This window comes from Cupressus sempervirens, chromosome 3, assembly GCF_028749045.1.
Source record: "Cupressus sempervirens isolate cs-2001-9-10 chromosome 3, ASM2874904v1, whole genome shotgun sequence".
NCBI lineage: Eukaryota > Viridiplantae > Streptophyta > Pinopsida > Cupressales > Cupressaceae > Cupressus > Cupressus sempervirens.
Window position 1 is genome coordinate 538133125 of NC_143120.1, and position 72089 is coordinate 538205213.

The 72089-nt window shown below is 33.9% G+C and overlaps 1 protein-coding gene and 1 long non-coding RNA gene across 2 annotated transcripts; both read right to left on the bottom strand.

The window, feature by feature from the left end:
- Nucleotides 1-7963: 7963 nt before the first annotated feature.
- On the bottom strand, nt 7964-55041 carry LOC149567535 (uncharacterized). Its single transcript, XM_089816649.1, has 7 exons — nt 54874-55041; nt 40644-40720; nt 36659-36732; nt 36266-36425; nt 35049-35130; nt 8897-9116; nt 7964-8224 (listed from the first exon to the last, which is right to left on the bottom strand). The coding sequence occupies exons 1-7, from the start codon at nt 55039-55041 to the stop codon at nt 8049-8051; spliced, it is 957 nt and encodes a 318-aa protein (XP_089672775.1). The 3' UTR covers nt 7964-8048.
- Nucleotides 16497-17053, bottom strand: LOC149567536 (uncharacterized). The gene is made up of 2 exons (XR_016361634.1): nt 16885-17053; nt 16497-16808 (listed from the first exon to the last, which is right to left on the bottom strand). It is a non-coding gene; the product is annotated as an uncharacterized LOC149567536 (long non-coding RNA).
- Nucleotides 55042-72089: the final 17048 nt, after the last annotated feature.

Consider the following 72089-nt stretch of genomic DNA (forward strand, 5'->3'; position numbering starts at 1 on the left):
AGGAAGTAGAGGAGCAACTAGCCTAGCATAGAGATGAGATGACCAAGTATGAGGACCATATGGCTAAGAGGAATGCATTGTTGATTTAAGAGAGGGCTAAGTAGGCGATGGAGACATGCTTTGCTAGTGTTATGGAGTTGATGGATAAGAAAGATAAGGAGATTTTGGAAGTAGGCTACATGGTGAAGTCAACACAGGAATGGCAGATGGTCGCAAAAAACAACCTAAAGTTTCGAACCAAGTAGGTGTACAGGCTAAGAGAGAAGCTTGCAACTTCCAGACCATATCCTTCCTCATCAAGGATGCTTCCTCAACCCCCTTCTTGATCGCTTTCTTTGTATAGTTGGTTTTGTTTTCATTCCCATTTTGTTGTGCATAGTCAAGAGGCGACTTTCTTTTTTGGGAGGGATGATGTTGCTAGGTAATTACGAGTTGTTATTAATTGTTAGTTAGTCAAAGGGGTAGGCAATTGGGGATGGTTGCAATGCTTGGCACTTACACCCCTTCAACCCTTGTAAATGTTATGTACTACATTTGGCATAGTCATTATGGTTGTTGGCACTGTCATGTTGTCATGAGCCCAAATTAAAAGGATGTATGAATATTCAAATAACATATTATATAATGATAATAATTAAGAATAATAATATTAAAGTAAAATATATTATAATCTATTATATAATAATGATATATTTGACGATATAAAAATAAAACAATATACAAGATTATTGCATAATTGTAATGTAAATTATAATTATAATATTAATGAGTTAAATAAATTAAATAACAAATAAATATTTTGATTAATAATGATATCAAAATAATAATATTTTTATAAAGTAATATTACATAACCCCCTAATGATATATGACTAAAATGTTAATTCAATCTTAATGAATATTTTTGAACCATAAATCATTATAAGATCTACCAATTACATTAACACAATAATATGATATTATTATCAAATAATAGAAAAATAATAATCATAATAATAATTGATTATACTTAATAATAGGAAATAATATATTACATTCTCTATTACTCAAAACAACGAATATATATTAAAAACATTAGGAAAGGATGCATTAAATAATTAAATGACAATTAAGAATAAGGACACGACTATTTTGACCTCATATAAATGAGTAGAAAACGTGATGAAGGTAGATCATCGGGCAGCAGACAAGAAAAAGCATACATCAGTTTCTAGTCGAAGATGTGAAATATAATGAGGGAAACATGATAATAAATGTTCCTTGCAGACATAGCCAAAGGACCATCCACGTATGTGATCACCACCATTTGCTAGCGGTACAATCAGAGTACAGGATATTAACAAAAGGTAGCCATAATAGAAAGAAAATGTGCAGAGTCTGAGAAGTTCATTAGCAGGCATACATCAAGCAGGAGCATCTGACTCAGCAGAAAATCTCCAACGAGCGGCAGACAGACGAACCTGGATATAGATCTAGAATCATTGAAGGAAAGATATAGAGACACAGCCGGGGAAGAGATTGAACCATTTGGTACAATGAATTACGAGTTAGAATCCTATACTATTTACTATTTATTCAGTCAAACAGATTGGCAGCTGTCAACCTCAGATAAACAACAGCGACTGAGAAAGAATACACTTTGTTTTTCAGCGGCAACCTAAGTACCCTGTTGTGCACGATACAAGAGTCTCAGGAGTTTGAAAATTCTTGAAGCAAAGACTGACTTACGATACAAAGGTAATGATAGGGAACCTCAGCGATACATTATCATTAATATATAAAATGGTCTCGATAGAAACCCGAAGCATCTAGACATTTACGACAGTGCTCAGTACCAAAAACATTAAAGATATGAACACATGAGATCTCTATGTCCTACGTGTCCGAGACAATAAACAATAATGAGTTTGAAGGTCTACACAGATACGTGACATCTGAATGGTATAATTGATGGCAATGACCAATAATACTTTCAAAAAGAAGGACATGGTGATACTATAAAAGGAACTCGATAATCATAATTTGATAATATTAAAAGAACCATAATAGTAAGGTTTTAAAATATTATTGAAGATAGGGCACTCTTGAAATAAAACATTATTGATTAAATATAATTAAATGTGAGCGAGTTTAGTTTGCAAATATTGTATGAAAGCAAAGACATGATCTTTAATTATGAAAAGTCACATCTTATATTGTATAGAATATAAATAAGAAATGTTTTGAAAAGAAAAGGGAGGAAAAGTGCAGAGATAGAAAAATAATAAGAAGAGAGACAGCAGAATAATAAAAATGAAAGACCCCCAAAATGGGTTCATTACACATGTTGCTATTGAGTGCTTGTTGTCATACATTGTATAGAACATGATGAATTAATAAACAAGCAGTTGTGGGTTCTCTAACATATTATGTTCTGTTACATTTTATATTATTCTCATATGCACTAAACTAGTTATCCTACGGAGGAAACATGGGAGATAATAATTTTCATCTTTGAATCCAATGTTAAAAATCAAGAGGGTTTTTGTTCTCCAAGATTTCCAATGATGAAAACCCACTGGTAAAAATCATGATGGTTTTTGTCCTCCAATATCTTCAATCATTTGAGGGTTTTGTCCTTGGTTGTAAAAATAGAAGATGCACAAATTTTTAAAAGAAAATTTACAAAATGCTGGTACATGATCAATAAATTCATGTCTCTCTTTAAGTTTCTTTCCAAATTGGGTCAAAGAATAAAATCTCTCCAAGAGTATTTAAAAATACCTTTTAATATTAATGTTTTAAGTTGCTTTTCATTTTCTTAGTGTAATGATATCACTAAGTTGTCTCTTAAATTATAAATTAAATAACACAAATTAAACTATTGTTGTCAACCATTTTCTTGCTTTATCCTTTAGCTAATAGGAAATGAGGATAGGCTAGACATCTTCTATATGTCACTGATTCTAAAAAGGGGGAATGAAGTGAGTTTTACCCTATAACTTCATAGTGCTTTTAAATATGAGCACAGCTGGAGCTTATTTTACTTATTCGCACAATAAAGCACACAAAGTTGACACAAAAATGTCTACTGACCTCATCTTCATGCAATACAACCTATGCCTCTGCTCAAAATTGTGGCAGGCTTTGAAACTTAATTTAAATCAAAACCAAGTATGGTTCAAACTCCCATATTGAAGTAATGCGTGAGAAATATTTTATACAACTTGTGCAAGGGACATCTTTCAGCTCGCACTCTTCCAGATTGTTTTACCACAATAGTTGTCATTTAGTTGTTAAACATGTGGAGTTGACCTTGCCTTGGTATGTCCAATTTTATTGATACTGGTATTTTCTACGAGTAAAACAATTTTTAAATTTCTATCATCTTTCATGAAGAGGCTGGAGCAGGTGCTGCAACCAATCTCCCTTTGGAGCATTGTACTTCCTGAATGCTTTGTTCATAGATATCTACATTTTTGGCTTTTTGCTGATTATTGCTGTTTTCCGCTATGACACACTAGGAAAATCAGTACTTCCCAGAATAAAATACTTCTTGAAACCCTGGTTGCTTTCTATATGCACTCCTTGTTTTGGTCCCTAAATTCTATAAGATTTTCTAAAAACCTGGAAAAGTCGGTTTGCTTCCTCCACCAGCTTTGATTCTGCAACTTCATCTAAAAACTCTTTTAGAAATAAATGTTTGAACTTATTTATTTCCCTACCTACATTGTACCTAGGATTTTCAGCACAAGTTAATGCATGGAGATGTCAGTACCCGTACAACTCAATTCATTGTTCTGGACAACACAGATACACTTGTGCTTCACTTTAGTACCTGCAATCTATGTCCATTCAAAACTTAGCTTTGAACTAAATACCCACACAACATTCTCAGCTGTGGATCTTGTACCTTGAATGTTCCCACATTGTTGTTCAATAGAAAATAATTAGTTTACAGCTATAAATGACAAATTTATGAATACTGTAGAATTGTTTGATTGTTTTGTTATATGGATGGATATCAAACAATTGTATGGTGAAGGATTTCGCAACTTATAGGATGGAGGATTCTTCAACATGTATGGTGGAGTGAGCTCTGCAAATTATATGGACTGTATAGATGTTGAAAGTGGACATCCATAGGGAAGGAGAGTGTTTGGCTAGTATACAGTGCGAGGGAAATTGCAGGTTAGTGTATGGAGAGAGGGAAAGTTGTAGGCTAGCATTTGAGAGAATTCCTGAGATCATCATATGTAACAATTGTTGCAATGTTTACAAGGTTAAATGAAAGATAGACCACACAATGAAACTCACTTACCTTACATTAGGAGAATTTGTTCATAATTGTATGGATGACATCAACATTGCAAGACATAACTCATACTAGTAATTTCCCTTTAAACAAGACATTTTTATCTTGGAAAGTTTGAATTTAATTAATTTGGTAATCGGTGCAAAAATGGAGGTCATGCAAGCTAAATTAACTTTTCACTGTGCGTTGAATATTATACTAAATTAGCACACACATCCACACACATCTAATATATCAACTTAGAAAGATGATTCACTGATAATACTCATTAGAACTATCATAGTTTAAATGAAATCACAATTGGGCATTTAAAATCTTATACTATTGAGCGCATGAAACATGCATTGATTCTCCTAAAGGTCACTTGTTGCTACTATGCATAATAACTCAAAAGTTGCATTCTAATCCTAGATGTCTGCCAGTCAATGTTCTTGCAGAAAGAAACACATTAAGTTAGGGTCGTGCATGTGATTATTGTATTGATGGTTAGAATCTAAGTCAAAAGGTACAAATTCAAATTCGAGTTTGCCATTCATTAAATTTGAATGAAATTCGGCAAGGGTAAAAATTCAGAAAACAAAATTGACATTAAATATAAGTTATATATATTTATGTATTTTTAAATATTAGTAATATATCCACAAAATTGTCAAAATAGTTTAACATTGCTAAATAATTTAACTAAACAAATCAATATCATTTAAAAATAAGAAAGTATTATATTAAATAACAGTATTATTTTAAATATCATAAAATTTAGATGAAGTTTAGAAAGGGTACAAATTCGCTGAAATTTGAATGTCATGGATGAAATTCAACGTATCTTGCAACTTAGGTTAGAATGATTGTCCAACCTAATTACATATACATCTAGAAGTGTTGGTCATGTATTATGTTCATTTATGAATATACCTGTTAAGTTTAAGGTTTTTCATGTGTAGAACAAGTGGAAGTTTATTCCCTGCTTGTCTTCACCTATGGTGTCCAATGAGGCTAAAAGTACTTGGTTGCTATATAGGTATTAAAATGGATTGGATTGAGAAAAACTGCAGTCTTGATAAGGCATATCACCTTTGACACCTCTTTTCTCTACCCTATTGTCCAGCGCCCTTGAAGATCATCTCTTTTTAAGTAGGATTTTTTGAGATTCCAATCTCACCTTACATTCAGAACACTCGTGTTCTAGTGCTCTATGTTTACCGTACAGGTAAAATAAATGAACCCATACAGACAATGAAACAAAATAGCAGAATAATATTTGCATATGCCAGACATTACATACAGAGCATATCATATCACAAGATGCATTACAATGATCCCAGACGGGATATAAATACTACCGTCGAACCTTCCTAAAGGAGTCCGTCAGCCACAAATATCCTATCCAATACAAACTATTTACTGACGACGTCGGCTACAGAATACAGAAACACCGCCGGACATCACCTCGTCGGCTACGGAAACACTGCCGAACACCAACGACAATCATTCCGTCAGCTACAGAAACACTGCTGGAACCATCCAGTCGGCTGACACTCTAGATGCACAAAGAATTCATAGGCTTGGATAGAGGTGCATCATACATCCCTTAGCATCACTAAAACCAAAATATCTTTGACTGAAGCCCTGTGGCTCAAATGCTAAACCAATTTTTTGCCTCATAGGATTTGGTGGAAAGAAGCAATGTGATTGCTATTGGTCAAACTCTGCTTACTTATGTCAGTATTCTGTAAGGTGGTGAACTTCTATTTTGGAGATCTGTGCCTTAGTATTGTATGGGACTTGCGTTAGCCGTTATGTATCAGGATTGTGCACTACATGTCAGCACCCTTATATTTGTGCATTCTTTATGTCTGCATTCATCTTTTGGTCATGTGTCATATAATGTTGATCTTAGGGCCCATTTGGTTGCAAGCATAGGAATGGAGAATAAGAATGCATATTGGGAATACGAATGGCTACTCCAATAACAACTATATTTTGGAATGGGTATAAGCTCATTTTAGAGGCAAAATGAGAATATATATTCCTATTCCCTATTCCAATTGACAAACCAAATAGGAAATAGAAAACGTATTCCAAATTTGCTATTCCTATTCCAGCAACCAAATGGACCCTTAATGTATTCAAGTTCATGTGTGTATTTACTATTTAGTGTTTAAAGTTATATGTTCTAAAGTGTTGAGAGTGCTTGTTTGTACTGGAATGAATCTTTAGTACGCTAATGTCACTGGAAATGAGTGTTCTAAACTCCATGCTATGCATTAGTGTTTTGAAATCTATGATTCACACATATGGTATGGATCAATCAAAGGAATGAATTAAGAAAAAGATAATCACTAGTTTTGTGATGTACCACACTCTTGGATTATGAATGGATACTCTATCGTCTTGACTAATGGATTGGGATGAAAGCTACTTCCTCTAAAGTTGAGTTCAATACCTTTCCCAATCCACAACAAAGACTAGGACATATCATGAAGTTTCCAAGAGAAGACTTGTTCTTGTTTCTTGTTACTCTGATAGAGATTTGTGAGACTCTACATGGATGTGGAATATTCGGCTCATGGCCAAAGATAGTCATGTGTATATAATATAATAATGAGGGGTTGTAGTTTTTGACCCATTGTATTATTTGAGGAATTGAGTTGGATTTGATGATACTTCATTTTGCAATTATTATTCTACTCAGTAATTACATTTACTGCTCATTTTACATGCATGGAATTTTGTTGTCACATGTTTGACGTTGCTATGTCTTAATTCTATACTTCCAAGTAATTTTCACCTCAAATTATCATGGATTTTAAATGCTATCATTTAACATTCACCTTTGAATACAATCCATAAGAACAACAGCAATAAGAAAAGAATTTATATTCATGGAGGCTTCTGATTCATTTAAAATTGATAAGTAGAAGATATTTTCCACAGTGAATCAAATTGTGATATTGCTATTAGAATTTAACTGTGTAGTTTTTGAGTGAAACTCATTGACCCATGTTTCATGAGTAGTGATTCTAAGTGTTCTGTTTATTCTCATAAGAGATGGATTCGTGTGAATCACTACTCATGAAACATGACTCAAAAACTAGGTTAAATCCTGATAGCAATATCACATTGTTTAAAATTACCAACCCAATCATTATGCAATCATTTTGCAATTATTATTCTACTCAGTAATTATGTTTTACTGCTCATTGTGATATTTCATTTTACTTGCATGGTTGTGCATATTGATGTAATATATTTTATTAATGTGAAGAAAAATTTATTGCCGCATTTTTGAGCTTGTTATGTTTTAGTTTAATATTTTTCAAATAATTTGCACCTAAAATTGTCAAGGATTTTAAATGCTATCATTTAACATCCACCTTTGAACACAATCCATAAGAGCAGCAGCAAGAAGAAAAGAATTTGTATTCATTTAAAATTACGAACCCAATCATTATGCAATCATCAAACTCTATCTCCTTCATAAACAACAATATCAAACAAATGTATCTCACTTCCCTTCCTTTATGGCACAAACTCAGTCGACAGAATTGTGCCATAAAGGAAGGGAAGTGAGGGTTACATTTGTAGAATATTGTTGGTTTTGAAGAAGGTAGTGTTTGATGATAGCATATCACTAAATTTGTGGCATAAAATGTAACGTCCCTATAAAGTGTGTCCCACTTAAAATTTCACCACCTCGTATTCATAAATACTATAGTTACAGAATGCCTACGTTTTTCCAAACAAGTGGTTGTTATTTACAAGAAACATAAAGGAAAATATATGCTAGGGGAAACAAATGCAATGAAAATAGAAGCCACTAGTTCCTGGCGCATGATGAAACTTATCATATTACAACATTTATTTACCTGGTCCGGCTTTCCCATCCATCTTACTTGGCCTCCCATTTTTTCGTATTTTGAGCCTAGAACCCCTAAAAGAAATAATAAAATGGTATAAGCCTTGGATAAAGAAACAGAATACACCAAATGTCCTCTAGAATTTAAACATGATGTTATGGACTGTCTGAGCCCTTAGAGCAAAATAGCTAATTTCAACAATGGCTATATTTGATAAAAGTACAAAATCAGTTTTAAAATATAGAAAATAGCACTTTCAGTTTTAGATTACTTTCTTGGAATCTCATAATATTAATCATAGAAGTTAATGTAAGTACTGAGCAATTTGATTCCATAATTCCCCAGTAACACAGCACTCAACTAATTCACAGTGAGGGAACAGTTCAGAGAAAACAAATGAAGTTTTTTGCCAGCTTTGTCATTGAATTTATGAAGACATGCCCATAAGCCACTACACAAGGTCCATTAAATATCTAACTAAATAGAGTTGATTATTCTCAATTTTATTACAGACCATTTAGAAGAAGCGTCTGAATGGGAATTAGCAAAATCTCATTCCTCAAATATAAGATCCCATTCAAGGAAACTTCCTCTCAAGCATCCATTAGAAGATGTATATTTTTTAGTAGGATTAAATGGAGTATGCCTCTCTAGAATGATATCCAATTTTAAATTTGTTATAAATGATGACTTTACCAACTGGAATACAGGTGTCTTTAATAAGAATGTGTTACTATTTATTGTACCAGGCATAACACGCAAGGCCCTTGCCTCAACAGTAACGAGATCTGGATTGGCAATTATCATAGGAATTTTCTTTTCCACAGCATGCTCCAAGATCTTCTCCAACTCATCCAGTTTCATTGGCTTAACACCACAATTATTTGCAAGTCCAATTGCTTCAGTACCATGGGCCAGAATAAAATCAGCAGCTTCAGGATGCTCCACAATCTGTAAATCCAGGCCCTGTGACAACAACCTGCTAACTTAATAGATTTTACAATGAAACTACAAATGAATATCCCATTTCAAATTTCATCATATTACTCTTATTGGAGTTTAACATGTCTCTTAGACTGAGACTTTATTTTGGTGCTGCAATAAAAATAGAATACAGACGAATAAAATGGCCATACAAATTGACAAGACATAGATATCATGATGTATCCCAGATTAAAAACAAAAAACAGATTCAGTTTTACCATGATTGAACGTCAAAGAAAACTCATAGTTTCATTTAAACTATATATATATATATATATAAGAGGTACAAGTTCCCATCACTTAGCACCAAACCCAAGGTCCATATAGTTTACCACTACTAATATAACTGCCGCAATTGAATCATTCACCAACATGAATAAACAGTAGAGAACTTACAAGAGCACCAAATCAAAATCATATGGCCATGGCCATCTACTGTTTAACACAAAAACATAAATATTTAGCTGCTAGTGTGATTGCCTCATCAAAGCATCAAATCTTGTACATTCATTCAAGACAATTGTACAGATGGCTTACACAAATTTGAGATAAACTCTGTACAGAAACATATATAAAGGGAAATAATTATGTCCCCTTTCAAACAAAAATTGAATCTATAACCATAATTGCAGGGCATGAATTAGCACCCTTTCCAAAGAAACATTGGCTCTCTATCCTTAATCCTGGGATCCGCACCAGTGATGTGAGCTGTTCAAAAGATAATAGAGTAAGTCTTATTTAGTAACTTCTATATAAGATATATACTTCATTTGAGACTCCTTAAAATTAACAAAATACAAACATGGAGTAATAACAAAATTAAGACTTTAGAATGGCAAAGTTTTATGAAAGTTTGTAATGGTTGGCTTTCTACAAGTTGTCATTCTCATGCACATTTAAATAACTGCAAGTGAGACATTCACCTCATTCGAGACTCCCTATGTAAAAATTACAGAAATAAAATTTTAAGATGGAAGAGGAGAATGAAAGGTCATGATGGTTGGCTTTCTGCAGGCATTGTCATTCTTGTGCAGTATAAATTTCAAATTTGAAAAACTACTAAAATGTCTATAGACACCCACTTTGATTTCCTCTTCTGATCAATAAAATTTGTCTACCTGACCTAAGGTTGAGAGACCACCTGTGCTGAATTCAGGTGGCATTAAAGCAATTGGATTGACTTCTAGGCGTTGTGAGGATAAAGCATATTTCAATTAAGAACTTTCTTTAAGATGTTACTGGCATAAACCTTTTCTTTCAAAGAACAAACTTGAGTTGCACATGTATGAATCAACACCATTTGAAATAACCATTGTTCAAATGTTTATAGAATTGTTGCATTGAGAGAAAAATTGAAAATCTTGCTTCATCGAAGTATGCAGGAGAAAGGACATGAAATGCCGCAAAGCCATAAAGTCGTGAGCAAGAGTGGCAGCATGCAAAACATGGTGCAGAATTAAAAAGAAAGGGGCAGCCAGTGAGGGAAGCCCAAAAAATAAAAACAAACAAAAGGAAGTGTTGGTTCCCAAAACTGCAGATTAGAATCCTACGAGTCTTGCCAACTCAATGCTGAGATATCCAACCGGTTATGGCCAACTTGACAGAACTGAATAATATAATCCAAGTTCCCTGCGCTTCTGGCTCTGCAAGGCCAAGGTGGGTGTACCTGATCTTGAATAAATCACTTAAATCCAAGATCCTTATAGCAGATCGATTAGAATACAAATCCAATGAAAGTTTTCCTAACGAACTTTAAGCTTGCAAATTATGAATTAATAACAAAAGTAAATGATTGTAAAAATGTGAGAATGTTCTAAATAAAAATAATTATTATAGATGATTGCAACAAATGAATATATTAATTCTTCAAAGGAAAGCTATGAAATAATTGCCAACATATGAATTATGAATTATGAATAACATAAAGACTACTGCAAAAATTAAATGGGCGATAGAGTCAATATTATAAGTTTAAAACGTACAACTTTATAAAATTCTACGCACATCAATTATAAACAATTTAGTAATCAAGGCGCAACGGATCAAATATACGAATGCAATTTTAAAATAGTCTAGAATGTATTTTAACTCCTGTGGTTTGGAGACAAATTAGACATAGATTTGGAAACAATTAAATATTTTTCAATATCTATGATGTTCGATTTTAAAATGGTATAATTGATCCTGTCCACTTGTCTATCATATAAATTATTTATAAAAAAAAATTTAAAAATTATAAAGGACGAAACTATATAATATTTCAACTCTAAAGCATCATGAAAATAAAATAAATAAATATTTCTTACTGATCATGCGGGAAATAAAATTGCATTGGAGACACTTCTTACGGATGATCTATCCAATACAGTTTGACTCCAGAATCGCATGTGAATATATTTATTAAATAATCTAGAATTCAGAGGCTTAGTTCAAAAATTCATTCCTTTACCAATGAAAGAATATAATATATCAAATGTGCAATGAAAGCTTAAGTATAAATTTATAGGAAATTGTATATCAATATATATTGTCTTTTGTTTTTTACATCTCGTGTTTATAACCAATGAAAGGGTATGTAACCCTTCCAAAACAATGCACTCCTTTGAAACTAATAACTGACTATTCTAATGTTGCTTGGATTTAATAGTAAAAACCGGGGAGTTAGTTATGTAGTTTTATGCTTTGTCAATGATAATGAATTCTTTGAAACTTTTATGCCCGACAACACACATAGCCTTCATATACGCTTGTGACTTGTTTTCAAATCCTCCCGTGAGGCTCTCAATTCACAATTGAGCATGTTGGGAGTCCCATATTCTTCATCTGCGCAAATCCTTTCTCCTCCGCACTTTGATTTTGTAACATTTGCCTTCGAAAATCTCATCCTTTGTTCCCTGAACGCTCATGAGCCTACAACAAAATTAAAAACCGTATCAGACGTTGAAATCGATGGTGGATGGTCAATGACTCAAGGGTCTTTTTAGTTTCCTCTGGGTGAAAATCTAACTATCATGAATCTCTTGATAATCGTTTTTCCCATACTCCACTGGACGTTCACTAAAGACATGGCTCTATATGCGATGCATATTATTCTCTTAAGCTCTTAGTTTTTTGCATATATTAAACTTCAAAATGTTGTTGAGGGTAATTATCTTCTTTTTTTTGTTTTGTAATGATATCGCTACTACTGTATGATATTGCCCAGTCAAATACATCCATACAATCCTTCATCGCGCTCAAAGAATATTCAAATTTATATGCTTATTGAAAAATAAACCTATTCCATTTTTTGTGTTGAAGTGTATTGCTGACATCACATACTTTATCAAGAATACATATTTAATTTGGTTGCATTGGAAATTTTCTTCAAATGATGGATTCAAGAATACAGAGAAATCAGACATATCTTCATCAGCATTATCTTCTGAAATTTCTCCTTGTTGATACACCATATGCTGCTCTATTTCATCTCCACTATCTAATTCTTCGTAATGATCATTTCCATCAAGTGCCTCCTGAATATAATTTGATCCTTCAACTTGTTTACCATGGTGGAATGAGGAAAAATTTGGACCATTTCTTTCAACATGTTTATGATATTCCAAATCTAACGAGGCTGAAATTTCTTCCACGTTGAGAGAATCATTCTCTTCATTTCTACATTTATCGTCATCTATGGGCATATAAGTATCATCATGGGCTGATTCTCCTTCAAAATGTTCAAAAAATTTATCTCCATTTAAATCTAAAACTTAACTTTACTCATGTTATTTCAGTCTTGCATTCATTCTCCTCTGCAACTAGCTCATTGTCCATAAGTTTGAGACATTAAGAAACTGATTATCATATAAGAGACCTAGACCTCGCATTTTGTTGAGAAGATCAGAGGATGGAGGTTTGCATTCCGAAGATATTTCTTGATAGGCATTAAACATCTTGATTAAGAACTGCATTGGAGATTCCTCTTCTTGTTTTTCTAAGTTCAAATATGCATCCAAAGGAGATATATACCTCGGACTTTCATCCAATATTTGGAAGAGAAGCTTCAAATCAGGGTCATATGGCAACATTCCCAACTCACGAAATTTTCTTATCAATTCCTTGCGTTAAGCCATGATGTCTGAAGGTGCCCCCTGAAATATATTCACCATCCCTATAAACAAATGTGCTGATGTCTCACCTTCATATTTCTCTAAATTGAAAAAGGCATCAAATGGGTCTATATGTGCTTCCTCCATGGTGTAACATTGATCTACTTCCTAATCATAGTACATATTCTCCATGTTAGGTAATCAAATCATTTCCTTTTGAGTCTTCTCCTGCAGCAAAGCTACCAACTGAAATTCTTTTAAATAGAGTCGCCACCTCTTTCGAGGAATATATTGATTTGTTGATCTTTCGGGTTCTTTCTTCCAACAAACTATGCTTCCAAACAAATTGTTACAACTATTTTCTGATTCTGATCTACGAAATCTATAATTCTAGGTAATTGCACATCACTTGTTGTGAGCAACTCTCCCTAGTAGACTTGCCAATCTGTTGGATCCCAAAATCGCAGATTGGAAATCCAAGAGCCTGTCACTTCTCTGATAGGATTCCACAATCAATTTTAGCCAACGAACGAAAATTACCTTGATTCCCCTGCAGTTCAGGTTCCATTACACCTAGGCAGGTAGACCTTCTCCTCGAACCTGATTACTTGGTTCAGAGCTTTTCTAAAGCGAATTTAAGCTTTGGAGTTCTCCGGCTAGCAAGGTCCTTGAACTCAATTAAAATGAAACTAAATGTTGAGTGTTTAAAATGAATTGTATAGGGTTCTAACAATGGGTCTAATTCTTGTAAGGAAGTTATAGATTTTCTGACTTCAATAATAAAAAGACTCAATGCCTCTCCTCATTCAAGCGATAGATTTAACTTCAGTGAATATTTTCACATACAACTTTATAAATTCTATGCACTTATACTGTCAATAACTGAATAATCAAGATGCAATAGATCAAATATGTATGCAATCTTAAATTAGTCCAAATTGAATTTTAACTCCTCTAGTAGGGAGACAAACTGGACACAGATATAGAATCAATTTGATAATTCACAATATTTGTGATGATCACATTCAAGATGCTAAATGACCATGTCCACTTTTCTGATATTTAAATTGTATACAGAATTTGAAAAATGATTATAAAGGACAAATCATCTGTAGTTTAATTCTACATGCCTTTAATAATAAACAAAGGATATTTTGTTTTATTATTAAAATAAAATAAATGAATTTATATTACAAGTCATATTTAAGCCCTTATTCCTCCTTACAAAAATATATCTTTGTATAAATGCTTTCAATGTTGGAATATGTCTTGCTTACAAATAATTCATTTATCTTTTATATCCTCCTCATAAAAGAGCATGACTTTTCAAGTAAAGGTTATGACTTTTCAGATTTTAGGTTGTATCTTCTCTAACTATAACTAACGAGGTTATGCCGATCTCTGTCTTAAGATTTACTTAACAAATCTTTGTCCATTGTTGATTTAATCATTTTAAAAAGAAAATGATAATATTGGTAGTCTAAGATTTCAGAGGTATCGATATGAATGGCATGGTCTTGCTTATTGTTCGATCTCCAACTCTCGACATCATTGGTATGGTTTTATTAATAATAGATTTGGTTGTTTGTTCAAACATAGTCCAACTCGTCAATGGGTCAAGTGCTTCGTACGCAAGTTGGAAGCCTTCTCACATATATTACCTTAAGCCCTTCTACATTTAACGTCAACATGATACACTTGGCTCATATATATTGGGATATTTATCAATGCTGGTTATCATTCTTTACTCCTGTTTACTGCAGGCTATTTCCATTTATTTCAATGATCTCTCTGACTCCGTATAAAGTCTGCGAATGTTGTTCTTGCATATACTTTTACCAGCATCGCGCCCTGCATCTTTCTTGTGTAGAAACCATTATTTGACACAGGTTTTTGTAAAAATCATTAGATGATCACCATATGTTCTCCTTATTGCTTAACGTTATCTTGCACAAGTATCACAAGATTGCACTTTCATTTGTCTGTTAATATCACTGGAGATAGGATTTCACATTTTGCAAATGAGTGGAGTCTCATTGCCATGTAACTCTAAACATAGATTGTGATTCACTGTCTTCAATGTTTGAAACTATCAAAGATGTTCCTTCTGCATTCACTGCAAAAAACGCTCCATTGTGAATGGTGAAACATGGATAGCTTTCCTTCTGCAGTCACTGCAAAAAATGCTCCATTGTGAATGGTGAAACATAGATAGCTTCAAAAGGTCAATGATTGGACATGATAAGCTGGTACAAAGAACCGATTCCTTTCCTGAAGCATTTCCTACTGGCTAAACCATTGTCTGATTCTAAAGGAGCTATATGTTCACCATTTAGTTTAATGAATCGCTACTAAGGAATGGAGATTGTCTTCATACTCGACGACTCCTTTATTTTGGGTGCTTCAAATGAAGTTTTGCTGGGTGTAGAGTTTGTGTGTAGGTTGGGAGAAGCTCACAAAAACGTCTGGAATTGTATTTCTGGAGTTAAATTGGTTCCTTAATTAGCCATGGCAGTATAGAAAGACAGTCTGGAAGCTTTGCTTTGCAGACTTGATGATTTGTATCAGAAACAAACAAGCACCTCTTATCCCCTTCAGAATAACCAAAGTGTATGTAGCAAAATAGATTCCTTAATACTGTTCATGATTTCCAGCAGATGGTAGTATATTTTCATTTAGGTATATATAATGAGATGTCCAAAAATGACCTTCTCATGCATCCTCTTGTTTTCAAGATTATCAATTCTAACTTTACGAACATGGTCTTGATCTGAATACAGAGGATTGAGTAAGGATTTATCAAATAAGCATGTGATCTTCAACCTTATTGTTCTTCATTCAATATGATTATTTTCTAGTTGTGTGTGCTCCAAGAATGAGATGGGACTATCAGTTATATGTCTGTCCATTATGTTTTTATATATACCCATCATTTATATTTCTCACTTTGGCATGGTATTTGGGACTCTAAATTTTGAGAGTTCCATCATGACATTCTGTCAAACACTTTGCATGAAACCTCTATCTCGTTGTCCTTTATTTTCAGTTTGTATTTGCTTGCTTGAAATGGTTTTAAGCGATGTTCAAATGCTTGCAAATTAACACTAGAATGACTAAGTGAAAAACTAGGTGCAAAGGCAAATTCTTTTGGTCTTTTCAAATGCATATATAAGAAATTCACATGTAAAATTGTGCACCTATAGGCAACTGTCATTTTCACAAACACTTAGCATGAAGACTATATGCTTATCATTTTGAGCATTACAACATGAGGCATGAAACTTATAATTCCATTAAATGAATGCAATAATCACAATGCCACTATCAACATGCAACATATAGTTATTTTTAGAAATAGATATATAAAAAGCCTGGATGATGCAAATGGCATTGGCTGCCTTAGATATGATGAATGAGCCTCTCTATGTCAAACACCATCTTCACAAATAATGATCGCAGCTTCCTTGGCAAAGAACGCGGCCCACTGTAAATCCCTCAAAGCAGCCTTTTAACTCCAGACACAGCCTGTTAAGTGATTGTGGCCCTTCCTAGACTCCAACGCAGCCTTCATAGACGTCCAAATCTGTTGTAGAATATGCTAAAGTTGCTTTAGTATATGGCAGTGATTCAAAATGCAAACCCTAATGTTCAGCACTTACAATTTCAGATTTCTTCCTTGATCAATTCTGGTCAGAAAAATCCTTTGATTCTCAGCAGCAGAATAGGCACAATTCATTGGCATGATTAACCAATTCAAAGTGCAAAGTCTGAAAGAATTTACAGTTCTCTCAACAATGAACATCAAACTCTTTTGAACCCTTGAAGAACTCCAAACTCACAAATGAATAAGCAAATGGGATGAATAAAACAAATATAGAAGCTTGCTTGTATAATAATTAAGGCCAAATTCTTCTTCAACATACCAACAGCTAATAGCTTCTTCCATACACTTTTCACTTAAATGCAAACTTTGTTTTTTGGTTGGATATTTGAAAACACTCCATGTACTTTTTAATTATTACCTTGGCATATGCTTCCATGAATTAATTAAATAAATAGCCCCTTACAATGATGACTCAACCCTCAAGTGAAATTATAAAGTTAAACTATAACTTTATAATCATTTAATGATTTAATAATAAAGTCACTAAAATAATAATAACTCCCAAAATACTTATCATTTTAACATACCGTCTGAAAAAATGAATCACAACTATTACTTCCCTACATGACCAAATGCACTTTTCGAAAATAGAAAAGGTCCCTCTCAATCATCACCAACCTTGCTGTAAATAGTAAGTACATGAAACTAAGCTCAAACGAAGTCCAATCTGAGCCAAACGAAGACCAAACTGGAATGCACTGAAGACTCTCTATCCACAATAATTAGCACAAGGATCACAATAATAGGCTATGCTAGCAAAAATGGGGACATTACATTATTTTTCCCTCAAGTGATAAAATTGTGGAAATGCCACATGTCATGAAGGTTTTCATTGTTTCAAAGGCTTTAAGAAACTTGAATACAATGAGAGGGTGATGAGGAATTGAATCTGACTCTTAATTGTGTTGACTTAGATGGTATTGTTCTTGTTAATTAGATGGTATTGTAGGTAAACCGTAAAACAAAGCCAAAGAAAATCTCTAGATTAGGCACCTTGTATAGTATGTGGCCATGGAAGTGGCATTGTAATTCATTGTGGTTGAAGTGACATTAAACCAAATGTTAGATTTTGATGATTTTGATGAAGATCAATATCAAGATTATTAAATAATTGATATTGATTGTGATTTTCATTGTGTATTGACATTTGACAAATCATTGAATTGTGAACTAATGAGTATTTTCATTTTTACAAACTATGAGTTATTTAAAAAAACATTATCATTGTCATATTGGCAATTATGAGCATAATTGTTATATATTATGAGATTTTAAAACTTCTAATGTGTGTATACATAAGATGATACGACTATGATGGAAGCCAACCTATATGCATTAGAACATGACCAAAAGTTTAAATCAAACCAATAAAGAGTGAAATGGGATCCTTCAAATAGGTTAGATTATAGTTCAAAAACACAAATTGGCATAAAATCAGCAGGCCAAAATTTTGAACTGGACTTGAGACTTAGGAAACACACAAGATTTTAAAATTACATAAATTCATAAAATAGACTTAAATAGCATATTAAATATTGAACTTAGAAACATAGGCACTTATTCCATCCGCCTTAGAATAAAAAGGACTACAATGCACATTGCATGCCATGTACTCGAATTCTAGGAACCTTGGAGATATAAGGAAGATGCTTTTAATAAAACTAAGGGATTGTTTGAAAGGTTGTTTTTACCTTTCTGCTTGACCAATGCACCAACTACATTCATGCACCTAATCATGACATTATATTAAACTTTTACCAACTCCTTTGCCACGATTTACTTGAATGATATTATCAAATTGAACCAGATTTAAGAGGAGCATGTACAACACATCGTACCTATCTTAACCACATTGTGTCAACACAAATTGGAAGCTCATTCAAGAAAATGTACACTATAAGTATATAACGTACACCATTCAAATAGATTCAACATTTAGGCCTCATCATTGACTAGGCTGTAATGTCCCTTTTTTGGAGCAAGAAAATAACACCTATTGGAAGCATTTGGATCAAGGTTGCCTACATAAAAGATAATCAGCAATTGATCAATCAAGTTTAGGACCAAGGTATGTGAAGCAATATATCTTACAAAATTTAAGAAAAAATCATAAATCTAAACAGATAGAATAATTGTCTCAAAGATAGGACAAAGAATGCTCGACAAAGTATCTCTTTTTGAAGGCTTGTTAGTGTCTAAAGACCATGGTATTCAGCATATAGAAAGAATTATTAGGGTTGGACTCATTAAAGAAATTGAGGAAAACTATATTTTTTAGTAGACAATATTGTGTTAAATGCACAAGACAACTAAGAGGGGGGCGAATCAATTGTCCATAAAAACTTAAAAATCTTCTCTTGAATCAAATCCACAAAAACTTTTTTTAATCCTTAATAACAAAATAATGTAAACATGAAAGGAACAAGTGAGAATCAAGAATCACAACACACCATACACATTGAGATGCCAGATTTATGTGGAAACGAAGAAGATTAATTCTCAATTATACAACATTTGTTAAGATGACACCAATTAAGGTGATATTTACAAAGAATGCTAAATGCAAGAAAAGGCTCACTACTTGAAAGAAAGCTCAATTTCGAAGGGCTCACTACCCAAATGGTAAAGAGTAAAAGAAAAAAGATCCATCACTAGTTCACCTCTACAATTTGACTAAAATATGTGAAGATATCTTATGATCACTACACCTAGTAGGTAAAACATGAAAGTCTACACTGCATGTTGTGACACTTCACACTTATTTCCATGCATACAAGGAGACATATTTTCTTTCATAGATCAGATCCTTATCACGCCAACTCTGTCAACAATTCATCCTTACTACACCTAGTAGGTAAAACATGAAAGTCTACACTGCATGTTGTGACACTTCACACTTATTTCCATGCATACAAGGAGACATATTTTCTTTCATAGATCAGATCCTTATCACTCCAACTCTGTCAACAATTCATCCTTACTACACCTAGTAGGTAAAACATGAAAGTCTACACTGCATGTTGTGACACTTCACACTTATTTCCATGCATACAAGGAGACATTTTTTCTTTCATAGATCAGATCCTTATCACGCCAACTCTATCAACAATTCATCCTTTATTTATACCATTCTCACACTTGCAAAATCTTCCAAATTTGGCGAAGCATCTTAACCAAACAAGATTTAAATTAGGTTGGTACTTAAGCATTCCCATAGTGGAAAGTAGTGAAAAGTGGACCACATAACATCTTAACTAGGACCAAAAGATACAACATACACATTGCTCTTCAATTTACATTTGTTGGTGCTTGTTATGTGAAAGTGTAACTACCTAAGGATTGCCAAACTTATAAAAACACCATTGGACTTTGAACACACGCCTCTGAAACACAACAACTCGCACCATTTGAACCGAATGAAAACAAAAACATAATAAGAATAATTCCAAATTTGTAACACAAAAAATCAACAAGCATAGAAATGTAGAGCATGAATTTCTCGCAGGAAACTCTACCAAACACTATTGCACACTAGTGAACACCAATTCCTTCAAACTATGATCCAAAAAAAAAAAACCCAAACCAAATACCTATAAACACTGCTTAACAACATATCCAATCCACATAAATAGATTTCCAATATAGAAGATATGTGGAGTGTAACTCTCATTGTCACTGCACAAAAAAGCATAACATCTACAATAAATAGTCACTAATGACAAAGAGACATGTTGACAAAAATGACAACAGAGACATGCTGACATCAATGGCAACATCAATAACACGTTCAACTTCTCATTCTGCTTTAACTTGCAACAATCTCCTCCTTTGTCATTGATGGAAACACATCAACAATAGCAACTTTCTCATGCCTAATTCTCTCCCAATAACAACTCTCTCATGCCTAATTCTCTCCACCTTTGATATCAATGGAAAAGGAAAAACCCAAAGATACTTTCTCATTTTGCTCAGCTCAACCTTAAGAACACATGCTAAATTAAAAGTACAGTTAGCTCTCCCCAGAGGAAGCCTCCACCATTAGTTGAGGTTTAGATTGTACATAGAATCCATTGAACTAAAGTATCTAGTTCTGAAATGGAGTGGCCATAACTTCCAATTTCTCTCATAGATATTCAAAAGTATCCTTAGAAAAGCCTTGGTAAAGATGTAAGCAATTTGTTCTTTTTTAGACACATACTCAAGTTTTGCCTCATTTTACAAAACTTTGTCTCAAAAAGTCATACCGGATTGAAATGTGTTTTGTCCTTGAATGCAGTAGTAGATTCTTTGAAATATTTATCGCACTAGTGTTATCACACAAACAAGAAATAGGCTCATCAAATAGTATTCTAATATCCTTCAAAGTTTGTTTTATCAATAATATTGTGTACAATAGGATGCAGCAACAATATATTCAGCTTTTCTGGTAGATAAAGATATTGAGTCCTATTTCTTGCTTGACCAAGCAACCAACAAGGGTCCAAGGAAAAATGCACCACTACTTGAACTTTTCCTATCAGCCACACAACCATCCCAATCAGCATCATATAGCAAATCAGAGTAAAGTTAGATTTCTTGGGATACCATAATCCATAGCCTTTAATGCCTCTCAAGTATCTAAATATTCTTTTCACGGCAGCAACATGTGTATCTCTAGGATTTTGTTGGAATCTAGCTACAAGACAAACATCATGCATGATATCTGGTCTTGTATAATAATCCTCCAATCATTAATCTATACCTACTCTCATCAGTCTTAAGAGGTTCAACATTCTTACTCTACTTACAACTAGTAGCCGTGGAGTACATACCGGTTTAGCATTATCGATTCTAAACTTCCTCAACAGTTCCTAAACATATTTTGATTGTGAAATTAAGATACCACCATCTTTTAGATTGGCTTGTAAACCAAGAAAGAAATTTAATTCCCCAATCATTGACATTTCAAATTCCTCTTACATCATTTCCTCCCAAGAATATATCATCTACATTTACTACAACAATCAAGATTTCATCTTCTTCAACTTTAAAATAAACATTGCTATATACGGTACCTTTGTTAAATCCTTCTTTCAATAAATACTTGTCTAGCCTTGGATGCCAAGCTCTAGGAGCTTGTTTCAATCCATACAGTGCCTTCAATTTGCAGAACAAATCCAGCATGTGTGATAGTTTGAACCCTTTCAGTTGCTTTATGTGTACTTCTTTCAATTCCCCATTCAAGAATGTAGATTTGACACCTATCTAATAAGCCTTTAAGTCTCTATGTATTGTAAAAGCCAAGAACACATTGATTTCCTTCATTCTTTCCACAAGAGCATAAGACTCCTCAAAAACTATCCCTTATATTTGTGAGCAGCCCTTGCACACAAAGTCTTTCCTTATTTCTTGCTATATGTCCATCTTCATCTAATTAATCCCATAATACGCACTTAGCTCTCATCATTCTTTTTCTTGTTGGCCTTGAGACAAGTTCTCAAGTCAAATTCTTTTCAGTCTGTTCCAATTCTTTTTTCATGGCTCTCATCCAATGTGCATCCTTGCAAGCTTCTTTCACAATCTTCAATTCAATTTTAGAAATCAAGCACAAGTTCACTTGTTCTTCAACAACCTTACTTCTTGTGACAACACCTTTGTTCTTTCCTTTCTGAACATTGTGTCACATAAAGTTATAAACTACTTAAAAAAGAATTGCTCTTGCTTTTACATTAGCTTATTTTTCCCATTCTGCTTCAGCAGTCAAAGGTCTTCCAAAAGGAGGATAAAAACCAGTTTGAATAACCTCCCAAATTCCATTCTTCAAAGTTTAGAAAAATGCTTCCATCTTGTTCTCCAATCAGGAAAACTAGTACCATTAAATATCAAAGCTTGAAAATTTAAGTTTTTTGCCATTTTAGATCTACCTCAAGCGATTAAGCTTCTTATAGAGGAACCCAACTCTGATACCAATTATTGAACACACTTTGGATGCTGAGGGGTATGGAGGGGTGAATGAGCATAAACCAAAACTTACTCAATAATCTCCACATAAAACAATAAGCAAGTAATGAAAAGACCTAGCACACAAACACTCAAATTTCATACGTGGAAAATTCAAACTAGAAAAAACCACAGTGAGCACTTGCCCACAAAGAACAGTTTACTGATGTACAGATTTGATTATGAGAAATGGTAGGAACTCGCTACTTAAGACTTGCAACCAGAGGCTCACTGTCAATACAACAACAAATACAAATTAAAGCTCATTGCTCTGGACTTGCAAACAGAGGCTCACTACAAATGTAGCAAGATACAACAACAAACTTGTGCACCCCCATCTCATTGTCTTATGAATAAGGAACGTACAACTCTTTGCAAGAATAAAGATTCATCTAACAAAGAAGTTGATCTACATAGCACTATTAAACTTAGCAACACCTGATACTGCCTTTTCTTCATCACCATTGACACTAAACTCTTCTCTGCTAACTCTAGATCTTCACTAGTTCACATATTGTTCACTTGTTTCACATCTTACATTTTTCCAAAACATAAACATTACTTCTATACAAGATAGTTCATTAGAGGTTACAACAATGTCGGCCATGCCAAAGGGATATTACAATTTAAGTTACAAGTCAACCAGGCAATAGAAAAGTGCAATAAGGTCCTATTCCAAAAGCATCTAAACGAAAACATAGAGTGGACCCAAATGGATAGAGATAAACATTACATACACAGGTCACACATAACACAAATCCATCCAGACAAGAAATAATCATTAAATGCAATAGTCTAGACCTAATCAAAAAATAATATCCACCCTAGGAGAGAGAGGGACTGTGAACACGTTACACAGTGTCCAATGGCCAATCCACAATTAGCGGAACAACTAAAGCTATCCCAAACATGTAGAAACACGCTGGCCAAAGAATCACGTAAAATGTCAACTGAATCCCAACCTCCACAAACCACAGTAAGATCCATACTGGCACATGCCAGTAGTCCACAACAGAAGTTGTCACAACATATCTTCGGACCAAAATTGCTGAACAGAACTGTAAAGTGAAATAACATAGTTTCTAGAACACTAGGAACAATTTCCAGATAATTAAAGAATGCCACAACCAAGACCAAAACCAATTTCCAGATAATCGAAGAATGCCAAATCAAGACCAAAACCTTAGTCCATCTGCATAAGTATTGGCACACCTTCAAGCCTGATTTTTAGAGTAGAAACCTTCTGAAAAGCACAAAAAGAAACCTTGTTAACTGCAATTGCAAAACAGTGAAATACGATGATTACTAAAGCACAAACATCCGGACCACAAAGACTTCTAAATATACGATTGTAATGCTGAAGCACTGCGAAACATTATCCTCACAAGATACATAACCATCTTCCATTGTCCTAAAGGTATAACTATCTTCCACAACACTAGAGTATTGTTCTGAAAAACATAATGTACTATAAAACATTATGCTGAAAAACATAATGTACTATAAAACATTATGCTGAAAAACATAATGTACTGTAAAATATACGATTGTAATGCTGAAGCGCTGTGAAACATTATCCTCACAAAATCACAAGATACATAACCGTCTTCCACTGTCCTAAAGGTATAACTATCTTCCACAGCACTAGAGTATTGTTCTGGAAAACATAATGTACTATAGCTCTAAACACATACATGCCTTCCACTGTTCTAAGGTTCAATACACAACCATATTCATCCAAGAATAGCATACATCCAGACCAAGGTATTTGAGAAGCACAAACAAATCCAGAAAACAGTGTTTGACATCAATGTCAACAGACAACCAAACATAAACTTCCAATATTTTCATTGCAACAAGTGATTTGTTTGACTATTGACTTCATATATCATTAATACTCACTCCCCTTATTTCCAACTTCCTTATTACATGATTGTTGCATTATCCTTCCTCTCCCTCTTATACTTAATTGTTGACTTGTTGTCTTGGTTGTTATTTCATAATGATTGACAACTGATAGATTGTATTAAATTTGATGTAGACAGTCTTTATTCATATAAGAATATGACCTTCACCCTTAGATATATTTCCTCAATGTTACTATAATGGCCAATTATACTTACTTTCTATATTTTGAGATACATAGTTGCCTTGTAATTATATTATATTACAATTTATTATTATATAAATTAACTATTATTGCCTTGTAGATACATAGTTACCTTGTAGTGATATGTTTGACTATCAACTTCATATGTCATTAATACTCACGCCTCTCATTTCCAACTTCATTTTTACACAATTGCTGCATTTTCTTTCCTCTCCCTCTTATACTTAATTGTTGACATGCCACCTTGGCTATTAATTCATGATGATTAACGACCGATAGATTGTATTAAATTTGATGTGGAGAATTTTTATTCATATAAGAATATGACCTTCATCCTTCATATTTCCTCAGTGTTACTATAATGGCCAATTATACTTGAACCAACCATCTTTTTGCATTTTTTGTCTCTTGAGATCATAGTAACTAGAATCGCCATGAAATCGCCTGAATCGCCAGTTTGGTGATTCAATTCATGGCTGCCAATTTTTTATGAATCGCTGAATCGGTTTAGCAATTTCATGCAAAAAATCGCATGAATCATCTCTAAAAATCGCAAAAAATCAGTTGCACGGGTGGGGAAAAAGTCCAGTCAAAAATTAATAAAAAAAACTTTTTTTTTAATTTTTTTTTGTCTTTCCTCTTTGATTTAACCCTAAAGGGCCTTCTAATTGTTTAGCATGAGTAGAAGAGAGGAAAAGTGGGAGAGAAGAAGAGAAAAGAAAAGCCATAAGTTTGCAACCAGCAAGAAGGAAGAGCACCAAAGAGATCAAAAATCCATTTGGGGAGGCCATAAGATTGCATTGTGAGCATTAAAGAATCAATAGCAACACTCAACTCATTTTCAAGAGGTAAGTGTTGATATTTTTTTGCATATTAGTCTATTATTCATTTTTTGTTAAATCTTTTTAGTTTTCATTTGCATATCTTGAATGTTTTTTAGTTTTACTAAATTGCAAAGTAGGCTTTGATGTTTTGTTTATTAGTTTGAACTTTGAAATTTAGTTTGAGGTTTTACTTGAATTTTCTTATTGCAGCAGCCTTAACTTTCATTTTCCACAATGGGTAAAAAAGATGAATGTTGGAAATATATTGAAGACTTTCCTAGAAGAACAAAATTTCAAACGAAATGCATGTTTCGTAAAGAAGTAAATTTTGGTGGCATTTATAGATTCAAATACCACTTTGCTGCTATAGCTGGACATGATATTACAATTTGTACTAAACATACTACTGAGGCAAAACGCACTGCCATTAGAAAAATATGAATAAGAGGAAGTAAATAAGAAAAGGCAACTTGAAGGGTTAAGGGCTTGATGGAACCCTAATTTTAGTCTCCATTTTTATGAAGATTGAGAAAAGATGGGAAGACTCCTTATATGGAAGAAAAGAAATTGAGGGAAAGCACAATCACACTCGAAATTGATCCTGTTATTCAATAATCAAAGATTTTGTACAAAGAGCTTCAAGCTTGAGTGGATTATCAAAACAATTCAAATATTACCAACTCCTTGAGAGTTCATGCATAGTTTTCTTAATTCATACAATACAATCAATACTCTAAGTATCTCATAGATACTAAATAAAAGATAGATATGACAATGATGATCAAGCACTGATCATATGCCCAGTATCTAAACAGATATATAATTTTGCTGATGCAAAAGCACAATGATCAGATTTAGATGCAATAATTATAGTTGCATTATAATCATCTTTGAGTATTATTGATGAAAAATACTCCTCACAGTAAGAAGAATGCAGTGACCTTTTCTATGCTGAAGTTGCACTATAGGTTTCTCTATTGCCCAAAATCATCTCTATATATTAAACTGTCAGTAAATTAGTGGTAGTCGTCAATGAAGAAAAAGTGTAAAGTTGCAATTTGAATTGCATATCCAGCCGTCCAAGCACTTATCATTCAAGACAAATCATATATGGAAAATAATACGCTCAGCATACATCAATACATATCGTGGCTTGGGTCTAAGGAGATTAATACTCAAGAACAGCCGTCAGATTACTTGACATAAACCTTATTTGTGTATGCAGATCTGAATTTCAAATATTTGGAAGAAGCTGACACAAATAAAATATATTGAACCATATAGATGGTGCCTAAGGCAGCAAGGGCAGAAATATATAGTTGAATCGCAGACATGAAGACTCTATTCACCATTCTCACCCAACCTCGCCATTCACTTCTCGGTGGCCAAAAGCACATAGCGATGGGCATCCCGACAGCACACTGAAGACAAAAGTTGCATGGAGGGCCAGAAACAAAGAGCCATTCAATATCGAGAGCCACCAAATTGGAATGATTTGAAGTTATCATCGGTTCCAGTATGCGTCAATGGTGAAGTCCATGACAGGAAAGATTGCCTGTAAAAGAATTAGTAATAATGTTTTAGCCTACGGTATAAATTAATTAAAGGTTTTAAGCAACGTGCAATCATATATTATGCATCCAAAGTGACTTATATACTATTGCAAAGTATAGTTATCGCAATCAAAGACAAACTAAAAGTGCAATTTACTTAAAAGAAATTATTGTAAAGGTGTCGTTGACTACTTGTTTAATATTTGAAGTGATGTGATTAACTAAGGAGAGAGTAAAATATATTTCTAAAGAGATATGACCATTCATTTGAATAGTCACAATTTTAAATTGGAAAAAGATATAAGTAGCGGAAGAATATTGAGAGGACAAAAACAAGACATATCCGAACATTTTATATTCTCTCAGGAGAAAGTATTTCATATTTTTTATTGTATGGAGGAATAATGGGCTTATTATGACTTTGTAATATAAATTCTATTATTTTATTTTAATAATAAAATAAAATGTTATTTGTTTATTATTAAATGCGTGGAGATTTAAACTGCAAGTGAATCGTCCTTTATAATTATTTTCTAGAATTTTGTATACAATTTTAAGTATCAAATAAGTGAACAAAATCATTTAGCATTTTAAATTTGATCATCATAGATATTATGAATATTAAATTGTCTCCGTATCTGTGTCTAGTTTGTCTCCCATAGGAGTTAAAATTCAATCTGTACTAATTTAAGATTGCGTACTAATTGATCTGTCACATCTTGATTATTTAATTGTTGGCAGTAAAGTGTGTAAAACATTATAAAGTTGTACGTGATAATTCACTGAAGTTGACTCTATTGCCCGAATGAGCAGAGGCACTAGTCTTTTTATTATTGAAGTCAGAAAATCTATATGTTCCTTCTACAAGCATTAAATTAATCATTATTCAATTATACAAAACATTCAACTATTACCTAGCATCCAGTTTTCACTTTATTGAGTTTGAGGATTTCGCCAGCTAGAGAATTCGAGAAGTTTAAATTCACTATAGAAAAGCCTTGAACCAGACAGTCAAAGTTTGAGGTGAAGGTTTACCCACCTGGGTGTAGTGGAGCCTGAAGTGCAGGGGAATCGAGAAGTATTCCTGTTCGTTGGCCAGAACTGATTGGGAAGTCATATCGGAGAAATGACAGGCTCTTGGATTTCCAATCTACCTTATTGGGAACCAACAGGGCTATTGGCTCCCATGCTGCCCTAGTTGCACCTGCATCCGCATCCGCATCTGTAGGTTGTGTTGGAGAGGGTTCTTCCAAGCCTCCTTTTTGTCCCAGTGCTAGTGCTCGTGCTAATGTTGATGCTAGTGCTAGTCATTCTTATACTAAGATTGAGTCCAACCTATTGCAGCCTAGAGTGCGAAAGAATAGATTGGATAGTTACTTTGTGCCCCACACTACTCCTGGCTCACAACCCACACTTGAGGGCATGAGTTTGAACAAGGAGATGCATGATGCTGCCAGAAAAGAAATTTCCAAATTTTGGTACTTTTGCAACATTCCATTATTTGCAGCCAGGTAATTAATTCTTTTTTAATTGTTTTCTTTAAGGTTAAAGTAAAATTTTAATTACATCTACTTGTTTTATGATCCATTGATTAATCATAGATTCACTTGACAAGCTTACATAATGATTTGTCATCTAAATTTCTAATCATAATCTATTTGTTGACAAAGCTCCTCATTGGCAAAACATGATAGATGTGGTTCTTATTTGTGGTTCGGGGTTTAAAGCCCCAACTGAGACTGAGCTAAGTGGATACCTCTTAGATGAAATGGTAGAGGATATGAAGGTTGAGCTTGAGGACCACCAAAAGGAGTGGATCGAAAGGGTTGCACTATCATGACTGATGGTTAGATGGATAGGAGGAATAGAACTCTCCTCAATTTTCTTGTTTCCTGTGGAGGTGATTGATCATTCTACTTTCCTACATGCATTGTGAATTGTGAATCATGATTGAATAATTCAAATTTTGATTTTTTGATTGCTAATTTGTTGATGATCCATGATAATTCATTGTTTTGTAGGATATACCATGTTCTTCATATCCATTGATGCTTCCGTTCATATCAATAATGACACATACTTATGTGAGGTTATTGAGGAATTCATAGTAGAGGTGGGGGAACATAATGTGGTGCAGGTGGTGACGGATAATGTAGCAAGTTATGTTGTTGCAAGTAAACTTTTAACTTTTCAAGTTTTAAAAATAAATTTATTTGAATTTTGAACTTTTTCTAATTCTAAATTTCCTAACATGTTTGAATTTCTAATTAATTTAAAATTGTTGTAGGTAAGCTTTTGATGGAGAGGCACCCTGCCATATTTTGGTCTCCTTGTGCGGCACATTGCCTTGACCTCATGTTGGATGAAATTGGCAAGCTCAAGTGGGTCAAATCATGTGTAGAAAGGGAAAAAAATATGTGCAAGTTTATCTACAATCATTCATTCATCCTTAGCAAAATGAGGGACTACACAAGAGGCAAGGAGTTAGCTCGTCTAGGCATCACGAGGTTTGCCTCGAATTTCATCACACTATAGTCCTTGTTGACATCAAGGGCAAAATTGAGGAGCATGTTTGTTGGGTGGGAGTGGATTACATCTTCCTATGCTACGACCATTGTAGGGGTAAATGTGGTGAATTGCATCTTTGATGAAGATGATTTTTGGAAACCTGCTAAAGAAATCCTTGATGTAAATTTCTTACAATTTAACATTTAGTATTTAGTATTTAATAGTTATTATTTAATTGTTTAATGATTCAGTTTTACTTTTAGTTTTATATTTAAGTTTTGACTCAAATGTTCTTTTTACATTATATGTAAGTCATTGAGCCCCTTGTATCTCCTCTATGAACTGTTGATAGGGAGAAGCCCTTTGTGGGCTACATATATGAGGGCATGGATAGGGTCAAGGAGGCCATTAGAGCCCAATATGTAGGAGTGCTGGAGAAGTATGCCCCCATTTGGGAGATCATTGATAGGAGATGGTAGAATCAGCTCCACTAACCCATCCATGTAGTAGCTTATTATCTGAATCCGGCATTTCGTTTCCGTCCTGATTTCAAGGCGGATGAGGAGGTTGTCACTAGCCTATATACAATGATCCAGAGGTTGAGTAGTGATGAGGATAGCACAACTGCAACCATTGAACTAGACAAATTCAATAATAAAGAAGGGTCAATTTTCTCTGGCGGGATGGCCATAGATGCTCAGACAACAATACAACCAGGTAAAAATAATATAATCTTGAATCTTAAGTTTATGGCTTATAAGTTGTGCATTTTAATTTTTAATTTTGTAATTTTTAAGTTGTAAATGAGGCTAATTATTTTTGTTTTCCCTTATTTCAAATAGATGGTGGGAAATGTTTGGACCCACAACCCAAAACTTCTGAAAATTGCCATTTATATTCTGAGTTTTCCAAGCAACACTTCTAGATGTGAGCGCAGTTGGTCCATGTTCGAGCATATCCACACGAAGAGGAGAAATAGATTGTTTGTGCAAAGGTCAAATGATCTTGTCTTTGTTCATTACAACCTCCATCTTAGGATCAGACATATTTTGTGCACTGACTCCTCTCCGATCATTCTAGAGAAGAATGATCCAGAATCAAAGTGGCTCACTGAGGCTGTGGATCCAGTCTTCACTAAGGAAGACCATGAGTGGGTTGACTAGGTAGATAGAGAGGTTGAGACTGAGGTTGAGGTTGTGGCAGAGGAGGCAGCTAGAGCACATTCAGGCATTGGCAGACGCACACGTGCATGCACAAACATAGGCCCTAGTGATGTTGTTCATAAGCCTATCTTATATGCAGGGGCTATGGCTCAACAGTCCTCAAGGACCTACCTTAGACGCCTTTCTAGAAGGCAGACAGGATACTCAGAGGCTGAGGATGATGATGAGGCTTGAGCTAGAGCCTTGTTTTTTCATTTTGTTTATAGATACTAATAGACATATGTTTCATGGATCTTCATCTTAGATTCTTACATACATTTATGATTTGGTGTCTTATGGATCTTCATCTTACATACATTCTATGATTTGAATCATTATGATCCTATGATTTCTATTTACTTCAGCTATAGCCTACAATTTACATGTTACGTGTAACGTAGTTACGTATGTGATGAATTTATCATTTATGTTCTATGTTTATGTATGTTTACTTCTATTTGATGATATTATAGTGTGTTTAAGTTATATTCTATAAAGGGTGCATGAAATAAGTTTTAAATTGTTCAAGGGTTTTTTTATTTTGCCAATTAGTGGTCGATTCATGACTGATTCGCGATTCGATTCAGCCTTGCCGATTCCAATTCTCATTACTTAGCTTGAGATACATAGTTTCCTTGTAATTGTAATATATTATTATTTATTATTATTTATTTGTTTATTTATTTTTAAGTTTTTATATTCTTATTTTATTAATGTTATTTATTGTTAAATCCTAATTCAGAAAGGGGACATCACATGGAAATTCAACTTAGTCTTTGTAATATCCCTTACTAGAAGACTACCACTATCCAATGATTAACATACATTTCTATGCATTTAAATCAGACAGAATTAAGAAACAATTAATGACTCATAATACATTTAACAATTAACGACTCGTAATGCATTTAACAATTAACATACTTAAGCCCCAATTCTTTACTTCTCTCCTAAACATCAACCTTAAGGAGAATGGGGATTTACTTGTCATAGGGCACTTGGACACCAATCTACAAATAGGCTCCCTCAAGGCTTCAAGACCCTATCCATATCTCATCTTGGGATTCACCTACCTTGTGAGGATTTACCATGCCTCTCCCTACAAAACACCAACCTATCCTCTTGAGGAGCTATAGCAAGTGATGAATGGCTAGTATATTAATATCTACTGTATATATATATAGATAGATAGATAGATAGATAGACACACACATATATATACGTATACAAACACACCCACATATATATATAAACATAACAGTAGCAATGTGTAAAATTATACTTCCTAACAAACGAGAGACCAATTATATCAGTCTTCTGTTTGCCTTACAGCAGTCCGATCTGCTGCATTTATTCAGATATCTATCTTTTAATCTGATTGATTAAATGTCTTTATTCTCTCTTCTTAGATATTCATCCTTATGGATTAAAAGAAGAGATAAGTGTTCATTCCATTCCATATTGATCCTTATTTTTGTATGTCTCTTTGATGATAATAAACACAACCTTTCATATAGGGTCCAGATTATACCTCTTTGCTAATAACAAGTTTTCATATGATAAACTCTCCCCTTTATGAATTTTAATCATTCCCTAATGAGGATGGCTGCTATAATAATATTAATTTACTTCATTATATCTATTGCTCCTACTATTGTCCTTTTGTTGATCTGATCAGATATTCTAATTCTGATCCATACTCTTCTTATCTATTTCCCCCATACCTTTCCTTCACAATCCTTCACTCAAATTATATCTCTTTTGCTAATAGTTATAATTTGAAGGGACACAATATTTTATAAGGAGTTACATATCTTTTCATAAATATTAACAAATGAATTTACTATTCCAAACAATGGTAATCTAATGAGATATAGGATTTTTCCTTCTTCTGCCTAAGGAGTCTACTCCAACAGTATAATAATTTCCAAGGAATCACACACTTCCTTAATACATAAACCAGAATACTTTAACAGTACTAGCCAATTTAGTCACCCATAAGTTTCCAGCAGCCGCCTGTCTACCAGCGATGCTTTATGTGCTCTCTCTCTCTCTCTCCATATATTTATTTATTTACTTATTTATTTTTATTTTTTGAGTTCTCAAAACTGTGGTGGCAATCTTTAAATGCAATTCCCTACAGCAGCACACCTTATCATGAATAATACAAATCACTCTTGTAATTCTAATCGCTGCCAACTTACTTGCAGTAATTCCTTATTGTACTTCAATGAGTAATAGTTGTTGGTTAATCACACGTGCTCTGTCCTTCTAAATAGCAATAATCTTATTCTCAAATCTTTAGAATACATGATAGATCCCGGTATATTTAGTGATGAGGAGTGGCTCAACATTTATTGTTATTTATGTCAATTGGGTAACATCAAATTCTTAACTCTTGGTTAATCTAACTTGTTTTATGTACCAATATGTCTGGGCTGGGATATATTGGAGAAACCGTCATGAGATCATTTCTAATCAGAAAAGAAAACTAGTTGAGTTGTACTTAAATTATATATACTATAATTTATTATTGTCTATTTTTATATTTTAATTTTATTATAATATAAAGTTTCAGAAAGGGAGCATTGCAGATGTGATAGGAATTCAGGTTGTCCAGATGAGCTCTGCTGTGTTGCCAAGAGAATCAGAGGTAAAGAATGCAATTCAATATTTCTAAAATTTCAGAAGAGTTAGTTGTGGAGCCATAACTTGTAGAAAAGAAAAGGCCATATGATTTTTCAGAAATGCAATTTTTAGCTATAGCTGTCAATAGCAGGAAGCTAGTGTTGGGAGAATTCTATTACTAGATTTCTTATTTTGACAAAAAAAAACAATTAAGTTTTTGATATTTAGAGATTGATTGCTTCCAAGCAACCTACTTTTGACAAAAGTTTAGTTAACTTACTTTTGTAATGATCTTCAATAAATTGCACGGACATGCAAAATATGTTGACTAAATGATTGCATGAACATGCAAAGTTTGTCAAAACTTATAAATGAGCACTATAGGCACAAAATTTCTAGAGGTGAATTTCTGCTACAATAGCTGCTGAAATCATTGTTCAGACTCTCAGAGTTGAATATGAGAATAGAGTTGTTATAATATACATGAGTTTATTACTCATGTGACTTTAGGTTACATTATGTGTGACTCGTTTTATGAATTGAATGAAGGCTAATGATGATTGCAAGCTTTGTATTGTGATTGCTGTTAATTAGAATACTGATGGCAAGAGCATTTATGTCCAAGTGTTTGATTTGATTCATAGAATCAAGTTTGATCTTCAATTTGAAGGCTTCTCTTCAATCATGATTATATATAACTTTTGGTCTCTAAATATCTAGCCAGAGATTGTATTTACACATTAGGTTAATTGTATTTTTAGGTCATTTGAAAAAGGTATTTTCTTTGTAAGTGGGTGAGCTATTTCAGGCTTGTGTTGATACCAGGGAGCCAAGGATGGTCCAACTAAAGCTTATTGCATTGCATATTTTAAATCCCAGTAAAAAAATCTTGTGCACATTGTAAGAAAGTAAAGGCCTTGTCCATAGTTCAGTATTTAAGGATTTTTATTTAAGCCTTTATCTTACAAGGGAGCTTCTCCTTCTAGTTTCAAGAAAGGTTTTTCCTCACATGCTGTTCCGCTTTGTATTGTCCCAAACGAATTAAACTAGAACAAATCTCCAATTAACTGCCATTTCTATTTCATCTCTATATGAATGATTATATTTTCTGGTAAGGATTATTACATTGGTTTGACCTATTTTGTATATAAGAGGCACAATCTTCTGGCTAGTGACTTATCTTTTTTTAACCCAATAATTAATAGATTACCACGTTTCAGTTGTTTTCCACTAGAAAATAAGTTATACTATTACATTTATCCGTCAGAACTTATTTTTAATCCTACTCACAGATTCCGTTGACTAAGCATCTACCTTGAAATAAGATTCTCCAGAGACAATGAAGACAGACAGACCTCAAGGGATATTGCACCTCGACCGCTCCATGTCATATGAATACAATGTCGGCCCAGCGCTGCAAACCAAGGATCATCCCTCCTATTCTTACAAAATAAAGCATTGGTGTTAGAGGAATCTTTAATTCATTTCAAGGCATAGTTAGTAGATAATCATGGTACACTAATATAGGGAAATAAAAGTACTAGAGATGCATTATGAAGTTCAACTGGGACTGGACCTGTTTGGACATCATTCTGATAAGCTAACTGGTATTTCCTGGCATTGTCTCATTTAAGCATACTGCCCATGTCATAATCCCCACAACAGTCTGACATAGTGTGTAAAAACTATACTAATGTCTTGATTACCAAAGATAATATCATAAAGGTAATAGTTTCTGCAGTTAATAAGTGAAAATACTACCATTGTGTCTTTCAAGTGTGAATAATTTGCAGAATGAAAAGCGCATCAAAGTACAACATGGCATTTCCAATGAAATGAACATATGTGTACAAGGCTTACCAAATCAGTTGCAACTTGCAACCAAAGAAATATGACCATTTTTAAGAACTTAGAATTTAGAATACTCAAATTATCTGCTTTTGTTTGGCAAATTGGAGGAAAATTATATCAAACAGAAAGTGTGGAATTAGACTAAATCAGGATATGCAATTAAAGAGAATACTGCTAATAAGATATCAAAGCAAATACTAAAATAATTTCTTCCCGACAAATATATTTTTTAAATGCTTTCTTCACTTTTGTTTTAGCACACAAAGCCTCCATAGTCCCAAGGCCCCTTTGGACAACTTCACTTTCCCGATACATATTTTCTATAGTCATTATAAAATCATTTATTTTCCATGAAAAGAAGCAGCACTTAAATTCTGTCAAAACTATTACAAAACCACCCCCAATCAGTTTTATATGGTCAAATTTTTGGATTCATTGGATAAAACATAAATAACAATGTTACATCCCATAATTCCTTAAATAGCAACAATAAAAAATCAATATATACCTCTTAAGTTTAAAATTTGATATACTTCTTTAATTTCAGTTTGAATAAGACATTATGTGCAGTTCATGGTGGACTGTACTTGTCTTCCACATAAAACATTGACTGGGCACTATAAGCTACCTTTGGCAATTTAGAACAAAACAATATACTTTTACTAGGAAGAATAAAGTGAATTTCATCCACGTTAATTAGACAGAAGAGTCAGGACACTACCTCAGAAGAAACTGATGAGTCAACTCCCCACTGGTTATAGCACCAACAAAGAGAGAGGGATCAAATCCTAGTTTTTTCATCTTCTCCATTGTTACCCACGAACGCCTTGAAGAATTACTCACGATAACCATCTGTGCACCAGAATATGCCAGCTGTTCCACTGTCCAATCAACTCATTAGAGTGGATATCAGGTTTATAAAGAGGTTATATCTTAATTTTGAATATATATTTCATTAACACAATGCAAATCAATTTATGTAAGTGGTTATAATCCTATGAAAATCATCTGTCAGTGAACTAATAATCAATTTATTTGGAATATGCTGATGAACTAATTAAATGGAATTCAACTACAACAAAGAGTCAAACATTCTCAGGTGGGCTGAACATACAAGTTGCAACAGCTCCTGGATAAGGTCTCTTCCCATCATGAAGGACTCCGAATTGGTCCAGAAGCCAAGCCTGCCTATGCATGAGACATATTCAGTAAACAATTTTAGGTGGCAGAAAGAGTTTGAATTGGCGGCTTTATGACTGAATTACTGTCTAAGCTAAACTTCAGATCATTTCAAACCTCAAGCAAACTTAAGTAACGAATAGATTATGCAACCACCAAACTCAAATCATGTAGCAATTAGAATGTTTCTTAGAAACTTCATTTTCTTAATTGGGGACCAATAGCAGTCTGCATAAGCCGATATGAATTAGAGTCTGACTCACACACCACCAACTTCAACTAAATCTACATACGAGAAAATATCTGACATTTTACATCAGATGCTGTCCATTCAAACCAACATTCTGTAGATACATAGCACCTTACTCTATCTGACAATCAAATGAATTCAACATTGTTGATAAGTGCAAAAAGAAGATCATCATGTTATAGATACATTAGAGCTTACTTTATATTATTTAGTTTATTAGACTACCATTTTTGGTGATGTTTTAGGGTTCCTCTTTTTCAGAAGTTATTTCTAAATTTTAAGAGAGGTAAACTAGCCATAACACTGCATTATAAGACTAAATTAAGGTTTAGTGTTAGTAACTGACAATAGTCTAGTGAGTAGAGAATTAATTATCTAGATCTACTTAAAGGTGAAACTCGGTTAAACTCAGATCTAGTCAGTCAATAAGTGCATGTAACAAGCTAATTTTCCAACAATTTAATATAAATAAAAACACGCCACTTTCCTTAATTTATATGCATGAAAGATAGTCACAACGGCCACTTTACATAATTATGTGAAAAGGATTAACGGTTACAACAGAAATTAACTGTACTCTAGTTAACTATTCATATTATTAGAATGAAAGACAGTTTAATTCAATTACTTAATTTACCATTTGGAAAAATAAGATCATAACATTAACAACTAACTGACCATACTTCAGCAAAACTTTGAAAAATAAATACATAAGTAAAATATCCGGTAAAAGATGGTGACATGAATGCAGATCCCTTTGTGTTGAGCAAGTCCTGGCATTAGGAGAGGAGAAGCATTGTCAAGGGCTTAACCTGTCGACTGTGGAGCCTGAGTATCCCCACACAATCTCTACTGGGAAAAGTCCTCCCTGCTTGGGATTAGGCATGGAACACCCCTATCATGCCACTGAGCATCTTGGTGTTAGAGAGTCAACTCACAGCCGGCTAGGCTGTGAATACCTTTCATCAACCCATCCATCCAACTACAAGCTATCCTAACATCCAGTGATAACAGCAGCATATCAAGCCACTAAACCTGCCCTGGCCAGGGATTGGACACTATGTGCTCAATCACCCACCGCTCAACTTGACAACGAGAATTGTACCCTTGAACCTCCATGAGCTGACTTCGTTTGGTTTGCTTACTTTTTTTTTTTTCCAGTTTAGTTTAGTACTGATTATCCACCTTTTATCTTGCAGCTTATATTCACATAAATCATTTGTTATCTGCCTACACCCTTCATCTTGACCTTGTTGGTCATTCTTGATGAATCTTGGTGTGGCTGTCCATTAAAGTCTGATTACTACAGACAAGTTTTTCTCTGCCCAACCTGGGCTTATGACACACGTATAAAGAAAGGTTCATCGGCATTTCATAAATTTTTACCTTTGACTCTCTCTAAGGGTGCCTCTCCTTATCTCAGAGACATATGGATTATGCCTCTATATAAGAATTGCACAGTACTGAATTGTTCCTCTTTTAATTTAAAATTCTGAAAAAAAAGAATCATATAAGGCAGAAGAATTCAAATTGATTTTATGTACTTTAACAATCATCTATGCAGTCATAGTAGCCAACTTTGGACCCTAGTCTGTCTGGCTCTATTCATGTCATTAACATTTATTTATGCTAAGTGCTTAAACTCAGAGCCTAAAATCAGAAATAAAGAGAGATGTGCAGAGAGAATGCACGACCTGGCTTGCGAACAAAGGTTTGGTCACTCTCAAATGCTGGTAAAAACTTGTAATGCTTGGCACAGCTCCTTGACTATAGAATATCAGGCCTCTAGCAATCGTAGGTGTGATAACAATCACCAATAAGAAAGACGCAGGTAGGAAAATAATCACCAATGCAGGTAATTGCAAATATAATCAACGTCGCTATGAAAGCAAATCACTGATATGAACATGGCTAAAATGAATGCAATCATAGATATGAATTAACGGCACTGTGAATGCAAATCACTGATATGAATAATGGCTAATATGAATGCAATCACAAATATGGAAGTGTTCACTGCTATGAAGGCAATTTGTAGGTATGATAGGAAAAGCTTCCGCCCAAATGTATGCACTATAAAAACATAAGCTCTCCTGAAGGGAGTTATGTGCAAAATAGAGGAAAGGTAGTGAAAATGGGAGTTACATTCAAGAGTCACGACAAGAAGGCCGATATTAACACATGGCCACTAAAGCAATAACATTATAGGCCATTGGAAAAAAATAAAAAGGCCAGATGGAAGAAATAGAAATATAGTCCGATGGAAAATAAAATAAAACTTGTCATAAAATGGAATAAAATTAATAACTTTACTCTTCATGTTTTATTATTATGGTATCTGTCATATTTACATATATACATGTATTATTCCTACATGTTTACGTTATATTTACATATATATTGTATAACATATCTTGTGTATACATTATATTTTAAGTTTACATATACCTACATTGTGTCATATTTGAATATACGAATACATGCATACATATATATCTATGTATGTATGTATGTCTATCAGACGGATTGACTCGCTCCCTTAAGGTAACATTTGTTCTTAGTTCATTTGTTTTCATTATTTTAATAAGTGTATTGACCCGTTTAGCTCATGGTGATCTCTTGGTATACCCTTGCTTGCTTAGTCCAGTTTTCACTTGACCATGGCGGTTTAAGACTCGTACCTGTTAACTCAGAGGTAGGTGGTGCCTTCATGCCCAATTCCCTCTCAGGGAATGCTCCCCCCCTCATCACATTCCTCAAAAAGAGGTTTACCATGGTAATAACATATTTCCCATTATTTAATAAAATCAAAATCACTATAAAAGTAATTATATTAGCTATCCATTTCCAATTCACATAACATCATAACAGTTAACCACCATTCGAAGTTACCATGAAATTATAACGAATAACCACCACTTCCATTTCACATGAATCCATAACAAAAAACTAATTTAACCAATCAACTCAATTTTGCATGAAGTCACAACGGCTTTAATAATATTTCATAATTAAGAAAATATAGGGATTTAACAGTGCATATGGGAAGATCCAGTTAGAGGTGATTTTGTATGTGTTAGTGGTCTGTGAAGTTAAGATGGATTCAAAGTCACTACACTTGGATAGTGTAACCTACTGATTGACTGTAGTTTACTGTGTGACTCACAATCAAAATTGAGTTGCTCCTTAAGGAATCATCCTTCTTTGAGAAATTATACCTGTCTTTTGCACAGCAGAACTCACCATGTACTCGGTCAATTGACAAACAAGAAACTCACAGACACATGTGCAACCTGATTTTGGTGAGTCCACTAAGGCAACTCATTACAAGAGATCAGTGAGTCATCACCAGTCTTGTCAAACACAAATGTTGAAAAACATAGCGAAAAAGTAGGAAAAATGGGATCTTTGCTCTTCAAAAATGAATTTAACCCTCCTCACACTGCATTTGCTTAACAATCAAACAATTATGAAGATGATTCAAGGATTGAGATCACGCAATTTTTGGAGTTCCAGATTAATTTTTCTTTTCTTTTTTCCCAAGCATTTTATTTCATTCTTAAAGGCTGCATTTACACTATCGCAAACTATTCAAAACAGTTTTCATGTTGTTGAATGGTATTTGCATTTTATTATTGTCCATTTCAGAAAAAAGAAAAAACTGACAGACCTATCTAGAGCAGAGCTTCGATTTCTCAAAAAATAGAAGCTTGTGGCTTCCGTCCATATAAGCAACTCTTCAGTTGGCTGTCACCCTCTGCAAATATGTGTGTAATATCCTGCTCTCTTCTTTGATGAAACCTCAAAACCCAACCTCATACTGCCACTGCATATAGAGTCCAATGGTTAAAATAGTGTTGTTAAGCTTGAGGGCTGAAAGTTTGCCCGCCTTCTCACAATAAAAGAACCTTCAGAATCTAATGATTTATTAGGATTCTGAGCTAATAAAGCCTCTCAGGTGACCAGGCATTCAACTGTTTTCAGTTTCATCTTTGCTTACCCAGGTTTCAAAGATATTTGAAATATCTGACCAAAGAAGTTAAGGTGATTCCAAGAAAATCAAAACATCTAGCTCACAAGAAAGGCAATGAACGTATCCAGTTAAGCCTCCTTTCAGCTCGTGTTTGAAATTTCAGGGCTTGAAGGATTTGACACATCTGACATTTTTTTAGCATCTCTTTGGCTATGTTAAACCTCTCCAAGGACCGGTCTATTTTTTTTATGATTGAATAATTTTTTTTTCTTTTTATGAATTATAATTCGAGGGAAAAAGCTTATTTTTACCAGTTTAGGCTTTAATTAATGTATGGAATCATAAAATGTTGTTTTGCTTCAATTTTAATATTATTTACTTCATGTTCAAAATGATTTGAAATTTGAATTGATGCTGTTGTGTGAGATTTAAAGCATCTTTGTTTAATTTCAAGTGTTCCTTTTTATCCTAGATTAAAATGTTTTTGTCTAATATTATAAATGTTAGGTTTGCATTTAGCACACAACAGCATTGGGAAGTGGAAGCTCAGCCTTTGGAGGAAATGACACTCCTTGGAAGCATAGCATAATACAACCAACCATGAGGACTATTACTTGCAACTATTGAAGCTTAAAGATGAGTTGAGACAGTGATTGCCACGGCCCACCAGTACCACCTCACACATTATATTGGCCAAATGTGTCCTGACCTAGCACCAAAGGTAGAACATGAGATGAAAGTGGCCCTTCTACCACTGGACCAAAAGAAATATGAGACCAGTAAGGAATAGTAGTAATCATGAATTCTCACATGGTGAGGGAAGCCAAGGTGGATATAACAAAAATTGTGGGCTTCAATTGTGGTCCCTCTATTCACAACACATCTGCTTCATCACTTGCAGGATTTGTCGTTCCATGAAACCACATGGATCACAACCTTCACTTGATGGTACATCATGGAACAAAGAGAAGCACAAGGAAGTAAACGTGACTTGTGCTGAATATTGGTTCTACAAGAATCTTCTTTTCAACATTACAAAGAGCTCGATTGGAACAATTAAATCATAGCGTTGACAGTTGCAAGAAAAAGTAAAAGGGTGCGCTCTACATACAACATAAGTGGGTCGCTGCTCCAGAAAGCAATCACAAATCCAAAACATAAAAGGACCACACCAATAGTTGTGCAAGAGTGGATTACACCATACTTTTGTACGAGTGGACAAAATGAAAGTGAATTCCATAAACCTCTCAAATAAGGTAAAGAATGCAAAGAACATGGGTATAATGTTGGAGGAGACTTTGTTAGTGGTGGACATTAAAATGTAATGCAAGTGGTCATCGAGAATGAAAAACATGTGCTGTCACAAGGAAACTACTACAAAAGAGGCACTCCACAATTTTTGCACCTAATGCCTTGACTTTCTCTTCGAGAGCATAGGCAAAAATTATTGAATTTATTGAATTCTAAAGTATTATCAAAGAGCAGACAAAGAGGAAAGCAGAGCAAGTGTGAGACAATTTGACACTAAATTCCTCAACTTGCAGAGAATTTGTACATTACCGAAATCTTTGAAGCACATATTTGTGAGCCAAGAAGAGTTCAAATCATCTTATTCTGTAATGGCCTTTGTGGGCTCTCTGAAAAAATTATCTATAGTTGGTTAAGCAATGCTATCAAGAGGCAATTATGATATTTTACCAACAACTTGATTAGAATAATAGGAGTCAGAATGAGTCATACAATTTCTATCTAGCAATGATCCTTCTTGAGTGTATGAATAACTTATTATATACTATTTATCAAAAGCATAAAGCTGCTAAGGATTATCGTTTCAATGTATAAATGTTTTGATTCTATCTTAATATGAATACGTCTGAGTTCTGATCTGCAGAGTAATTAGACAAGGAAATGATCGTAGATTTTGCTTACTATGTGAAGAAATAGAGGACCCAATCCTAATGATGATACGATCACCATTTCTGGTTTACTTTCTTATGATCATATGAATGAATGGGTCTTGGTGTATGAAAGAATGGGATCCTGGAACTTATCAGTCTTCCATATTCATTGATTTCTAATCGTGTAATTTCCTGAAACTGATCACTCTTCCAGTATGATTTCTTTGTGATAATGCGATTTCTTGGATCCTGTTTCTGCTTGATACTTTCGTTCTTCATATGTCCAAAGCCATGTAGTTGGTGGTAATAAACCTTCCAAATATATAGCAGATCATAGGCTCCTTGAGCACTGAGATCTGAGTTTCAATGATTAACAAGCACAAGTCTTCCATCCCTCTTTTATGAACTGAGACTTCCTTTAATAGCTATCAAGTGGGCATGGTGTGAGGAGTTGTATGTCCTCAACCATGTCTCTTTAAAACAGCTTAATTAATCATTTCCCTAATCAGATTTATTCCTTGTTCATTAATAATACTATTAACTAACTGATAAATTCTTTGATCAAACTGATTGCCTTTCTCCTAGGCAGCAATAATCTTATTGCATGCGTCCTAAATTCACCAATTATTATTAATGTATCATTGCTAATGTGCATTAATATGCAGGGAATGACTTCTTTGAATTCGCGAGTATCAGTATATAAGTAATGGGTTGTCTTATTTAAATTTGCACGTGTTTTCTATATAATGTGTATTCCAAATCAGGGTGGTCCCTATGCATACCACCGAAATTGATATGATTCCCAGACTCAGCAAGCCTTCAAGAATTGAATTATAGAACATAGAAATAATCCTCCTTGGTCGAATAACTTCCTTACCAAATCCTTTCTTTAGACACATCTTATAACCCGTGTTTCACATAGATAGAAAATGGTTTTATTAATTATTTTTCCTTTTGGGAGGCTGGATAGCATATAATAGGCTATTGTTCAATGCCTTCTCGGGAGGATTATTACATATTCAAAGAAGATTCATGAAAAGAACACAGAGATCTTTTTATGATATCTATGGGAAGAGAGCTAAGAAGATAAAGAAGGGAACTTCAAACTTGAATTGAAATTTTAAATTGTAGCCTTTAATTTTTATTCTTTAAATATAATTATTTCAATCATAACTCTATTTTGTAGAGAACAAAGCTTCAGTGAGGGTTTTGTGCTTAGTGGATGTGGAGCAAAATCTACTAGATTACATTAATGAGGCCATTGACAATGCCAAATAGGCCATCCAAAACTACTATAAAGGGGACAACCAAATCTGAATCTGTTTAGGAGATAATTGATTGGAGGTGGAACAATCAATTCCATAAACCCATTCATGCAGCAAGATACCACCTTAAACCCATCTTTTTAAGAGGACTTTACAGATATCAATGGAGAGGTTATGGAGGGCCTCTCAACATACATAAAGGATATGATCCTTGAGCTTGTTACAAGGGATCTAGTTAGGGGAAGCTAATAAATTACTAGTAGATTAGAGAAAAACTTTTTCTTGACCATTGGCTATCTAAGGGAGAACCACCCAAGCACCAAGTAACAAAAAAGTGAGTCTTCACTTGTAACTTCAGCTATTGTGGGCTAACCAACTTTTGAAAATTTTCTATGTAGTTGATCGTTGGGAAGATTGGACTGGAAATGCCTCAAATATTCAAAAGCTAACCCTTCACATTTTGTCTCAACCTCCTTGTATTTCTAGAAGTGTGCAAAACTAGAATGAGGCCATTCACACAAAAAAAAGAACACACCAAATTGACACAAAAGACCTAAATGACCTCACCTTCATAAGATACAACCTTCTCCTTAGCTCAAAAAAGAAGACAACTTCTTAGGAACTAACTTAGATGGAATTAATCTATATACCAACTAGAACACACACAATGAGGGTACTATCGTGTCATGTCCCCATTTTGGAGGCAATTTGATTTAATTAATTTAATTAATTAAGTTGTCCAAAATAATGAATATTTTATGAGGATGACTAATTAATTATTTTAATTAAATAAATAAGTGATATTAAGTTAATTATTTATAAAGTTATCAAATAAATAAATATTAAAAGGTAACTTTATATTTAATTAATTTAATAAAGTGACTTGAATTATAAAATATTTTTTATAAAGTCACTAATAGATAAAATAAAATAATGTTCTAGAAGTTTTTGGAGAAAGTGAAGAAAAAGAATAAATAGGCACCTCGAGCTTCATTCTAATCATCCAATTGCTTATTTCTCTCTTGACATCAAATTGTGATTCAGTCACATAGTCTATTGTGGAGCCAAGTGGTTTCAGATAGTCAGTTGATCTTTGGGAACGAAAACTCCCTTGGATTAGCATAACTGAGGAAGTGAAATATCTTCTGAAGAGTTGCACATTTGGAGGTGATACTTCAGTCACTTCAGCTAGGGCATCATTGGGCCTAAGGCCATTTTCAGCATTTCAGCATTTCAGGAGACAATTTTTAGCAGGGCTGAAATTATTGGAGGTCATTTCTAGCAAGTCTGAAATTATAGGAAGCCATTTCAAAGCAGACCCAAAAAAAGCAGGCGAAAAAAGTAGTCCGAAAAAAGTAGGCCGAAAAAGTAGACCCGAAAAAAGCATGCGAAAAAAGCAGTCCGAAAAAAGAAGCTCTGAAAAAAGCAATCCAAAAAAGCAATTCGAAAAAGCAAAAACGAAAAAAAAAACAAATCCAGAAAAAGAAAGTGGAAAAAGCAAATCAGAAAAAAGCAAAGCAGAAGGGGCAGCATTGTAGAAAATTATTACAGCCATCTACAATCAAGTTCTTCACTTCTCATTTGGCATATTTTCTGAGAAAAGTAGGTTTTCAGCTGAGTACAAAATATAGCTTCAGCACTTCACTATTTTCATATTGTACTTGTCTTTTTTTGCCATTTGGCATTATTGGTATCAAAGGAAGGCTAGGATTGTGCAATTAAAGAGCATTGTAATTTTTAGACTATCTATATTGTAAACCTAGAGTTTGATGATCAGCTTATTAGTTTGCATGCCAATTGTTTGACAAAATGTCAATTGGCTGTAAGTTCTCTTTTTGGCATAAATAATGTTATAATTTTGCATACTAAGTGTTTATATTAATGCCACTCGATTGTAAGTGCATTAATGCCATCCTAGGTTGCATCCAAAGTATTTGTCATAATTACTAATTGTTGTACCTGCATATTGCAAGTAGTTTAAGTCACATATTTGTATTGAATATTGCCAAAATTAGTTGCACATTCATGTTAGGTCATTGTTTATACAATTTTGTAAGCATTCTCTTTGAGGCAAATCCAAACAAGAATCACTGCAACAATCTGAAAAGTTATATCAGTCAGATGACCCTTGCTTGCAAAGTGTGCGACGAAATGTCAAACAATTGAAGTATAAAGATTTTTTTGTGATTGAAGAAGTTATAACCTATTGGGGTTATTACAGTGGTATCAGAGCTATTGACCTGCCATCCTGTTGGGTAGATTGGACATTGAATCAGTTAGTTAGTCATGTTTACTTCAAGTACCCAAAAGCAGTGGGACAAGGATATGAAGAAGCTTAAACAAAATTTGAAAATGTTGGATGAAAGTCAGAAAAGGATGAATGAATTGATAGTTTCCATGTTTAAGAGGACTACATCACAGAACAAAGACAAAGAGGAACAAGAGGTCTCTACAAGTGAGGTATCTAGAAACCTCTACAAGGAGTTTGCAGCAGTTGGTGACCAGCATATAGCCGAATCTAGGGAGGACAAAAATCAGACTAGCTTGGAGGAAGATGTTGGGCACACAATACTTTAGAAGGTAGTGGGAATGGATATTACGCAAATTGATAGTAACGGTCAACTTGATGCTCAAGTTAAGACAATTGTATACAGGTCGTCAGAGGGTGATGTCACAAGTACTCGGGATGGTTTAGTTCCAACAGGCAGTGACTACAACATAGTGGGTTTAGATGATGATTATGAGGATGTTGTTGTGCATGATGGTGAGATACTTGGTAGAGATGAGCAGACATTGAGCATTCATGGCTTTGCTGAGAGAGAGTACCAGGCACAGATAGATGCTTCGTCACATGAGGCTGAGGCTGGTAGTACTTCACATGATTTGTCCAGCCAGCTGAAGGTGAGCGAAGACAATATTATGACTTCATTATCTCATCATGACAGGATGCGGGATATGATAGAGGATCACATTCGGATGATTTAGTTACAGGGTAGACATAAGGGAGTTTAGGCGAAGTCTTCTTGTGTTGACTTACAGGCGATTAGGGAAGGAATGGGAACGATGAAGTTGAGTTATTTACATCTTCTATCAGATCGTGACCATCTTCTTAGACTTGTCAGAGACTATTCAGATGCCTTGAGGAGGAAGGAGGAGGAAGTTGACAGGCTTTCTCGTGAGCTTGAGGACACTCGAGCTTCTTTGGTGAATACTCCATTGGCATTATAGGACTAGGAGAGACATGGGGATAAGCATGGCATGGAGTTGAGTTTAGTTCCATCTTGCACTCCTGATACTCAGCTTTCTGCGGCACGTAAATCATATGTGGTTGTTGATAATGTTGTGAGTTCATCTTGCATTCACATCCAGGATACAAGGACAATGTCAGACAGGTATGTGGAGTTAGTTGGTATTGGTCATATTACACAGGTGAGGAGTTTGCTTGAGTGACCAGCTGATTCTAGTTTACGGATATGGACTCGAGATTGTTATATTGGTGTTTGGGATTCAGTTGACTGGAGATCTTTAACACTTTTTGGTAGCAGTGATTGTTTGGGTGCTATCATGGATTTGATTAGCAGATTGCACGGTGTTGTCTTTTCTTGTACCAGCGGCTTGTCCGATGTTGGTATTAGTTTTTATACACCGGTGTTGGGCTTTGTTCATATATCCAGTCGACCATTCTTGCTGGAATGTGTTGATGATCTTTCATATTTGGCAGTGTGTACAGATGAGTCCCAGGATCATATTTGCATTGATGACATCCAGGAGGATGTAGTGGGCAGTTTTGAAGACTTAGTTTCCTTGGCAATTTCTTTTGGTACAGAGGAGTTGGATAGCGGTGCTACAGTTTTTGATACTTCGTATGTTGATATGAGCTTTGGAGTTGATTCGCAGGATATGGATGGTAATACTCTAGAGACCAGTAACTTTGAGGATACTCCTTTAGACAGTGCGTTAGAGGAGGTTGGTAGGAGATAGTCTAGCCAGTACCATCATGTGTCTAGTCAATTGAGAGTTAGTGAGCGAGACATTGCTATCGCTTGCCAACATTTCGATGCTGCTCGTCAGTTGTTAGCAGTTTATGGATGGGGTTCTCCTACTAGTGATGAGCAAGGAGGCAGTTATCTTTCCTTGATAGAGTTCCACTCTTTATGGGAGGCTATCTGGATTCTGAGACAGAATTATATGCAGTTGGTAGCCGACAGAAATTATCTTATGGAGTGGGGGAGTACAGCATACGATGCATTATTGGCCAAGGAAGATAAGGTGAGTGAGCTTACTCAGCAGCTTGAGGTGACTTATGAGATTCTTGAGAGTACACAATTGGCTTTCGAGGAGTCACAATTTCATTTGGCTAAGGTGACCGTGGAGTTAGAGCGACTGCAGTCTTTACTAGATTCTGTACAGTCACAAGCTGTGGTGTCTGGTGATCCGAGGATGTCCATGGTCGAGATTGTCAAAGATAGCGGAGATGGAGATGCATCCATCTTTGATACTAACATTGGCATATCGGGTTCGTTCCCACTAGAGTCAGGTTTAGTTGAGTTGGGTGTTGTAGCAGATTGTTGTGGTATGCCTAACATAGTGGTGGCCTCTAGTACTGATGGCATAGAGACTAGAGATGTTGTATCAAAGATCATGTGTGATGTTGGTGAGTCGGCAGTTGGCATGGTTCCTGCTAGTAATACTCCCTTGGTGATATCTTCGGAGGTAGTAGTCAGTTCCAACATGGTTAATGATCGATTGCAGTTAGTTTCATCTGGATTGCAGTCTGAGCCACTGACTAAGATTGGCGCATTCTATCGGCATTACACTGTGAGGTATGCTCATCAATTTACCTTTGATGACCATGTTGATGAAATGATGATACAGAGATGTACTTTGGTTCCCAGTGCTTGTCATCAGTTATGGGACAGTTTGACGCCTCAGGATGAGAGTTGTGATGGGCATGACATGGCAATAGATTCTGTGGTTGACAGCTTGATAATACATTACTTAGAGCAAGATTTTGGAAGTGATGCTTCAGCGATTGTTGTTATTGTTTCTACTCCTTTGGCTATGACATCTCCTGACTTAGCTGGTGATCAGTCACAGTGGGTTGTATCACTTGTTCATGGTGAGTTGTTGACTGAGGTTAGTTCTTTTTATCAACATTATACTATAGGGTATGTACATCAGTTAGCATTTGATCCTTGTGTTGAGGAGTTGATGGCAGGAAAATTTGGTTTGGGTTCCATTTCTTGCTGTTTATCTTGTGATGTCTTTTCACCATCAACCGTGCATGGGAGTTATGGTTATGAGACAGTGGCCGATGATCTGTAGAGTTGTGTTGACTGCAGGAGTTGTACAGTGTGTGGATTTTCCATACTTGGTACAGTTTCATTCGGGAGCGTTCAACATTGTTGCAGAGTTGGATTGTACATTCCGTATAGGCCAGTGGGATGCGTTGATGGTATTTACTATGTTGGCAGTTGTGATTTTGGAGTTTGGTTGAGCTGTAATTGTCAGTTTGATTATGGATTCCTCTTGGTTATATTGTAGAGGATATTATGGGAGCCTGTGTTAATTGACAGTGGTATAGTTCATGACTACATTTGGGATCCAAGTGGATTGATTGGTTTATTGTTTAGCCATTGCTTGGGGACAAGCAATTTCAGGAAGGGCGGACTGTCATGTCCCCATTTTGGAGGCAATTTGATTTAATTAATTTAATTAATTAAGTTGTCCAAAATAATGAATGTTTTATGAGGATGACTAATTAATTATTTTAATTAAATAAATAAGTGATATTAAGTTAATTATTTATAAAGTTATCAAATAAATAAATATTAAAAGGTAACTTTATATTTAATTAATTTAATAAAGTGACTTGAATTATAAAATATTTTTTATAAAGTCACTAATAGATAAAATAAAATAATGTTCTAGAAGTTTTTGGAGAAAGTGGAGAAAAAGAATAAATAGGCACCTCGAGCTTCATTCTAATCATCCAGTTGTTTATTTCTCTCTTGAAATCAAATTGTGATTTAGTCACATAGTCTATTGTGGAGCCAAGTGGTTTCAGATAGTCAGTTGATCTTTGGGAACGAAAACTCCCTTGGATTAGCATAACTAAGGAAGTGAAATATCTTCTGAAGAGTTGCACATTTGGAGGTGATACTTCAGTCACTTCAGCTAGGGCATCATTGGGCCTAAGGCCATTTTCAGCATTTCAGCATTTCAGGAGGCAATTTTTAGCAGGGCTGAAATTATTGGAGGTCATTTCTAGCAGGTCTGAAATTATAGGAAGCCATTTTAAAGCAGACCCAAAAAAAGCAGGCGAAAAAAGCAGTCCGAAAAAAGCAATCCGAAAAAGTAGACCCGAAAAAAGCATGTGGAAAAAGCAGTTCGAAAAAAGCAATCCGAAAAAGCAATTCGAAAAAGCAAAAACGAAAAAAAACAAATCCAGAAAAAGCAAGTGGAAAAAGCAAATCGGAAAAAAGCAAAGCAGAAGGGGTAGCATTGTAGAAAATTATTACAGCCATCTACAATCAAGTTCTTCACTTCTCATTTGGCATATTTTCTGAAAAAAGTAGGTTTTTAGCTGAGTACAAAATATAGCTTCAACACTTCACTATTTCCATATTGTACTTGTCTTTGTTTGCCATTTGGCATTATTGGTCTCAAAGGAAGGCTAGGATTGTGCAATTAAAGAGCATTGTAATTTTTAGACTATCTATATTGTAAACCTAGAGTTTGATGATCAGCTTATTAGTTTGCATGCCAATTGTTTGACAAAATGTCAATTGGCTATAAGTTCTCTTTTTGGCATAAATAATGTTATAATTTTGCATACTAAGTGTTTATATTAATGCCACTCGATTGTAAGTGCATTAATGCCACCCTAGGTTGCATCTAAAGTATTTGTCATAATTACTAATTGTTGTACTTGCATATTGCAAGTAGTTTAAGTCACATATTCGTATTGAATATTGCCAAAATTAGTTGCACATTCATGTTAGGTCATTGTTTATACAATTTTGTAAGCATTCTCTTTGAGGAAAATCCAAACAAGAATCACTGCAGCAATCTGAAAAGTTATATCAGTCAGATGACCCTTGCTTGCAAAGTGTTCAACGAAATGTCTAACAACTGAAGTATAAAGATTTTTTTGTGATTGAAGAAGTTATAACCTATTGGGGTTATTACATATCGGTTCCCAAAACTGCAGATTGGAAATCCACAAGCCTGCCACTTCTTTGATAGGATTTTTTAATCAGTTATGGCCAACGAACGAGAATCACCTTGATTCTCTTGCACTTCGGGTCCGCTACACCTAGGTGGATAGACCTTCTCCTCAAACCTGATCACTTGATTCAGAGCTTTTCTAAAGTGAATTTAAGCTTTTGGAGTTCTCTAGTTGGCAAGGTCCTCAAACTCAATAAATTTGAAACTGAATGTCGAGTGTTTAAAATAGTTGGATGTTTTGTATAATGTTTCACAATAATGAATTTTATGCTTGTAGGAAGGAAGATATAGATTTTCTAACTTCAATAATAAAAAGACCAATACCTCTACTCATTTGGGCAATAGAGTCAACTTCAATCAATTTTCACGTACAACTTTATAATGTTCTATGCACTTATACTGCCAACAATTAAATAATCAAGATGTGACAGATCAAATATTTATGCAATCTTAAATTAGTCCAAATTGAACTTTAACTCCTCTGGTAGGAAGACAAGCTAGACACAGATACGGAAACAATTATATATATCACTATATCTATGATGATCCTATTCAAGATGCTAAATCACTGTGTCCACTTATCCAATATTTAAATTGTATACAAAATTTCAAAAAAAAATTACAAAAGACGAATCATCTACAATTTAAATCTTCATGCCATTTAGAAATAAACAAAGACATTTTATTTTATTATTAAAATAAAATAAATGAATTTATATTACAAGTCATATTTGAGCCCTTATTCCTCCTCCATACAAATAAATATAAAATGCTTCTTACTTAATATAAAATGTTCGAATATGTCTCCCTTTGAATGTCTCATTTTTTTCCAATATTCATATTTGCCAATATAATAAATCGTCACTTTTCACGAGTAAAAGTCACATCGTCTCTTGACCAAAGTAAATTATATTTTGATTTATCAAATTTAATTATCTTCTATCGGATGATCATGTATTAAAATTCGATCTTGATTGGAAATGCCGCATACACATCCTCAATGATTAGCGCACGATTTTAATATTCATACTTCACGGTGATATTGTTCATTCTCGCATTCATACTTACCAGGTCTTTTATACGCTGAATTATTTTCCAAATCCTTGACAATACTTGGATGATGTTATAATTTTGTCTTATATACTGCCATCCTCTGCATTTTGTCTCATCGCTGCACACTCTGTGTTGGTGATCTGGATAATAATATCCCATCTTCATCGTTGTGATTTTTAATTTCAATTCTCTTTCTTTCAATTGTATTTATATTGTGTATAAATCTGCTCATCTCTGTTTCTTTACAGCATCCTGATTGCAGATATTTCCATCATACACAAATATTGACTAAAATGTTGGATAATCACATAGAATTCTAGATCTTTCAGTGTGCTTGTTACTCCTTTATCGGATATGATCATCATATCACCTTGGTCAGGTGGTTGCCTAATATCAGATATGTATAGGATGGTGTTGTATGATGCTTTTACTTTCATGGTGATCTTTGTATATGCTTTGACTTGTTCATAGTTACATTGTGATATTTCTATTGTGACAAATCTGGAAGTCACAGTCCTTTACATCCTTATAAATACGAATGATGAAATGCTGAGGTATATACATGTTGCCCAAGTGTTTGCCTCCGGTGATATCACTGACTATTATATCTCAACCCTTCTTCATCGGCTATATTATGTGAAACTTTTGTAACTTCTTTCATTCTTCTGCTATCATTGATATATATGGAACTTCACCAAATCATGATATTTGTATTAGTTGTTGTGGCATCCCACTCAATGACAATATTATAAAGTTTTCAACATTATTTCACAAATGGAGACCTAAATTTTTGGGCTCCATCAGGTAACACCATTTTTACAAAAGACAGATTGTTATTTTGAGCCAAAGGAGTCATTGCCTTATAGAATAAAGGTACAGCTACAACATTCTAAGACAAGGGTTGAGCTACAACTAACTAAGAGTAGGGTTCCAAATTACTATTGAGCTTTAGGTTGTATAGGATAAAATATGGACAAGTTGGAAATGATTCAATCAATTCAAGTTATTCTATTTTTGTTGGCTAAAAATTTGTAAGCCATTGTGACCATAGCTTACAAAATGGGAACTTTAGGCAATAGTGTAGTGAGATAAATCTCTCCTCTCAGCAATAGGGGAGGCTCCCTTCTTACTGTAGATGGCTACAACAAAAACCCAACTAGAATTGACAAATGGATGATTCACTGGATCTATTCTTCTTTCAGGAATGATCTTACACTAACAACTACTAATTGCAATCTAACAAAATGAATCTATTGCTACAATAATAGCGGTGGCTTAATAATTGACGTAAGAACAACATTAAGACAACAGTTATAGCTTGACTTGTGTGGTTGAGAGCAAGACCCCAAAGTCTCTTACAAGCAACCTTCTTGAAACAAAAGGGCGAACAACTAACAAAGCTCAAAGTCTTTGTTCAACTATTTTAATATGAAGTAATATACTAAGAAGTAAAGCTCAAAGTCTTTAAATCCTAATAATTGCAGCCACTATCAAACTTAGCAATCTTGTCTCTAAAAGCTCAAAGTCTTTCAGGAACAACACCAAATGCTCAAATGCTTCACAAAAAGAGAAGTAACAAAGACAAATTTATCAATGCAACATAAGAAACAAAGATTGATTCCAAGCCTCACAACACAAAGTTTGGGAAAACTTGCTTCTTGATTCACTTCAGAGATTTATAACAAGAAATCGAAAGCCGTTACAAGCCCAACCTTCTTCTATAAAGCAAAAGATGATTATTTACAATGAGCTCTCTCCTTCATATAGGAAAATAGGATAGAGAAAAACAGAAGGAAAACAGGAACTCCTCAACCATTTTGACTTATTCTCTAACAAACTCCTAACTAACTAATTGACTTATTCAAAATTGCATGCCTAATTCGATTGCAATTTGACTACATGAGTTGATTGTATAGGGACATGTTATATGTACTTACAACATAATTGCTCTTTACATGTAATCTTCTTACTGCTATTTACTTAAAGCATATGAAAACTTTGAATCCTTGAGCCCAGCTAGACAGCTAAGCAATGTGATAAGATCATTGATCTCCTTCTTGAACTCTGACCTCCAAATGCCTTTAGGGAAAGGTTAGGTTTCCTTTGAATCAGTCGGTTGTCATTAATGAGTTTGATGTAGTAAGAACTATATTCACTCCAAACTTTTTGTCTAGTGATGCTTGTGACAAATGGAGTTTGAGGAACATGAAAAATCCAATCAATAGTCTCTGGATCAAGATTATTGATGGTATTGTCATCTTAGTCCCTGATAGTTCTAGAGGTTGCATCAAAATGTCTAGCGCATGCAAGGATGAATCAGGTTCATGAGCCACCATAGGAAAAGGTAGATAGCAAATGAATATGACTTTGTTTGATCCAAGTCATATTCTCAGTGGCTTTAGCATTGTCTCTTATGAGAAAATCTTCCATATCCATGTGTGCTACATTCGTATCTCGAACCTCAACATTGTAGGAAGTTACTTGTGATGGTGGGATGGAGTTGTTGTACTGGTCATACTGGCACTTCATCTTTTTCTTATCATTGCCTTTTGCTGATGAAAGCTCTTTTGACATTGCAGAGTGATGTACTTGTGCAACTGTTATATGGAAGTTCCATAGTGTAAGAACATCATCATATGAACAGTCCATAGCAAGCTTTTTCTATGTAGAAACACAGATTTCGGAAAAGGATGAATAGGGAAAGTGTATGAGATGATTGCAGAGAGAGAATGAGCAAATGGGTCACTCAGAACGGCTCAAAGATGGCTAGAATAGCTAAACACAAGTTGTTTGAAGTGGATTGCATATGCGGACAACGAACTTTAAAATGTACAAATGAGGAGTAAAGTGTAATGAAATGGAAACATACCATTCTTTAATAGGCACAAGTCATACTATGTATCCGGTAAGCATGTGAGAAATTCTTTTTCAACTATAGAGCTGCCATATGTATGTTCATGGAATGCATATTGGTAGGAATTCCGCTTGCATTCTCATGAGGGAAAATAAGGGACTTGCTTCCATAATAGAACAAGATTTTACCCCGACTGCATATGCAGCAAGTAAATGGGACCTTGCATATGCAACTTGAAGAAGCAAACGAAAGAATAGAAGAAGCAACTTGACATATACAGAAAAAATGCAAATCTGAAAATGGAAATGATGAGACTTGCATACACAAAATAAAAAATATATACAACAAAAAACTTATGAAAAATAACAAGGAATCATACCCTTTTATCAAGAGGCAAGAGAAGAAGTGGTTTAAATACTTGTGAAAAATCTGAAAATGCAATCAACGAGATTTCTTGGATTTAGAAAGATTGCAAGATGAAGTGTTAAATAGAGTTTGAATCTTGACTCAATCCTTGCAAGAGATGAGTCAAAATTCGTAGCTTGCCAAGTGTAGGAAGTTAGAGCAAAAAATTGCATTTTATCAACTGACCAAGCAATGTGCAATATGCAAAGAATTTGGAAAATGGCATCCAATGCATATCAAGTGATTTAAAAGACTTGAATGCAAGCTAGGAAGGATGGGAAATGCTTTCAAACTTACCTTGATCCAAACACTTTCTATTTTAATGGTGCAAATTGCTCAAAGGTAAGGCATTATTTACCAAAAACGTGCCCTAGATAGATTGAGAAATGAAGAAAACACTCAACATACTCCCTTTTTTAGTAGCCCAATGTGTCCTTTGGGTGATTTTAGGCAAAAACGACCCATAGACCATCAAAAACAACCAAGTATTGCTTAAGATACGAGCATTTGAAGGTTGCTAAATCCATTTTTGTAGAAAAACACCCAAAATATGAAGTTTTGAGAGCCAAAAACGTGTTTTAGGGTAAAAAATCGCCACTTTGAGGTGTTTGATCAAAAAGCCTCATATTATGAAGTAAAACCACTTTTTGGTTGCATTTGCATATTCAGAACATATGCAATGGCTGAAAAAATTGCCACTTTGGATTTTAATGCACTACAAGCCATAAAAATGGATTTTTTAGAAGCCATTTGCATGTTTAAATGATATGCAAATGGGTCTAAAATTGCCACTCTTGCTTAAACGCATTTTTGAAAGTGAAAAATATGTTTTAAACTACATGTTATTGCATGAAAAATCACCACTTATGTTCTTCAAGTGAAAAACGGGGTTTTCAATGCATATACATGTTCTTTTAACATTTAAAATGTGTGTAATGGGGTCAAAATTTGCCACTTCTAGTTTTGGCTTATAGAAATGGGTTTTCTTTTACCAAAAACATATGCAATAGAGTCAAAAAACACCACTTTCAGTTTACTTAAGTGAAAAATCACTTAAAACATGTATTTCCATGTTATAATAACATGTAAATTGATATCAAAAGTCCCCTTAAGTGGCAATTTTAAAAATGCATATGTAATATGTTTGAAAAAATCCACTTAAATGTATTAAAACATTAAAATGAACTTATATATGCAAAAACATATGTAAATGGGTTAGACTTTGCCACTTAAAATTGATTTATTAAGTTTTAAATATATGCATATTAAAAACCCAATTAACACATTAAAATGTGCTATTGCATTGAAAAGTGCACTTTAATGATGTTGGGACTTATAATTTACTGGAAGTGGGTTTTCATGTAGGCATTTGCATGTGGATAAATGCAATATTTAATAAAAACCCCACTTAAGTGCATTCAAGTGTCTTATGCAATTATATTTAATAACTAACTATAGCTTTTAATAAAGTAACATGAAAATAGTCTTGAAATAGGTTTTTTTCATAAAACATAAAAACTATAATCAAATCAACTTATAATGAGTTGAAATTTTAAAATGGGCCACAAAATCCACTTTAACTATTAAATACAATTTTTATCATGCTTTCACCAATTAAAAATCCACTTTTACGAGGTCTTTAAAATTGAGATATGTAGTTGTCCTTAAAAACCCCACTTCTTCTCTTATAACTTGAGCTAGACAACTCGAATTTCAACCTAAGTTAGCTTGGAACGAGGGGGATTCCCAGGGCTCTTCACCTAAGGCAAAAACAAGAAAAAAAACTATTTGCAAAAAAAAAAGAAAAATGAAGTGGGGATGCGAAAGTTTGTCAAATATCGAGTGTTTGTAGTTAGAGAAGAAAAATTCTTACTAGCAAACAATTTGGGATTCAACTCATCAGCAACCTTCAAAAGAAATGCAAGATAGAGCAATGTTGAGTTCAATTCAGGGTATAACGAATTGACTTTATGATTCTTTATCAATACATTTGAAATTTAGAGGATGCGCCTACGAATCCATAAGAAAATTGCATAGGGTTGCCCCAATTTTGTGAAGCTAAAATTGAGGACAACAATTTTACAATTCAATTCTAGTCAAATGTGAAATTCTTTAATTCAAATGAGTCTAAAAAAGTGTCAATATACATTAATGACTTAGATTTATCTTCCAACTCATCTCTTGTAGGAGATAAGGTTGCTTTTTGGAAGATTAGATTTTTAGTTGAATAGTTTAGAGATAGAAGCAAGATAGAAAAATGTAATATACAAATACAATATAATACATGTTGTAGATTACCGTCTTGCAGAGTATTGAATAACACGTAAAGGTTTTCTTGTACTTTTTTATAGGAATGAAAAGCTGATTTGAAGGTGCAAATGTGTATTTGTTTTATGCTTCTGCATTTTGAAGTTTTAGCCGTTGCGTAGTTGATCAAATGTTAAGAAAATAAATTTGATTTATTTAACATCAGGTCTTTAGTCACCTTGTTGAAAACTCTACATGGTATCAGAGAAAATAAATGCAAGAGAAAAATCACATATCTAGGAGAAGGAACTTTAAGGATTTTTTTTGTTTAAAATCTTGCAATTATTTTTACGAAAAACAAGCCATTTTTTAATGCAAATTAACAAACTTCTTTTCAAGGAAAACCACAACCGAGATAAATTGAAAATGATGCAAGCTTTCCCATGGAAAACCATGCAAGTTTTGTATAAAAATCTAGGGTGGGATTTTATATAAAATCACAACTTTCTTTGTTAAGAAAACGCAAAAATATTTCAATTAAAATTCATAGTTTTTTACAAAGATCCATGTCATTGTTTTAATATATTTTGGTTAACTTCAACCTTGGTTTATTCATATGTAAGAGTTCAGCACACCACGACTAAAAGCATCTAGATTGCTAGTTTTGTGCAAAACTTTATGATGTGACACCTAGGGTTTAAGTATTCAACAAAAGTTTAAAATAGTGGCTATGGAAGTGGCTAGGGTCTGCAGCAATAACTAGGGCACTGAAATGGGTATATGCAATTTTTTTAGCAGTTTATTAATTCTTAATCTAGAAGTTTTTCAGTGGAGCAAAAAAAATAATGGCATCAAGTAACCTCAGATTTGAGGATAGACTAGACGGTTCATTAAACTTCTTGCCATGGAAAGGCAAGGCGACTTTGTTGTTGGAAGAAAATGGTCTTTGGGAAAAAGTTAACGATGTGGAGCCTACACTCACCAATGCATTGTAGTTGACAACTCACATGAAGAAAGAGATGAAGGCAAAGCAGATGATCAAGGATCATTTAGGTCCTCATTTGGTATTAAAGAAAACAACTAGGGAGATGTTTGAGGCTCTTGTTAGTATTTACCAAATTGAAAACATTGATAGGAAGATGATATTGCAAAATAAACTTGGACCGGTAAAGATGTCTAGATCAAATTCAATTACTTGGTACCTAATCAAGCTCACACAATGTCATGACCAACTTGTAGTAGTTGGAAAGAAAGTTGAAGATGCAAAGCTGGCAAACTTGGCTTTGAATGAATTCTCATCTTCATGGCAATCATTTGTTAAGACATTTGTGCTCAAGAGAATCTTCCTTCTTTTGAAAGTCTATGTGATGAATCTATGCAAGAAGAAACCCAAATGGAATAAAAAGCCAACAAGAAGAGTGGTGGTGATAATTTAGGCCTATTCAATATATGTATGGATATAAAGGAAAAGGTAACAACAAGGTTAAGGGAAAGGATGAGGATTCATCCTCATAGCCAAGGAAGAAGCAATTGAGTAAAATCAAATATTTCATTTCTCATTAGTGTAATGTCCCCTGATGGGACCTGACTTGATTTATCTTATATTTCTCAATTAGGGTTTGGTTTGTTAAGTCCCTAATAGGATTGGTCAATCATCTCATTAGATTTATGTTATCTTTAACACTCATATCCAACCTTATTATTATTCCAGCTCAAGACAAAAGGAGTAGGTATTAACCAAGTTGCCTAGATACCAACTTTGCAAGGGATTCCCTCAAAGTTTACAAGTCCAAGCACTTAAGTCTTTCTTGAGACAATGCCCACAAGGCCTTGGGGTCGTTGATCCCTACCCTATTCTGGGGTTTGGATTTATACAAGCCCCTCCTTGGTAACATTACAATTTCCCTTTTATAAGTTAATAGTAATAGGACTTGGAAATATATAGGTTTATCAATTTGTTATGAATATATTAATTGTATACTTATGAATATATATATATATATATAATGTATTTATATAATTAAGTCTAGATAAATTGTTAGTTGTATATTGGATCTGCGATGGAGGATCTGCAATGGCAGGGAAGAGGTGATTTTCAAAAACATGGAGGTTGGAACTATGCAAACCAAATGCAAAGAAGATGGCCTTTCAACCAATGAGGGACATGCTAAGTTTTTGGATCAAATAAAGGATGGAAAAAAGAGGGTGTCTATGGTCAAAGTTGCATCAATGGAACCCTTACTCGAAATCTAGGAATGGCAGGGAATGGGAGAATGTGCCCAAAGGGCACCCTATGGGAGAAGATTATTTTCATATTCCAAAGGATTTTAAGTTTCAAAAAATCACTCCAAAATTTTGGCAACCAAACTTGAAGAAGCCAAGTGAACCAAAAAAAATTGAGGTAAGCAAATGCATCATTTATGCCAAAGGTCCTTCACTTAGGATAAACAATAAGCAATGGTTGCAATCTATAGAATTCCTTCCTTCTCTTAGAATAAACAATAAACAATGGCTGGAATCTGTAGAATTTCTTCCTTCGCATAGCATAAAAAATTAACAATTTTCAGAATATGTAGAATTTCTTCCTTCGCATAGCATAAACAATAAACAATGGTTGGAATTTGTAGAATTTTTGGAGGAAAAGGCTTTAGTTATAAAATGGTTAGGTCCATAGCCATCTTTGGCCAGAGTTAAAGAATGGTGTGATGAGAACTAGGGATGTGTGTTCTCTCTAAGGACACTGACCAATCATTTTCTTTTTGCTAATTTGCATCTCAAAGGAGGAAAGGGATTGGATTATGACAAATAGACCATATTTGATTGATGGGAAGGGTCTTTACATCAAAGAGTGGTCTCCAAACTTCGATCCTGAAAAGGAACATGTGAAGAGTGTCCCTATATGGTTCTATCTACATAACCTCCTACAAGAATATTGGGCAAAAGAGATGATCAAAATGATAGGGGATTCAATAGGAACTCTTATTAGGCATGAGGAGGTTTTGGATTCCAAAGACCTCTACAGGTTTGCCCTAGGATATTAGGATGGAGACAGATGTGTGATGTACATCCTAATTTTTTCATATTAGGATCCTTGAAAGAGGAGTGGAGACACTCTTATTGTAGAAAATGGAGATAGGGATGAGATAGAAAGAAGGGGTAGGGTTTTGTAGAATAAGGGGAAAGGGCCAGAATTAGATAGACTCAAGGATGAAATAATAAGGCTTGTGGATGAGAGGGAAGGCCAATAATAAAGGAACCATATAGAATGACAGGACCATACATTGAAATATACTTATTGTAAGATAGAAGATATTGAAGGAAGGGAATGGTCTCACCTAGAGGCAATTGGTCAAACCTTTGTTCTAGTGACAGAAGGGAGAGATGTAGTCTAGGATTGGGATAGTTCAATTCAAGTGGTTAAGGAAACCCCTTTCTCTCAATATTTGGAGGTAGAGGGGGGAAGGATGGTGGAAAATTTGGATTTGATCAAGGATAGGAAAGAAAAGATGCCAAATGAAAAAGTCGGTAGCAATGATAAAGGGATTAGTGGAATAGTTTGGAACATTTTGGTGAATAGAGAGCAAGGTTCTTATGTAGATGGAAGGAATATGGATATCCTAAATACTTTATCAAAGGGCAACAGTAAAGATAAGCAATTGGATGAGGGGCCAATTGAAGATATTGTAGCAAGGCTAAAGCAAGGTGTGTGTTTTATTTTTTTGCAAATGTGGAATATGGAATGAGACTAGTAATTATCTAGAGTCAAATCCACAAGAAAATGTTTTATTGGGGGAGATTTTAATGCAATTTTAGATTTAGGAGAAAAAGTAGGTGGATCCATGACCATTAACCAAATTATGTTAGACTTCAAAGCATGGTTTGATAAAGATAACCTTATTAAAATTCTAACATCTAACAAAGTCTTTGCATGTAATGATAGATGAGCCAACTTTTGTAATATAGTAGAAAGATTGGACAAATTTATATTTAAAGGAATTTAATAACTTTTAATCATCATTTCAATACAATCATTCTCCATTATGCAGGATCTGATCACTATCTGGTTAGACTAGAAAATAGGCAAATCACAAAAACCATCAAGAAATCCATTTAAGTGTGAAAATATAGTTTCTAGATATAAAAATTATTAATAATATATATCAATGGTGGTACGAAGAGAAATTTGAAGGATCAAGGATGTTCAGTTTTATAACCAAATTGAAATCATTAAAGGAAAAAATAAAAAAATAGAATAAAGACCATTTTGATAATATATTTAAAGAAAAATAAGAGAATGAAGAAGAAGAACTTAAATGAAGAAAACATTAGGGTAAGATTGGATAGTGAAAAATATTATAAAGAAAAAGAAGTTCTAGCTAAACAAGAAAATATCCTAGCAAAAGAAGAAATATTTTGAAAAGAAAAATCAAGATAAACATATTTGTTAGAAGGTGATAGAAATACAAAATATTTTTATAATAGTACTATTAATTAATAGAATAAATATAAATAGAATAAAAAAATCAAGGATAACACATGAAGGGTAATTGAAAACCCAAATGAAATAGCGGAAACTTTTGTGAATTATTGCACAAATATCCTTAATAACTTTGAATCTTTAAATTTAATAGTAAAACTTGAATAAGAAATTTACTAAAGAAGAAACTAAAGAAGCCCTCTTTCAAATGAACCCTAATAAATCTCTGGGCCCTAATAGCTTTCAAGTCTTTTTCTTTCAAAAATGTTGGGATTCTTGGGAGATGACTTCTGGAAGGCTATTGAGGCGACTAGGTTTTCTGGATCACTTCTACCTAAGATTAATAATACATTCCTAACTTTAATTTCAAAGAAAATAGAACATATGGATCTAGGAAATTTTAGACACATAGCCTTATGTATCACAATCTACAAAATACTTTCAAAAGCATTAGCTAACATACTTTAAAAAGTATTACCAAAGATCATTTTAGAGGAACAGACAAGTTTTGTTCCTAATAGGCCAATTCTTGATGGTATTATCATAATTGAAGAATTAAAATTTATTTTGTTCAAATTATTTAGGATTCTTGTATGCTAATGAAGCTAGATATCCTAAAATCCTATGATAAAGTGGATTGGAGATTCTTATGTAAAACACTTGATAATTTTGGATTCTCTCAACAATGAGTCAATCTAATATACAATTGTATTTTGAAACCAAAAATTTCCCTTCTCATAAATAAGGCTTTTAAAACATTTTTAGAGGTATCAGACAAGGGATCCTATATCGCCTTTTCTCTTCATTATTATGGTAAAAAAAAATTGCAGTGCTATAATAAAGGCTCAAAATGAAAGGAAAATTAGAGGAATCATAGTAACTAAGGAGATACCTAAAATAAAACATCAACAATTTGAAAATGATACAATTATACTAGGAGAAAGCACTTTGGAAGAAGCTCAAAATTTTAAGCAAATAATAAATAAATATATGGAATAGTCTGGGCAAAAAGTAAATACTAATAAATAGGAAATTTTCTTTATTAATACCAAAGAGGAGATGGAGAGAGAAATTTGTAGAATAATGAAATTCAAAAAAAGAACCTTTCCATGCAAATACCTTGGTATTCAGCTTGAAAAAGGTAGTAGAGAAAGAAAAGTAGATTGTGATGTGATTTTAGAAAAATTGGATTAAAAGATAGTGTTGTCCTGCATTTTGTCACCACAAAATGTTGGTAACAGCACGAAACTTTTCCAAGCTAGTTTCGTGTCTCTCTAAGCTTGAATTTGATATTCAATTTCTTAATGTTGATCGATTGATCCATTTCAATTCGAATATCAAACTATTTTACTCAAGGCTTTTGTCAAGTCATTTTTGTTTTTCTTTCTGTCGAGCCTTTGCTTGATTTTTGAAGCCTTCAAAATCTGTTCTTTGCTTCTGAGTTTGTGTTTGCTTGTTTTTTGTCCTTTGAATTCGCTCATCTTATGCCTTTCGTTTTCTCTTTCGATTCAGTCTAACCTAGAGGTCAATCGGAGTTGTCAGTCAAGAGATATGGTCATTTTAATGCCTCAAAAGTGGACATTTTAGGTGCAACAACACGAATTAAAAATATGATGTTATATTTTCATTTTGACATTCACTTTTTGAAAATATAACATTTTATTTACTTTTTGTTATGTTTTGAAGTTACTTTTCATTTAAATTTATAACTTAAAGTGACTATAGTGCACTTTATGTTATAATTTTAAGTTGAGTTACTTTTAAATTTTTCACTTAAAGTGACTATAGAACTATATAGTTACTTTTTAAATTTTTGATTTTTAAATCAAATACTTATATAAATGTCACTTTAACTTAATGTTTATGACTTATATTGATTAATATAATACATAAATATTATTTTTGACCCATATTGTTGACATTTTTATAAAAATAAGTGAAATGCATAATTAAAAAGTCTAAAAGTGGACATTTTATATGCATATGCATGTAAAAAAACTATGAAAAGTGGAAACTTTTCATGCTAATGCATATAAAAATTTATTTTGAGGACCTTTTTCAAGTCATTACATCAAAAGCTTCTTAAAGTGGACCTTTTTGATGCAATGACATGAAAAGTTGAGTTTTCATGCTTGTGCATGAAAAAGGTGAGATATGTTTTTAAAATATGTAAGTGACTTCAAAAAGTGAGATTTTGGAGACTTGCACATTTTAAAATATGTAATGGGCTTCAAAAAGTGAGATTATAACCAAAGACACATTTTAAAACATGCAATTGCATCAAAAAGGTCCTATTTTACCTTATTACATGTTTTAAAATATGCAATGAACACAAAAATGTCCTATTATGTGAAGAAAACATGTTCTTGCTCCAAAAACCTCCTATTTTGATCATAACTTTTGATTCTCTTCATAGATTTGAATGAAATCAATTGCATTCATCATGTTTTGGAGAGGTGATCATTTTGCCCTCATCAAAAATCAAGTTATTGCACCCAAAAACATGTTTGAAACTTCAAGCTAGGGCACTTTTTTTGCATAAAAATTCGTAAATCTGCCAAGTTTGATCACGTTTTTGCATTAGATCAAGTTGTTTTTACCTTTTTAGGTGATTACATTGGTTGAGGATCATTATTTTGGTGTTAAATCATCAAAATACTCTACTTTGAAGATCACGTGTTTTGCTTGTTTTGATAAAAACGGCTCAAGAACTTTCAAATCTTTAAAATGTGGCAATGAGGAGCTAATTTAGGGCACATTTTGTGATCTTGCATAATAATCTCCTTGTTTGCTGCCCTCTATCATTCGAATTTTGGAGATTTGACAAATTCTCATCATTTTTGAAGAAAATTTCAAAGAAAGAGCATCTTTTCCTTCATTTTTGGCACATATTCATCAAGTAAGTGGACTTCTTCTTTCTTATGTTTTAATTCATGCTTAACCTTGCTGATTTGATGCTTGAAATCATTGGATGGATGCCATTTGTGAAAATCTTTGCCTTAGAATGTGCATTTTTTCTTTAAATATGAAATTTTTCTTCATTTTGATGTCTTTGGTTCTTCCCCAAGTTCCAAATTCGAATTTCATCTTTGGGAATGCATTACATCTTGGCATGTTTTGAGTTATTTTCAAAGGTATGTTTTTTTTCTTGTTTTTTTTTTGTGTGCTTGTTGCTGGTTTTTCTCCATTTTGGAGAAGTTGCAAGTTTTTTCCACAAACTTGTTTTTCCTTCACTACATGCGAAAGCATTATCATTTCATTTCACATTCCATTTCCATGTCATTACATCTCACATTTTATCTGACAAATGCGATTACATGTTTTTCACTTCATTTGCCATCCGCACATGCATGTAATTCCATTTTTTGTTTCCATTTTCATCCATCTCATTTTTCGCTTTCATTCGCACAACACGATTACACAAAATGCTTTACGTGTAATTACATCTAAAAAGTCCGATTTTGATCAAAAGTCATATTTTGAAAAGACAAAAAAGATGTTATTTTCACTTTCCGTGAATTTTGACTTCTTTTTTCCTCCAAAAGTGACTATATAATTCATTATCTCAGCTCCATTGTTTCATTTCCATCTTGATATACGCATTTGCACTTACATGAATAAATACATGCTTCCACCTCATAACATATTTTACATGTTACCCTCCATCCACATCCACATATACATATAAAGTATATACTTACACATTCACATTTACGCCTCATTTTTTTTTTTTACCTTCCGTCTTCCGTTACATATTGCATTTACATATATGCATGCTTCATTCAATAAAGCTTTGAAAACATTCATGTCACTTTTGAAATCAGCAACTTTCACTTTGCACGCATTCCCATACGTTTCACCTTCACGCATTTTCATTCCATTCCATTTCACTTCACATTCCGTTGCATATGCATACGCTTCCTCTTCAAAAGTCACTAATTTTTGAATCTTCACTACTGCTCTAGAATTCACTTACATGGAGATTCCTTCTGACGATGTATTTGTGTTTCAAAATTTTTGTGTTATAGTACAAGCACAAGAAATGTCCTCACCTTCCAAATCCAAGGGCAAGATGAAATACCAATATGACAAAGAATTGGCTCATGCAGTTCCTTCTTCAATTACGTCTATTCTGGATAACATACTAGACACCAAGATTGGTCACGTAGATGTAGCTGATTTTCTACAAAAGATTGAAGCTCCAGCTACGCATGAGATGAAACGTATTAAAAGAAGCAACATCCATTTGGTTTCTACATTTCCCCATGGCAGCCATAGAACCTGATTTTGTCTATGGATATGCTCGGTGCTTCACTTCTAAGACAAGGAATATCAAAGATGCTGACGGCAAGGTTATTATTAGCCTTGACCCTGAAGTGATTGAACAAGTTTTCAAAGTTCCTCATAAATCAGAATGTGTTGATTTGACCAAAGATTCCTCATTGGCTTGTTGGAATGAACAAAAAAGAAACTATTAGAAGTATGTCAACCTTTACTGGTTAGACAACAAAAGAAGTAATTTTTCCAAGTGGCCAAAGACTCTTCATCAGTCCAATTTTAAACAGGAATACAAAGACCTCATCATCCTTCTCAGCAGAATCTGTGGTCTTAAGGATTCTTCTGACTTTGAGCCATGGATGTACAAATTTATGTTTCAAATCATAGAGAAAAAAGAACATATCTTTTGGGGAGAGCTTATTAGTACTGCACTCTGTCAGTAGATATGCAATGTAGGAACATCAGTACCTTTTTACATGAATTCATTTTTAGTTTACATTGCTGCTGCTATGGAGTCTTTTTTAGGGCTATCCACCAAAGGTGATCATCTTCAAGTACTTGTTTGGGAATACTATGACCAAATTACTTTGGCTAACAATAAGTATCATTACAGAAGAGTCCAAGATGCTTTCTTTGGACATTACAGGTGTCTGTTCGACAAACAGTTGTGTATCAAAAGAGTCTCTAATGGGAAAAGGTAAACTAGTACGGCTACATTTTTCTTCAATTTCCCACTTTCACATACTTGAGAGTTGGGTATTTCAAAGGAGAGCCGTATACCTTACCTAGGTATGCTACAGATCGAATTATTCTAATGGAGTTAGCAAGACAACTCATGGACGTGTAGAATGATCAGCATGCATCACATAGGCCTGGATTTGGCATCACCTTAGCTAGGCCTTTATCTATTGGCAATTATTCAATTGTTTTTGTGCCTAAAGTGAAGAATATGGAAGCAGAGTTGCAATTGATTACATTGAAGAGGTTCAAGGCTAGATTTGAATTTGATTATAGAGAGATGAACTCTCAGATAAAGAGGGCTTATACTCATGTTCATCACATTGAAGACATTTGGATTGACATGAGAATAGAGCTTGATATTATGAAGATGGATTATTGCAGGTTAACCTTGCAACAAATAATCGATCTTAATATGTTGGAAATCCCTCCAGATTTCCAAGTTGAAGATGACAGCAACATCCTTGATCCGGAATTTCATCAAGCCAGTTTTGATAAAATGTGTCCTTTTCCTATTCAATGGCAACAAAAAGAAGGTACATCCATTATGGACAGGTTTCAATTCATCTTAGAAAACACCAACAAGTGGTTGAAAATTAAAGGCCTAAAAAGAGTAAATCCTAAAATGGGTTTGGATTGTGGAAGCTTTGGTCCTCCTGGTAGGAAGTCACAACTGGAAATTACAGGGAAAGATGGTGCTTCATCTTCAAATGTCAAGAATACTCTCAAAATCAAGTTAAAGGGTGGAAAAGGGACTAAATCATCTCAAGTTCCTGAACCAATTCAAGAATCAGTGACAGAATCAGAAGAAGAATTGGAAACAGAATCCGAAAAAGAAGATTCAGATGAAGAAGGAGAAATAAGAATCATATCTCCTCCTAAGCCTGCACAAGCTTGTGCATCTTCTCCATGTGAAGAGCCCTTTTTGCATGAGGTTGATGATGATGTAGATTCATTTTCTACTATTTTCACTCACTCTATTCTCGTCTCAGAAGTTAATACCATGGCTCTTCCAATTTCATCTGTTGCTCTTCGTGTTCCTACACATGATCAATTTGAACACTTAGCAAATGTGTTTGAAGATTTTTCGACTCTTACTAGTGGTCAAGTTTCCCAACTTGATACATCTTTGACAAGATTTGAACTTTTCATGGCAGAATCTTCACAACATGTTCCTATGCCTACAACAGTGCAAACTGAATCTTTTTCAGTCACTATAGATATACAATCTGGATCAATGCCAATGGTCTCCACTATGCTTGCTTCTACAGATGAAAGTTTCAACCTACCTGCATGGTTGAGTAGAATAACAACGAAGAGAAGGAAGGTGGTTGTTCCTCCTAACAATCTTCCTATGAAGAAGACTAAATCCAAATCTCTGAAGGACAAGATTGTTTTTAGAATTTTAGTTGATTCTGACAAAACCAAGTATGTTGAGGTTGCTGAGCCTTTAGTAGATAAACCTGTTGAAGAACTCACTAGCTCTGATTATAAATTTACTAAAGTTGAAGTTGGAAGGCAATCTCGTTTGAGTTCTTTGCAAGATGCTTATGATGCATTGGCAAATGTATCAAAAAGCAGTCATGAGCTTTGGGAAAAGAAGAATCAATTGAAACAGGAAATAGCTCGTTTGAATGAGATCATTCAGAAGCAATCTTCTCAGAATTTTGTTACATCACAAACATCTAAAGAAAGAAGGTTGAGTGAAGCTGCTAAGTCTTGGATACAAGAAATCATTGTTGAAGGAGTTCGAGCTATCACAAAAACACTTGCACTTCTGAAGCGTATCAAAGAGATGAACAAAATGGAACTAAGTTTAATTTCTTCTTTGACTCAAGAAGCAGATAACCTAAAGGAAATCCTTGAGGATTGGGATGAAATGATAAAATTTGATCTAAATGCTATGGTCTCATGTGACATTCTTCCGTCATGTGAAATGTTCTTCAGATTTCAAGGACTCATTGGTTACAAGGAAGAGACCTTAAGAAAGTTGATCACAAAATTGCAAGTGGCTCTTGAAGATTGTCAAGCAGTTGAAACAAGCCTTACTTGTGATTTGGAGCAATTGGGATGCCATGTTACTGATAATCTTGGTAATCTTTTTCCAACAGAGAGAGTGAATTCAGAATATACAGTTAGAATCAATGTTGATGTAAATTTTGAAGAATTTGGTTCGCACACAATGAACAAGTTCATTTTGTACAAATCCTTGACAAAACACTTGTTGGATAATACAATAGCAAATTCTAAAGTTGTTCAATCAGCATATGAGAATGCAATGAGGATCGAAGCCATATCAAAGACAATGGAGATTGTTGATCTTCCTACAGTGCGTGACGTCATTGTGAAATTCAAAGCATTAAGAAGCAATCTTTAAGATTGTTATGTAATTTCTACTTCATAGTTGTTTTAGATGCATTACATGATAAAGTGTAATTGCATGTAATGCGAATTGCATGTATGTAAAAGGTGTAATGCGAGTTGCATGTGCAATTGCATGTAACCTTTTTAGTTTCTGTAATTAGACTTGGTCAAAGTTGGTTGAGTTGCTCCCACTTTTTCCTCCCCCTTTTTCTCAACTTCTTTGCCTATATAAAGGAGTGCCCCCCTCATTGTAAAATCATCATTATTTTTATAAAAGAGAGCTCTGGAGAAATTGTGCCAGCAGAACTTTGTTTGTGTAGCACTATTTTGAGAGAAAGTGAATACAAAGGAGCATTTGATACTCTACTTTGATTAAGTGAAATTATTATTTGTGTGAATTGTAAGCTGTGTCTATAATCCATTCAAGTTATCTTTGATTCATACTATCTTTTGTTATTGATATTGTATCTTTTGATTGATAGAAAAGAGTTAAGAAACAATTGAATCCTGAGCTTTGACCAGGAACAACTGTGAGAATCCATAGCTAGAACCTTTGTCTGTAGCTTGTATTTTCGTCTTAATTCGCAAAATAGTTAGATTGTTATTATTTTTATGAGTCTTTGTGCCCTAATCGTAAACATTTTACCACATAAAAGTACAACAAGACTTAGAGCCAAACTGGTACGTTTTGGCTAGCCTTTGAGTTAGTTAAAATTTATAGGTATCACTATTTCCAACCCATGATAGAAGTGTAATTAGAGATTCACCTTGCCCATTATTCGCCTTATGAATAAGTGGATCCTTTCTTGAAAGTTAAGAAGAAAGGATAATAGTAACACCTAGTTTATAAATCTCTCAATTTCTTGCTTACCTTGAGTTGATCCAAGGAACAGTGAGAAGGGGGAGCCTTCCCTTTAAGGTAGGAGAGACTCTGTCTCACACGCTGTGGCTGGTCATCCTATTTTGCAACTAAATTTTTACCCAAAACTGTCAGTTGCAAAATATCCACCCAACAGATAGGAAGTTGGAAAGGGAAATGGTTAGCTAAAGTCTGTAGAATGACTATGATCAAAGAAATAGTATCAACCATCCCCACATATCATATGTCATGTCTTCCCCTACCCAAAGGTGTAACAAGAAAATTAGATTCTAAACTTAAAAGATTCTTTTGGAAAGGAACTAAAGATAAGAAGAAACCAAGCTTTGATAAAATGAGACAATTTATGTAGACTTGAATATTTTGGAGGCCTAGACATAAAAAAATTGAATTGGAAAAGAGAGGCATTAGGGGAAAAACTTATTTGGAGAATATTTATTAAACATAATAGTAAATGGGCCAAAATTTTATATCATAAATTGTTCTACAATAATAATCCTCTATCTTTGTTCAAAACTAAAAATCCTCCAAAAGATTCAAGTATTTGGAACTTTATGTTGAACTGTCATCATCCAATAATAGCTAATAACTTAACTTGGGATATTGGTTTAGGGCATGATGATTTATTTTGGGATGGGCTCCCATCTCTAGATAGTGTAAATCTACTTATAAACATAAAAAAACACTTTATCATCTTTGTGGGGTAAGAATGGGAGTGATTATAAAATTAAAATTAGTGATAATCATTATGGAGGATGGAATGGAAAATCATAGATGAAACTCCACTTTAATCATAGGAAAAGTGCATTTTTAATCAAATTTTAATAACCAGAAAAGCAAATCATAAAGAAAGGAAAGATAAATTAATTTGAGGTGCCTCAAAAGATAGAAATTATAAAGTCAAACTAGGGTATGAAAAGATAATTAATGTTAGAAACTTACAATTGGAATAATTGTTGTTTTGTCATTGATGTCAAATCTATTGATGCGAGATATTACTACCTATTCTAAATGTCATATCTATTTGATTGATGAAAAGGATTTGAGAAATTTCTCATAACAATAGCACCTAGAGGAAAGGTTGAGTTATGAAAAGGAAGCTATAATGAATTTTTGATTAGATACACTTTGATAAGGAAAAGTGATTGTTTATGTCTAGAAAGTTATGCCAAGCTAAGAAATAAGGTTAATGGAAAAAGAATATTGAATAATGCTAGTGTCAACCAAGCCACAATTAGTGCTAAGAAAATCTAGCATTGACCAAGCATCAGTATTGACCAAGCAAGCTAGTCAATGCCCAACTAGAAAGTGTTATAGTGAGTGAGTGTTTAGTGATGAGCGAGTGTCAAAACTTAGTGATTGCCAACTAACATTATTGAAGATGAATTCAAGGAAATCATGATTCCCAATCAACTCAGTTGATTTCTTGGGAGATGGAAACCATGTTGAAGATAATA

Excerpts from the sequence above, each read along its gene's own strand:
- LOC149567535 (XM_089816649.1), bottom strand. The coding sequence starts at position 55,041 with ATGGACTGTTCATATGATGATGTTCTTACACTATGGAACTTCCATATA. Across the intron at positions 9,117-35,048 it reads GAGGTGCAATATCCCTTGAG|GGCCTGGATTTACAGATTGT; the intron begins GTCTGTCTGTCT and ends TTGTTGTCACAG. Across the intron at positions 8,225-8,896 it reads GGCCTTGCGTGTTATGCCTG|GGGTTCTAGGCTCAAAATAC; the intron begins GTACAATAAATA and ends TATTTCTTTTAG.